Genomic DNA, 72,089 nt, shown 5'->3' on the forward strand with positions numbered 1-72,089 from the left:
TTTTGATTTCCTCTTTGATTTCTTCAGTGATTTCTTGGTTATTTAGTAACATATTGTTTAGCCTCCATGTGTTTGTGATTTTTACATTTTTTCCCTGTAATTTTTTTCTAATCTCATAGGATTGTGATTGGAAATGATGCTTGATATGATTTCAATTTTCTTAAATTTACTGAGGCTTGATTTGTGTTGTGACCCGAGATGTGATCTGTACTGGAGAACATTACACTTTTTCTTGAGAAGAAAGTGTAATCTGCTTTTTTTGGATGGAATGTCCTATAAATATCAATCTATATGGTCTTTTGTGCCAGTTAAAGCTTGCGTTTCCTTATTAATTTTCTGTCTGGATGATCTGTCCATTGGTATAAGTGAGGTGTTAAAGACCTCCACTATTATTGTGTTACTGTCAATTTCCCCTTTTATAGCTGTTAGCATTTGCCTTATGTATTGAGGTGCTCCTATGCTGGGTGCATATACATTTATAATTGTTATATCTTCTTCTTGGATTGATCCCTTGATCATTATGTAGTGTGCTTCCTTGTCTCTTGTAACATTTTTTATTTTAAAGTCTATTTTATTAGGTATGAGTGTTGCCACTGAAGTTTTCTTCTGATTTCCATTTGCATGGAATATCTTTTTCCAATCCCTCACTTTCAGTCTGTATGTGTCCCTAGGTCTGAAGTGGGTCTCTTGTAGACAGCATATATATGGGTCTTGTTTTTTTTATCCATTCAGCAAACCTGTGTCTTTTGGTTGGAGCATTTAATCCATTCACATTTAAGGTAATTATCAATATGTATGTTCCTTTTACTGGTTTGGTGGTGCTGAATTCTCTTAGCTTTTGCTTGTCTGTAAAGCTTTTGATTTCTCCATTGAATCTGAATGAGATCCTTGCTGGGTAGAGTAATCTTGGTTGTAGGTTCTTCCGTTTCATCACTTTAAATATATTGTGCCACTCCCTTCTGGCCTGTAGAGTTTCTGCTGAGAAAATCAGCTGTTAACCTTATGGGAGTTACCTTGTATGCTAGTTGTTGTTTTTCCCTTGTTGCTTTTAATAATTTTTCTTTGTCTTTAATTTTTGTCAGTTTGATAACTATGTGTCTTGGCATGTTTCTCCTTGGGTTTATCCTGTCTGGGACTCTCTGGATTTCCTGGGCTTGGGTGGCTATTTCCTTTCCCATGTTAGAGAAGTTTTCGATTCTAATCTCTTCAAATATTTTCTCAGGTCCTTTCTCTCTCTCTTCTCCTTCTGGGCCTTCTATAATGTGAATGTTGGTACGTTTAATGTTGTCCCAGAGGTCTCTTAGGCTGTCTTCATTTCTTTTCATTCTTTATTCTTTATTTTTTGTTCTGTGGCAGTGAATTCCACCGTTCTGTCTTCCAGGTCACTTATCCGTTCTTCTGCCTCAGTTATTCTGCTATTGATTCCTTCTAGTGTATTTTTCAGCTCAGTTATTGTATTGTTCATCTCTGTTTGTTTGTTCTTTAATTCTTCTAGGTCTTTGTTAAATGTTTCTTGCATCTTCTCGATCTTTGCCTCCATTCTTTTTCCGAGGTATTATTCTGAATTCTTTTTCTGGAAGGTTGCCTATCTCCACTTCATTTAGTTGTTTTTCTGGGGTTTTATCGTGTTCCTTCATGTGGTACAAAGTCCTCTGCCTTTTCATTTTGTCTATCTTTCTGTGATTGTGGTTTTCGTTACATGGGCTGCAGGATTGCAGTTCTTCTTGCTTCTGCTGTCTGCCCTCTCTTCACTTTCTTAATAGATGCACAAAAGTGTTTAACTTTGATGAAGTCTAATTTATTTATTTTATCTTTTTGTCATGTAGATATACACCTTTGCTTCTTTTTAAGGTTTTTATTGTTTTAACTCTTACATTTTCGCCTTTGATTTATTTTGGGTTAATTTTTTATATGGTGTGGGGTAGTGATTCAGCTTCATTCTCTTGCATGTGGTTATCCACATGCAAGAGATCCCAGTGATACCGGCACCATTTGTTGAAGAGACTTTTCTTTCCCCAATAAATGGTCTTGTCACCCTTTTCAAAAATACCCTGAATCTGCTTTTATAAATTCTTCCGGATTCCCTTATTTAGTGGGAGAAGTATATACAGCAGATATGTTTTTGATGTGAACACAAGTAAGCAGATACACATACACATGTAAGTATAGATAGATAGATAGATAGATATAGATGTCTTAAATACATACGTGTACCTTCATATATGTGTGTATGTGTGTGTGCATGTGTGTATGTATATAAATTTTAAAAGATCAGAATCTTTGGGATTTATACCATAAAAAAACTACAATTCCAAACGGATAACTAACTAAGGTTTTCAGATAGAGCTAAAGATGGGCAAAATGGTACCGATTGGAGTACATTCAATATGGTAGTTATTAAATTAATTCTACACTATAATTGTTCATTTCCTAATGGAACTCATTCATACCTGCCCTTTGATAGCAATCTCTGCCTAAGTTTATTGTAAAAACTTGTTGAAGACAAAAACCACTGGGCTCAGCAGAAATATCAACTGCAGAAGAGATGAATCTAGCGTTGAAAAGCAGGCTGGGAGAAGGTACAGGAAAGGGGTAGCTTAGCTCTTCTTAGTCTGTTTGACCAGTGATGAGGCTTACCTGTATTTTAGTATTTTAGTATGTCAGAGATGGGAAAACTTTAAGATGATCTCTTCTCCCCTAGTATTCATCTGAGCGTTTGGAGTCTGAGAAGGGAGATAAAGCAGCACAGCAGAATGAAAGAACAAGGAAGTTGAAGTCATACAGACTTGACTTTGAATCCTGGTCTCACCATGTTATTTATCTCTGTGACCTTGGGCAAGTGGCTTTCCTGATCTGAACTGATTTTTGTCCATGAGCAAAATGACATCGTGATACTTTCATTGCAGACCTGTAAGGATCTCGAACAAAATACGTTAAACATCAGTACCTACACCGAGCAAGCATTTAATATAAAGGTGTTATTATCCTAATTATTATCTGATTCCCACTAGACCTTTTGGATTGAGCACTTCTCTTCAGCTTACAGATATTGGCTCAAAGATCACTTACCCAAAGAAAGCTTATATGGCATCCTCCTTCACCCTCACATCCACACGAGACTCAGCCCTATATCTGTGGATCTCCCATCCCATATTCTCAGAAAACCAGGCACTTTTATTCTTTTTTTCTTTTTTCATTTTTCAGTGAATAGTTCAGTACTGGGTTTTTAAAAGTTTTTTTTAGTTTTTTAACTTTTGTACAATTTTTAAATAGTTCTTTCCATTTGCAGTCATTACAAAATATTGACTATGTACCCCATGTTGTACAATACATCCTTGAACCTATCTTACACCCAATTGAGCAGTGCTTTTTAAAATTTTTATTGGAGTATAGCTGATTTACAATGTTGTATTAGTTCCAGTCGAGCACTTTTATTCTTGTTACTTGTCAATAATATATAATTACACACATGCACACTCCACTTCAACACATTTTAAATTTACTATATTCTTTTTTTTATTGAAATATAAATTTCATGCAGTGAATCACTCTTTATGGTATATGAGTTTTCTGTCAAACAAAATGAAGTGACCACCACCAAAATCAAGCTAGAGAACAGGTTCATCACCCCTCCCCCCAAATTCCTTCATGTCACTTTGTCATCAGCACTTCTCCCCACCACCAACCTCTGCCAACCACTAATTTGTTTTCTTGTCTATATAGTTAACTTTTTCAAAATGTTATTAAAAATGTGGAATCAAACAGTACATAGACTTTTGAGTATGGCTTCTCTCACCAAACAGTGCACTTGAGATTTATCTACATTGTTGCTTTATCAGTAGTTTATTGATTTTTGTTGCTGAGTAATAGTCCATTGAACAGACATACCACACTGTTATCCATTCACCCTCTGAAAGACATTTGGATTCTTTCAGGATCTGGGTGATTTTAAATAAAACCACTGTAAACATATATGTATAAATATTTGTGACACCATAACTTTTCATTTAAGTTGGGGAAATAACTAGGAGTGGAATTTTGGGACCTATCTCCAGTGTTTTATTTATTAAAACAATAGAGGAATATCTAAGGCAAATACAATAAAATGTTGGTTTGAAAACAGTGATTTGTAAGAGCATAGGTGCTCTTCATAATATTCTATATACTTGTTTATGCTTGAAACACTTTATTAAAAATAAAACTCACAAAGGTAGGCAATATAAGTCAACTCAACAATTCAGGTGGTGTGGATGCAACTAGAGATTATCATCTTAAGTGAAGTAAGTCAGAAAGAGAAAGACAAATACCACATGATATCACTTATATGTGGAATTTAAAATATGACATAAGTGAACTTATATACAACATGGAAACAGACCCACAGACATAGAAAACAAACTTCTGGTTACCAAAGGGGGAAGAGGGTGGAGGAGGGCTAGATTAGGAGTTTGGGATTAGCAGATACACACTACTGTATATAAAATAGATAACCAACAAGGACCTGCTATATAGCACAGGGAACTATATTCAATATCCTGCAATAAACCATAATGGAAAAGAATATAGAAAAGAATATATGTATATGTATAAATGAATCACTGTGCTGTACACCAGAAACTGACACAACATTGTAAATCAACTATACTTCAATTTAAAAAAACAAACCTTCAGATGGTACATGTACAGCTGATTATGTCAAGGTGTACATATGGGCTTTGCCACAGTAATGAAGTCCTTTTCTACCTAAAGATACTAATAATTTTAACCATAGTACTGAAACCTCTTAATGATTCTATAAGTAGAAGAGAAAAGTGAATCAACCATATCTAAAGCTGACAAGGTGGTCCCTGGGGATGGTGCGAATCTCTCTTTATGGTTCCACCTCCCAGATGCCCACAAGTCCCCTCCTCCTCCACCTTCTTTCCATCTTCCTTTTCCATCTCCCCTCTGCCTCCACCTGAATAAGGTGCCATCCTCACTCACTTACTGCTCTTCCCTTACACCTGTTCTTCTAAAAGGAGCATTCCAGGGAGGGCGGAGAATTTCCAAGGCACTTAACTCTTGCATATAGATCATGACGGTATCCCATGATACCATTCCTTCCTGGGGTGCGGAGGAGGAGTTCAAGAAAGGAGGAGGGAGACAGGGAACCCGTGATGCTAATTCATCCAAAACAAAGAGGTAAAGGAGAACATCCTGCCACATTATCATCAGGAAGCAAGAAGTCAGGCATTCCCCACCAGCCATCCAAAAAGTCATGGTGGGGACACTTCCAGACAGAAAGCTCTTTTGAGAAAGTACCTTGAGATTATGTTTCAGAAAATGGCGTTTGCTGTGGTGGTGATAAATGGTTTCTTAAGCCTACAAAACATTCATCAGTGTAGCACTCAGGCCCTTCAGGTAATGCAAAGAGTGAACGTTGCCTGCAAACGTGAAATATGGGCCGGTTCACCATCCACTCACTAAAATGTTTCATCTGGTGATCACTCTGGAGCAAGATTTATTTTGTGTTTCCCAAACATCTTTTTAAATTTAAATTAGATCTCATGGATCCTCTCCCTCCATCCTCTGACTTCTTGGAGTTTAGCATGTGCTGGCTTATTTTTTTACATTAACCCACTCATAATCATTCCCAGTCAAGGGTTGCCAGAGACAAAATTATAGGTGGAGATGAACAAGTATTATTAACTCCACTGGAAGCTTGGGGTGATTATATGTTTTGTGGGAAGTGGGCTGAGAGTTCTTTAACTAAGGGAATTATGAGGAAGCCTGATGTCTAATTGGAATCCCATCCTGCCCAACGTGGTTCCAGGAATCCTTGGCTGGTATTGAGAAGCTCAGCTTGGGCATGACTTCTCTGGAGTCATTTTTTGTTTCTGCCCACTCCACTGAGACAGAATCGTATATTCCCCATTCTTTTTTATTATTATTATTAATTTTATTGGAGTATGTTGCTTTGCAATGTTGTGTTAGTTTCTTGCTGTATAGCAAAGTGAATCAGTCATACGTATACATATATTCCTTCTTTTTTGGATTTCCTTCCCATTTACGTCACCTCAGAGCACTGAGTAGAGTTCCCTGTGCTGTACAGTAGGTTCTCATTAGTTAGCTATTTTATACATAGTAGTGGATATATGTCAGTCCCAATCTCCCAATTCATCCTACCCCCCTTCCCCCGTTGGTAACCATAAGTTTGTTCTCTACATCTGTGTCTCTATTTCTGCTTTGCAAATAAGTTCATCTGTACCATTTTTCTAGATTCCACATATAAGCAATATTATATGATATTTGTTTTTCTCTTTCTGACTTACTTCACTCTGTATGACAGTCTCTAGGTCCATCCACATCTCTGCAAATGGAACATTTTCGTTCCTTTTTATGGCTGAGTAATATTCCAAACATTCCCCATTCTTTACCCACACAGCACCCTCTTGCTCCTTCCATGAAGGTGTCCATCACGTTATTTCACAACTCTCTTCTCATACCTGTCACGAGCCTTACCTCCCTGTCCCTTGACACCAGAAGGCTCATCTCACTTATGTCTGAATCCTCCCTGCTCTTTGTCTTTTCTAGGGTCTGGCACACAGCCGACACTCACTAGACACTTGGTGAGTGAATGAAGCCATCTTTCTGGGTGCAGTATGTTTGTTTGCATCCTCAACACATGAGAAAGGAAGGCAGCCAGGAGGCAAGAAGGAAGGAAAGTGGAAAAGAAAGAAAAAGGAAAGTGCATCCCATGAGATGTCTCATTGAACACCATTTTCAAGAGAATGAAAAATGGCTCAAAGAGAAAATTTGGGAAGGGATAGAGAATCTTTAAGATAGCAAACAAAAATCACATCACAAGGCATGCTGACAAGTCCTAGAAAAAGATTCATTTCTTTGTTCATCTCTGTAAGATTTACTTAATATATTAATATATCCTCACTGCCACATGCAAGTCTTTTGATTCTGAAGGTAGTCTTTTCATCCTTTTCAATTTTCTTAAAACAACTTCAATATATTAATAACTCCAAGTTAAATTTAAGGGAGTCTCAATCTCCCTCTCTCTCTCTCCCCCTCTCTCTCTTTCTGACACACAGACACACACACACACACACACACACACCCCTCCCACTATTCCCTGTCTTCTTAAACATTAAAAAAAATATCTTTGTTCTTCATCAAATTTTTCTCAAGTCTCATGTTCCTTGGAGGGCTCAGTTTGGAACATCACATAGATGGTATTTGTTTGTGGATACTTGATAAAACTTATCTACTGTAGAGATGGAATTCCTCAGAGGAAATTTCCACTGCTTCTCTTACTCTGTCTAGGGTTTTACTTGGGTAGAGTGTATTCAGATACATCACAACATCCACTCCGATTGCCGTCAATATCTATGGGCCCTTTTTAAATTTACTTGTGGATTAAGTCTGCATGTCTGTAGCTTCAGAATCAGATGCTGAAGTATGCAGTATCAAAAAGCATTTCGATTTGGCACGATTCAGAAGAGAAGTCGTTCACATAAGTAAATTAGATGTCTTTGTTCATCTTTCTGTTTAGGTTAACCCACAGGTACTGAAATTCTGTCACATCCCAGGCACTATGCTAGACTATGCACAAAGTACCAAGTATTCACAGTTGTAATGCCCAAGAGTGGCTTGGGAGGGGGAAGGGATTAGCTGTCCTTACCCCATCCAAATCTGGATTAGCTCCCCATGCAAAAACATTGCCAATGGACATACAACCTAATATTTTAAAAGAAAATAAAATACTATGAAAACACAGCTTTAAGATAATTCCCCAGCTGCTCTTCCTTTAAGGCGGGCATTCGTGCAGAAATTCGGGAGCCACCTCTGAGCACAGATATTAATCAGCTATGATACATGGCCTCAAAGAGTAAAGCAGAGAGCGTTAATGGCTCTGCAGCTCTGTCAGCACAAGCTCTGTAAGCACAGAGAAGGGTATTCAGTCCAATCTGAAAGCTAAGAGAAGGCTTCTTGGAGAAGCTCACTGATTTAAATTCCAACCCCGTGCATGCATACTTAAATAAAATTATATACCTCCATCACTCACTATACAATGGAGGACACTTGTCTTAGTTCATTCGTGCTGCGATAACCAAATACCATAGACGTGGGTGGCTTATCAACAACAGAATTTTATTTCTCACAGTTCTGGAGTCTGGAAATCTGAGAGCAAGGTCCCAACCTGATCCAGTTCTGATACTCAGTGAATATGGTAAAACTTTTTATTCCTGTAGATGAAGGTCAGTGAATTGGATTCCTTGGAACAATTACTTTGCTTTGGGAAGACAAAAGAAGATGGCATGTTCTCTTCTGATCTTGTCTTGGACCGGAAACAGACAAGTTTAAGTCTAGCTTAAGTACAAAAAGAAAGTTTCCAGGAAGGGAAGCGTGTTAGCCTAACCTTTAACCACACGAAGGTCATGACTTCAAATCTCAGCCTGTCTCTTACCAGCTCATTAAACATGGATGAGTGATCATACTTTCTAGAGCAGCACTGTCTAATGGAACTTTCTGTGATGGTGAACATGTCCACATTCTGTCCTGTGCAATCTGCAGCCACTGCCCTCATGTGGCTTTTGAGCACTTGAAATATAGGCAGTGAGTCTGAGGAACTGAATTGTCAATTTTATTTTGTTTTGATGATATAAATTCACATTTAAGTAGCCACCTGTGACTAGTGGCTACCATATTGGATAGCATAGCTCAAGACATTGTTTTTTCCTTCTGAAAAATATAGAGTTAATTATGTCCATCTTTAAGGGTCGTTGTGAAGATGGGATGAGTTATGTGAAGTGCTCAGCTCAGCACCTGACTTGTAGGAAGTGTTCATTGAAAGTCCCACCTATTACAACCACTGTCATTATTGCTATTGTTATTTTACTTCTTATTGTTATTGAAGACCATTATTTTATTAAATACCACTCTTTCTAGGAATCATCGTCTTTATTGATACTCCTTGTATTAACGAGTTCCTGTTAATCAATGTTTTCATGTGTTCATAGTGGAGAAAGTGGTCTGGATTACAGAAGGCAGCGTGGAGTGAGAACGGCAGCTGGGGTGTCCTATGAGGAATAGGCTCTAAACAGATGAGATGCTCTTCCCTGGATCCCACCACAGGGATCATGAAACTCAGAGACCGTAGACCCCCACTTGATGTCGTGAAGTGTTTGCCTGAGTCAGAGCCATCCAATTTTGTAGAAAGAGGTCCCCTCAGATCCAGGATAATATAGACTGATTCTGAATCAAGAGCCCTGAATTTGATTTCTTTTGATTTCCAAGGTATCCATTTGGGGCAGCTACTAGTCAGCTTCTCCGTGGAAGGCTGTAGACAAGCATAAGCCTCTCAGGAGCTGATGTGTGTGTATCTATCTGACCATGGTCCCAGGCATGTTGGAGTCGGAGAGAATAGAAATTGAACGCTCAGCCTGCTCTTAGCTGGTGACTGAGCCAAAGAACGTACTCTCATTGAGCCGGCTTCCTCGTCGATAATCCTTGCAGGGGATTCAATGACCCAAGGTGTTTCCATTCCATCACACAGCACCTGGTCCATAGTAAGTGTTCAAATAATCAAATGATTTGCCTTTCTTAGGAAAGAAAGGCAAATGCTGGAGATGCTTCACGCATTTTTAGCTAATGGGTGAATAGATCTAGGAACCCAAACATGACATTATCTTACCCATTCTGAGTAATAGGTATATAGTAATGGTGCCAGAGATCTTGACAGGGAGCATGGAGGCCTCCAGCTGGCACATGGGTCTTGCTGGCGGGGTTCTCCAGAAGCAGGTACTGAGATGAGTTTATTCAAAATCAATATCTGTGAAAGGAAGAGGAGGAAGCTGGATTGGACACAGAGAAAAGTTGAACTGCAATGTAGACCCCCCAGAGAGCCTTGGCCAGCGAGACAGGGAGGCTGAAGTGGACGCTGCCCATGAGCTGTCCATGTTGGGTTGAAGTGGCTAGGTCTTTATACCTCTCATGACGCAGACCCTGAGGTCAGGCTGCCCTGGGAAGGCTGTAACCTCATGCTAGGGGGACAGGCAGACGCTGAAAGAGGTGACAGCTGGAGCTGGCTGATGACCACACTTCTTGCAGCTGAGCAGCAAGCCCTGCCATGAAGCAGGATCTGGGAAGTACAGCCCTGTGTCCTTCTCAGTGGGGTACTTAGATTAGGGAGAGCAGGCAAAGGGCATAGGAAATAGAAGGAAGTTTCCCAGGGTTATCATCAACCCAGTGACAAACATTCTTTAGGGATTCAGGAGCAGTAGAGAGGATGCCATAAATTAAACATGTCATATGTAGCATTTAATAAATTTCTATTCATTGTAATGAGAACATTTATATTTAAAAAATACCATTCCCAAGCAAACCAGCATGAGATAAGAAACATGGGCGTCCAGTGAAGAACACAAGAAAGATTTAGATCAAACAAAGAAAGCTTTTTAATTGCAGTGATTAAAAACTTGGGCAATGGAGTCATACAGATTTGGGATCAAGTCCTAGATCTACAACTCACACATGACTAGGAAGTCACTTCACTTCCCTAAGCCTCAGTTTCCCGATCTGTAAAATGGGATAAAAATGGAACCACTGCATGCTGTGAAGATGAAATGGATGAATGCATCTAAAGGACTGAGTATTGTGTTTGGCTATATAATATTTACTCAATAAATTTTAATTTTTAGTGGTATTATTCACACCAGATTATGGGTTTCCTGCAAATTCTTAATGAGGAGAGATTTGGAATTACTACAAGGCTATCCTTCTCAACAAACACACATACTAAATGTCATTTACAATTGATGCATAAAAGTTTAATCATATATTTATTTTATACATTTATAAATATATAAATATGTGTTTTACTATATATATGTTTATTTCTAGTTTCAGACATAAAATTTAACATTACCAATGATTCTTCTTTCTGATAGTATACATATTTTCATTGAGTCATAAAGAATCTCCCAAAGCCTTGCTGTATACAAGCTTTAGCTAATTGTTGGTGTTCTGCTAAAAAATAAAATAAAAATAAATAAGTGAGACCATGCAGCAGAGTTCTAGGCAATGCTTCTGTCTAAGAAAATCACAGAAAGTGTTAGCATAATCAATTATCTGAAAAATCCTATTCTAGTGAGAAAAATATTCCAGTGTTTAACTTTGTTGCACCCAAGTTACCCAATTACTTTTGGCCCCATAACCCTTGTCTTCCATACGCATATTTATTAATCAGGGTGCTTGAAATGGCAAGCAATAGACACCCAACTCTAACATGCTTAATCAAATAAACAGATTTATCGCACCAAGTAATTGCACTGAACAAGGGTGAAGTTCAGGCTTGGTTGGCTCCAGTGACCAAATAACGTTTGTCATTCTCTGGACTGTGCTTTTCTCTGTGTACGTTTCATTTTCAGGAAGGTGCTCCCTAAGTGGCCAAAACACAGACCACACCAGCTCTAAGACTTCTATGAGAACAGAAATTCCCAGAGGAGAGGAAGAAGAGTTTCTTTTTAATCAATTTTAGGAAAAGGGTCAGGGTGTTCTTTCAGTAGCCCGGGTTGGACACTATCGCTGTGGCCAGATTGATGTAACAATGTAGCATTTTCATTGGTCCAACTCATGTCACATGTTCACCTCTGGAATTGAAGTAGGGTCATGTTCATTTGAAGCACAAAGTCTTCCATAGGGGAAGATGTGCTGAAAAAGATCATTTACTTCTTTCCTTCCTTCTCCTCTTCCTCCCTCTCTTCTCTTTTTCTCTTTCCCTCTCTCTCAGTGATACATTTCATAACCCTCAGGGACAAACAAAGGGTTAATTTCCAAATAGCTCTGGTGCCAGAAAGGCCATCTGAGATCTCGTCTTGCCAAAATCGGCTCCATGCTGAATTTGCAGAAAGATTTAATTTCTCCCCTGGAGCTCTGAACAAGGTTATTAAGAGGCCCTTTCAAGTTGTCTCTCTGGGAAACTCTACAAACAGCTGCATGAAAAGGAAAAGGGAAGAAGCAATACAGTACTTGGAACTCAGACTGTGCCCCTTCCAGCAGCCCTGGGCTTGATCTGGGCAACCTTGAGGTGCAAGCAGCAGGCAGGGGAAGTTGGAGGCCTGAAGATTTTCAGCAAAGCTCATTTCTGATTGGATACCTGCCAGGGAGTGCCCTGTACCACGACCATATCAGAAATTGAGTAGCAAGCTGATGATAGCCAAGAAAAAAGACTTATTTAGTGGAGGATGTGTATTGGGTGGTCAGAAAACAGTTTATGATGACTGGGAGAGAGTTGCTGTTTTCTCAACTCGGGGGAACATATGTACCATGAGATTTCTTGCTGGGTTTGACGTTAGATGTGCTACCATAAAGCTCTCTGAGTTTTTGGCATGCATGCTCTGTTTGGAATGCATATATCACTGTAGGAGCCATGACCAAGAAAGGAACAAGTAAGTGGGTGGCATGGTGTACAGAAAGTTAACTAAACTAGGATGTAGATCTAAATTTGCACCCTTTTGCTGAGTCACTGGGAGAATTCCCTTCCCCTCTCTGGGTTGCACTTTCATCTCACAAGTGAGAAAAGTTGGACTAAATGAGGGATGAAAAATAATCTCATCTCACGAGTCAACTCTTACGGTGTTGGCACTGTGTTGAGAAGGATTCTGAGGTCGTATCCTCACTCTCCAAGAAGTAATTAGGCAACCGAGTTGAAATTATTTGCCATCACCTTGGGAAGGGAGGGTTAGCAGCACAACTCTTTTATTTGCCATCCGTGAAAAAGATGATTTCTGTGATCCCTTCTAGATGGAAAATTCTGTTATTCTAAACACTTTAATATTTTCCTTGACACTTGAGATGAGATGATTATTTTTAACCTCTCCCAATCATTTTAAATGTTACTCCACGTCAGTCTTCTACAAAAAGACAGCATGACAGGCTGTTTTTAGGTATCAAAACTCAAAATATGTATAAAGCAAAGGACACAGGCTTTCCATTTGCCAAGGTTTTCAGCCTTCCTCTACTGTGCTGTATATTAATACACTACAGCATGTGGAACCACTGCCTATGCTTTACTGGTATTTTTCTTTCCTCTCCCCGAGTCCTGATCACACTGTTCCTTTCTGAGAGTCCATCACTGCCACAGATGCTAGGAAACCAGGTGTGAGCAGCTGGAGAGTTCCTGGGGCCAGGTTTTGATCAAAGCTGGTGGCTTTTCAGTCCACTGTGCTCTCTTCAGCTAAGCTGTCGCTGTTCTTTTCCTTTTATGTCTTTTAAAGGAAGTACTTCTTTGCACAGCGATGCCATTCAACAAACACTTTCTAGAGTGAATTGTGGGCAACTCCCTGTGCTAAGCGCAAGAGGAAAAGAGAGATGAATAAGACAGAATCTGTGTCCTTGGAAGGGTCACAAGTGAGTGGGGGAGAGAGACTTGGACACAATTAAAGGTAATAAAAATCAGGCTGTGAAAAGTACGTTAAAAGAGGTATTCAAAAACAGAATACTATGAGAGAATGAAGCAGAGAAAAACATGTTCTGGATGAGTAGCCTTTGGGTTCGTTTCCAGAGAAGCTATTTGAGCTTGGCAGTGAAGGATGAATGCTAGGGGGAAAAGAAGAGCGAGCGTCTTCCAGTGAAAGTAACAACATATGCAAAAATGTGGAGAATGGGGTGTATGGTATGTCCAGAGAACAATGAACAAAATGAGCAGTGGTTGTTTATTTAAATGGTCTGAGTGGCTTGGATGTAGAGTCTGTAGGTAACAGCAATGTTGGTGGGGTGGGGTGGAGATTTACATCGGGGTCAGACTTTGGAGGGCCTTCAATATCATTCTAATGTACTTCTTCAATTGGTAAAAACAGATATTGAAAACCTAGGATGTAAGAGGCAAAGTTCTATAGGCTGAACTGGGAGGATAATACAGGGTTCTTGCCCTCAAGAGAATGTAATCAAGTAGGATCACATACAAAGCGCTAACTGCAATAAAATGTGTAATTAAGTCCCTCATGCAGATATGTAAAGGATTATTGGAGCAAAAATCTAATATCCAGTGGGGAGCATAGAAAAAATTATTGACAGGCAAGTAGGAGACAGACTAGAAGATTTTTCCAGGCACCAAGAATGTCATAAGCAAAGACTTAGAATAACGATAGATTCTAGCCTGTTTGGGGAATTGGGATAAATTCGGTATGGCCAAAAGGTAGACTGAATGGGGGTAAGTGACGGAAGTGAAGCCTAAAAAAAGCTTGTGGCTTAGTCTGAATGAAAAAAGGATTAAAAGGAATGCTTAACTTATTGGGAGGGGAATTATACGTTTTTGAAAAATTGCAATGTACACACTAATATTCAGTGCCCATTTTAAATGGTCCGTGATGTGTAGGCTGTAGTCAGCACTCTACATATATCACTCCTTATAATTTTAAGGTCAGTTAAGTTTCTACTTTGTATTAAAGGGCCATATGTATGGAATATATGTGTAACAAAATACAATTGTATCTTTAATATAGAAGTCTTTTGTAATCCATACCAGTCCTTTCCAACAGAATTTACTGTGGTGATGTAAACATTCTATACCATGTTATCCAATATAGCATCCACTAGGCACAGATGGTTATAAAGTACTTGAAATGTGGCTAGACAAATTGAGGAACTGAGTGTTTTATGTTGCTTAATTTTACTCAGTTTAAATTTAGACTTAAATAGCCAGAAGTGGCTAGTGGCCACCATCTTGGATAACATCGGTCTAGACAAAGCAAATATATGGATATGAGATATGAAATTTGATAGAAATAGATTATTTAGGGCACCCATCGTAAGAATGAACAAGTGAGACAGCTTATTGGAAGGAGCTGTATCAAGTGGGAATGCCATTAACTCCTTCTTTCTGGAAGAGAGATGGAGAGAAAGAAAGAGAGCCTGGGAATTGTCTCCTCCTAGAATTAATTACCTTCTGCTTAGGGTCACTGAAGGAACCAAGCTGACCATAGATGGGCTTTGAAAGCAATAGAAATGAAAAAGCAAACGTTAAGACAAAGCTGAAACATCAACCTTCCTGTAAGTGTATTGATCTCTGACAGAATAATCTTATGGAAAGATGTACACAGTCCAGGATACTTAAGGAATGAAACCCTGTGTCTGAGAGGAACATATGTTGATATTGACCATCCGGCATCCCTCTGCTATATTCTTCTTGTAAGAGCACCAAATTTTTTCCTGTGGGGACCTGTCATTTCCATATTCCACGTGGGCCTAATAGAGCTTTAAATCTCAAACTCCAATCTTGATACATCGCCCAGGACTGGTCAGTAAGAACACTTCACCACCCTGGACCCGGTGATTGGATCAGGGAAGGGATGAAGCAGCCAAACCAACCAGAAGCTTCCCTTTCCAACCTTTCTAGATGCTAGAATTTTCTCTGAAACCCAAAGCTAAGAATACTGTAGATGTGCCATTGCAAGTGATCGTCTCCTTGTTTGTCTAAGAGAGGAGCCAGTCAGAGGCAGAAATAAGAGACACAGAAAGCCCTGAGGATACAGTTCAAATCCCTGTATCCCCCCAACCCCCGTGCCGGAAGTGTCTGATCCAGCCCCTGGGAATTCCTATTTGTGTGAGCTAATCATTCCCTCTTTTTACAGATCTTGGACTGAGTTGGGTTTCTGCCATTTGCAAAGGAAAGACTTTACTAACACATTGGCCCACAGAAGGAACAGATCTTGAGATTTGATAGATATTTTTCCATTAACAAAATCTAAATATTTGCCTGTGACAGGCAGGTGAAATGATGGTTTTCAGTTAGTAACAGAGGGTTTTGAAGCAGAGTAATTTTTCCTGATTATTATTTTAGCAATTAGAGAGTAAAAAAAAAAAAAAAAAATGGAAGGGAACTTGGACCTTTCCAATATTTTGGCAACTGTCATATCAATGATTTTAAAATAAGGTAGCCCAGAAATAATGCCAGCTACTTTAAAATTCCTGAAGGTCAAATGCAAAGTCCCCACTAAGTTTGACCACACTAACATCATCACTCGTGCCACTGACACGTGGAAGAATTAAATTTTGAAACAGGAGTTACCGTCAGAGTTGGCCTTTCTGCTAGAGCAATCAGCTGTCTCATCAGCCTTTTCTCCATTCTCTCATATGCCATGTTGGGGAGAAGCTCAGGAGTCATCAGAACTCTAAGAAGGTGGTTCCAAGGGATTTGCATTTACCTTGGGAATAGACATAAAGCTCACCTTACTTTGACGATCTCTTCCCTGTCCTGTGGCTTGTCACACATGGTGTAATAGGGAAGAACCTTTGTATTCTGTTACAAGTTAATCACTAAAGGGATGTTGCCTGTGTGCTTAAATTATCCATAATGGCCCATCTCTGGGAACCCTGCCTCCCAGGTAACGAGTGTTAAGCTAAAATACCTTTGTTTAGCTCACAGGAAATATCCTGATCAGCTCACCTGTGAATGACTGCAGGAAGGACAAAATTAACACACCTCCTCCGGAGTCTGGCCAGAACCAGGACTTTCCCCCGGCTCCCCTTTTAGTATAAAAGAAGCCTGGATTCTAACTCAGGGAAGATGGTTCTTTGAGACGCGATTCCATCCTCTTCTGGGTCTGCTGGTTTTCCAAATAAATTCGCTATTCTTTGTAACTCATCTATCAATGTATTGGCCTGTCATGCGGCGAGCAGCATGAGGTTGGAATTGGTAACAGCGGCACAAATTCCCAAAAGTAAACAAACAACCCCAAGTGAAAATTAACTTTATCCAAATTACTATAGATCAATTAATTCTCTATGAAGATAAACCACCTAAGGATTCAGAGCATTTATACAATGTGCGGAAGGGAGAAAGGGTAGAGCTATGAGGACCCACTCATAGAATCTGGAGTTAAGAAAGTGGGGATAATTAGGATGACTAGCAGGTTTCTGGCCTAAGAAACTAGGTACAGTGTTGATAATCAGAGCAATGAAATGGGCATGGCTTCAGAGAGAGAAGATGGAGGGAAAGCATGGGAGGGGAGGGGGCCAAGGTTAGAACTTTAAGCAGAGGAGAAACCGGAGCCAAAGAAAAAGAGATTGAGGTGACAGAGGACCACCTGGAGGATATGGTCTCCTGGAAGTCAAGAGAGGGAAGATGAGAATGATGACAGAGATTACGACATTTTGTAGCAGAGAAAATTGAAGCGCAGGGAAGCAAAGTCACCACCCACAGCAAGTCAGCAGCAAAGTCTGGGACTCTCCAGCTCCCAAGACCACACTATTTCCATGATATCATCCATCTCATAGAAGAGACACTGAGGAATGTAGGGTCTCTTTGAATCCATTGGTCTGTCAACCTTCAGAATACCAAGATATGTGATGGGGCAGAGGAATGGCATTTAATGAGAGGAGAGAAACCAGATTATAAAGGCTACAAATGAGAGTGAAGGAAAAGAAAAGAAAGCTCGGGAAGGTGGCTCTATGGAAAGAGAGGGGACAGTACTTTTACTGGACAGCAGGTTGAAGAGAGATGTATTTTAGCTGCTTGATGATCCAGAATCAGTAATCGATACCATGATGATAGAGAATTGGGGCTCTAGAATTAAGTGAGCTCAAATCTAGACGTCACTACTTATCAATGCCCTAAAGCAGATCTCAACTGGGGTGACTGTGTCTGGAGACGTTTTTCTCTGGGGAAGGTATGCTACTGGCTGTAGTAGGTAGAGGCCAGGGATCCTGCAATGTTCAGGAAAACATCCCTACAACATAATTCAACCCAAGATGTCAATAGCGCTGGGACTGAGAAACGCAGTGATAACAGGAGCATTCCTTAAGCTCTTTAGAACTAGGTTTCCTCAACTGTAAAGCAGGAGTGACAGTGATACTTGCTTCCTGGCCATTCGGGGATTTAATGAGCTAATATGTGCAAAGTGTGTGGAAAGGCCTAGGAACATCATTGTCATCATCATTTTTACCGTTTTGTGTGATGGACCAAGACATTGACTTAAACCAGAATGCAAAGGCCAGTCAGAAAGAGGGTGGCATTAGTGGTTGTGTGTCAGAGCCCTTGACTCCTGAGTACTCCTCTGTGGGGAGTGGTCAGGGCTGGAGGGATGCGGGGGATGCCTTTAGAGATGGGTCCACTTTTTCTTTCACTCCAGAAATCCCAGGATGTCCTGGTTTCAGATATAGAAACACTCCCTGCAGTAGGGTTTTTCCGAGTAAGAAGTGACCATCACATGGGTTGGAACTAAAACACTTCTGACAGAATGGTTTCCAGGCAATTGAGCGGATTCAGTTCCATTGCTGCTGAGAACGTGCTGTTTTGTGGCACAACGGATGGCTAGATGTTCCTTTGGGGTACTTTCAATCAAAGGAGAAAAGCAGATTATTAACGAACAGAAATATGTATATTTGGATAATTACATGTTATACCTGCATATTTTTCTATTTTCCAAGATGGTATAAAAAGAAATTGAATGGATCTTGGGGAATGTAATCATTTGATTACCAGGCTGTAACAAGGGCCTTCTGTGTATGTGTGTGTGTGTGTGTGTGTGTGTGTGTGTGTGTGTGTGTGTGTTTGTGTGTGTGTGTGTATTAAATAAAAATTGCCTGCAAAAGAGCTGGGCGAGAGAAGCACATTTGAAAGATTCCTACTCTAGTCAGACTCACTTAGCCCCTTAATCCCTTACATTGGCAGTTGAATCCCAAGCACAGATTCTGGTACAGAAAGGAGCAATAAACAAATGCAGCCCAGGGCTCCTGGCATCATGGAAAAAAAAAATCACCCATTTCTTATAAACAGATTGCAATAAAACAATAGCGACTAAACATTTAGTAGAGGGAATCAGCCAAAAGGAACTCTGACTTGTTGCCCTTTACACTACAGAAACAGACAAAAGAACATCGAAAAGGATTCAGATGAATCCTTTAAAGACAACCAGCTTTTGAAGGTTTATTAATCAACCTCCCGGGCAGAATACCCAACTATTTTAACTGGAGTGCAGGTAAGAGCAAATAATAAAGAAAATAGTCAATCAGTAACCCAGAAGATGGGTATTCCAATGTCAACAACCTTTTTTTTTTTTCTTTTCTTGCCCTGTTTTCATGTGTCCGCACTGGTCAGATTTAATGCCTGTCTTTCACAGACTGGGTAAAAGAAAATGAAACGATACACTGTGTCTGTGGCAGTCTTCTGAGAATTTGCTTTTCCTCCTTCCTGTCCAGCAACACCTAGTTTCCATCTGGGGACCTATGTGATGCTGACTTAGCTCTCAGTTGGAAGGGTGTGGGGTGTAGCACGTGACTTTGGCCAAGACAGTTGGGTCCTTCCAGCCTCTCTGGCTGCACTGATTGGTTCATTCATGGCATGGAATCGAATCTCCTCTTTTTTGTTATGCCCGCCAATGCATTCCTCTCATTATTAAGTCAGTTCTACTGGGTTTTCTATTATTTATAACCCAAAGAATCTTAACTAATGTGGTGGACCCATGTCTCAGGGTCTCCATTACTTAAATGTTTAGTGTATTAGTTTCCCATGGCTGCTGAAACAAATTACTACAAACTTAGTGGCTTAAAACAACACAAATTTATTATCTTACAGTTCTGTAGGTCAGAAATCTGACACCTGTCTCACTGGGCTAAAATTCAGGTGTTGGCAGGGCTGCGTTCCTTTCTGGAAGTTCTTGGGGAGAATCCATTTCCTTGACTTTTCCTGCTTCTTGAGGCCACCTACATTCCTGGGCTTGTGACCCCTTACTCCATCTTCAGAGTCACTCTACAGCATCTTTCTGACCCTGCTTCTGTGGTCATATCTCTTTCTTTGACTCACCTCTGCTTTCCTCTTCTATGTTTAAGAACTCCTGTGATTTTATTGAGCCAACCTAGACAATCCAGGATAATCTCCCCAGCTCAAGGTCAGCTGGTTAGCAACCTCAATTCCATCTGCAACTTTACTTCCCCTTTGCCACGGAAGGTGACAACATATCCATAGGTTTTGGGGATCCTGATGTGGGCATTTGGGGGTGGTCCTTCTATCTACCACATCTAAATTATTTGGGAATTTCCTCCATGACACACAGGCTGCTTCCATGCTCATATGGGAAGGGCAGCTTGGTAGTACAGATTGAGCATCAGATGGGGCTGGTACTAGGTCGGTTTCGTGTGAAGTTTCATATTTTGACGTTGCCATTTTTACATGTCTACATTGCAGCAGCTGTATAAATATGATTTTTTTAAAGTTTAAAAAATTATCGAGTGTTGTGTAATATGAAATTTCTGACCTCCACCCCATCTCCCACTCTTGGGGTGAGGGATGGGATGGAGGTGAGGGAATCAGTGATGGAGTGAGGATAAGGAACGGGGTGGGCAAAGGAATGACCCCCCACACACACACACAGCAAGAGCAAGGGCAGGTCTAGGCTGTATGGGGCCTGACGGTTATGCTTCATCCAGGGTCCTCTTTAAGGAAAAGAATATAAAATTATGAGCAAAAAGCTGTTGTGAAAGTGGATATTTATTTAGAATGAGAACATAAATCACAGCAAATTATAAATTTTTACAAGACAACAGAAGCACAAACATCACAAAATCCAGAAAAATGATGTACTATGTTCTCTTTATTATCTCTCTGACATACCTACGGGACACTTTTTTCTTACACCTTGTAGCTGCATCTTCTTTGATTGCTTTTTCATAGGACAACAATTTTGTGATTTTTTTTCATAGAAAAGATAGATAATTGTTTTGTTGATTGGGATGTTTTTCTATTATCAATATTATTGATGACCGTGCTTGATAAAACATGTGACGCCGTATACTGTTTGTAGTCATGCTGTAGGTTTGTGCCCTAAAAACACATGAATTTTGATGAAGTCTACTTATTTTTAAAAAAGAAAAGCATGTAGCATTTAAAATTGTATAAGCTGTACTTTTTCTAGTGTATTCCTGTTGGTAGGCAATTCCATTTTGAGTAATTATCAATGAGAACCAAATCAGTGACATAAGAATTTTACACATCTAATGATTACAAGAGTTTCTCACAGACTAGCCTCTACCTCCTTACACCTCAAATCATGTTTTGCCCTCCCTATGTACGTATTTCCGGATCTGGGAACTATAGGACTCAGGTATATCAAGATATAACTTCTTCCCAGCATTTTTGTATCATGACTCCTGGTGGTATACACAGTGGAATGAGTATATCCATATTCCTTGAAGCCATTCCTACACTGGGATGTAATGATAATTTAATTCTATATGGCAATGACTGAAGACGACATCAGTCTGAACTAAATGTATCCCCAAATCAAATTTTCTTCGAAGGATCCCCCCAAATGCTTGTGCCACTGGAATGCCACCCAGCACAAGGGGAAATGTGATGGAGGGGGTAATGAAATATAATCAATAATCTTAACTAATACCAGGTGGAATATTTTGCGTTTGACATTTTTAGAAAAAAGTGTAACCATATAAACACATTGCCAAGCTTCCTTCCAGGGTCTTGGAGAGAGCCAGTGTGAGTGAGGGACTTTGAAGCAAAAGATGAGCTTCGGGAGCTGTTGAAATGTTCATAGGCGTGACAAAAGGGAGGGAAGAGGACAAGGGTCTTGTTTCACAAATTATGTGCTAAACTGAAAGTCTGGGGGGCTACAATTTATTTTATTGGCTGAGTCAACCTCTTCCTGAATCTAAATCTATATGACACAAATTTGGAATGGATATTTTATACATCTCATCCCCCAATGCTCTGGCATTTTACCATTTCCAAAACCTTTTTGCATTCCTGATCTCCTTAGAAAGCTGTTTTCTTTTTTCTTTTAATTTTTAATTTTTAAAAATTTGCATTGGAGTATAGTTGTTTTCTTAAGTGTGCCTATAGCATGTAACCCCTTTTAAGGTCCTCATACAACGAAAGTGGTGCATGTGTGGGCGTGTACATGCTGTCCTCTGACCAATGAGAATTGATTATTGAGCCACGTGTGTTATTGACGATGTTTCCTCCCAAGATCCTGCTGGAACTTCTTCACCTGTTCATTAGACAGGAGCAGACATGGTTTCTGAGGAAACATACGTAGGTTCACACTGAGAACCACCCCAGTAGATACAAAATATATTATCATTCAATAAATACATTCACAACACTGCCCTTCATTTAATAAATATTCACTGAGGATCTGCTATGTTGTGAGCACTCGGCAAAGCAGTGGGAAGCAAATAAGACGAGCAAAATTGAGGAAAACTGTGAAACTTTGATGAGAACCAGAAAGATGAGTAGGCGTCCTATCTGGCCTTCTCTTCACTATCTCACTCTTTCCCTGTCTTTGAGCTATTTCACAGCTCGGTAAATCGTAGAAAGCTGATAGCAATGCAAATGATTCTTGTTCATAGAAATGCAAATTGTGTCCCAGGGAATGCAATTGATTCTTGCCCCGTGGATATTGACCACTGTTGCCAGTTTTGCTACTATTTGTGCATTTTCCCCCAACATTTCTGATGCCCGTATATTCCTCTGCCCTTTGCGTTCTCCTTTGAGTATTAACATCTTCCTGGTTCCTTTCTGAATGAAAGAGTTAAGTAAAAATTTTTGAGATGTGTTCATGTTATATTTGTAAGAGATTCATGATTTTACCGTTTTTAAACCTTTACCTTTTAGCCACACAACCTGGGCTTCGTGGAGATAACAGCCTGAACAGACATTCAGCACATGATCTCATACATGCAGGCACTGGGAGGCTCTTAAGAAGCCCCGAGAGTCTATGACAGGGAGACCTGATATTGTCTATTTGATCAGGGCAGAATCCCCCATGGAAGTGACATTTCAGTCAACAGCTAGGAGTTCACAAGGTGTGCGGAGAAGGAGAGAGGGATTCTGAGCAAGTCAGCCCGTCATGAAAGCCGCTCAAGATCATTTCTCCCAGGAGATTTGTGGTCCTGGGAGAGAGTGGGCTTCGGACAGTCATTCGGAGAGGCTGGAAGATTTGGCAGTCGTCATTGTCTGTGCTTCATGATAAGAGAGTCTGCCAGTGTGCAATCTTCAGATGGGATGGGGCCGGGGGTTTGGAGAGATGGGAGCCCAGAACCTGGGGGGGGGCTGGCTGTCTCTCACCTCCCTTTCCTGGGATGAGTGTTCCAACCACTTGCTTTGATGGTGTGTCAAACGGTCTCCTTTGAAATGCATTCACTCCAGGCTCTGCCTAAGAGGCCTCATTTCAGAAAATGGTATCATCGTTAAAGAGAGAAGGAATCTGGCTTTTCTCTGTGGCCAGCACAGGCCTTTAAGCCTATTTCCATCAAAGCCCCCATGGGCATTTAATTAGCATCATGTCATAGTTTCCTGACCATTTTTATTCCGGCACCTGGCTTTAGGTGATTTCCTGTGCAGACGCCTTTACCAGCAATGCCCTTCCTCCAGGCATCTGTTGATTCCTGCATTTTATTTACTTCTCTACCCCAGGGTCATCTCCTCAGAGCTTCCAGATTGCCCCATCTGAAACAGCAACCCTCCCTAATCTCTTCCATTTTACCCCAAAGTAGCAGCGGCTGCCATCTTTCCTCCTGTAGCCATTCTCCCCTCTTCGAAGAAAATTTTACCTGAGATCAAAGGGAGGGCAGGAATGATGGTGAAACACCAATTTCAATATCTCTTCATGTTCCTTAAAAAACAAAAACCTTTCAGTTGGTCCCTGTCTATTTCTGGTATAAAGCACTTCTTATCTAAGGACCCCACTCAGCTGATTGGATTTACTCAAAAAGAACACAACTCCAGTGAGGAAATTCAAGGGAAAGATTTTGACACCTCCAACTGTTGCGTATATATTTGTAAGAAGTTGTCTTTGTGGGTCTGGGGAGGGCTCTCCCAGCCCCTAAGCGATCAGCGATCAGCCAGATTGCTGATGAAGATGCAATTTTTATTGTTTGGTTTTACTGGTCCTTATCTAATGGAATTGCCTCTGAGAAACATGGTCATATATGCGTTCAAATGTTTACCTGTACAGCTCAACACCTGCCTTCAGAAAGTTCACTGTTTGGCCTCACCAGGTACTAACACCCAGGTGTGAATGAGATCATCAGATCGTTTCCAACTTGAAAGTCCCCTGACAGTAAGAGAGCATATGGGTTGTATAGTTGGTAGTCACAATAATATCCTATGTTTATGAAGTCCATGTGGCAACCACCATACCAAACACTCGCATGGATTATCCCCTTTTTTCTGCCAAAATACCCTATGAAGTAGATTTTATTGTCTCTGCTGACAGGAGGAGGTTGGCTCAGAGAAGTGAAATGGCTTGTGGCCAGTGACACCAAGATTTGGAGCTAGGATTCCAACCAAAGCCACCTGATTCCAGCATCCACTATCTTCAAACTCATGAAGTGTTTTTCCTGTTTATACTCTTGGTTAAGTCACACAGTAAATGCTGTAAGGGGGTGATATCTCTCACATCGTTTTAAGCTATGAAAACTGATGCTCAACCAGTGAAACTGAAGCCTTTGGTTTCAACCCAGTCTGCATAGTAGAATCAGTCAGAGCTTTAAAAAAAACCAAACAAAACAAACAATGCCTGGGCCTAGACCCCATGAAGAGATTCTGAATTGCTTGCTTGAGGCAGGGCTTTTGTGGCCAGGGTTGAGAACCACCATGCTTAAGCTCACTTAGGCAGACATGGAATTTTTGATGCAAATTTTTGAGTCAAAATCCTTAAGCATCATCTAGGGGTCAAGAATCCAGATTCCAGCTGAAGTTGAGTGAGTTGAGTTGGGGTAGCTTCACACACTTGACAAAGGGTGTCTTGATAGTCTGGCCTGAAACCTCCCTCTAGTGTCACCATTGGCTCCTTGGCCTTCAGTCTTCTGTCCACAGGGAGATGCTTGTGTGGCCTCCCAAGAGGGCATCAGCTCTCTGGTCTCCATGCTGATAGCCCATCCTCTGTTTGTAACACACAGCCTCCTTCCAAGCTGGTTCCTGTTCATCCATTAGGTTTCAACTTAAATATTAGCTCCTCTAGAAAGGCCTCCTTGACCTTCCAGCCTGAGTTTGCCGCCCTCTTCCTAACTCTAGGCTTATACAACATCATATACTTCTTTCTATCATAGTACTTATACTACATAGACGTGATCCTCAGAAATATCTGTACTTGTTTATGCTTCATTGAAAAGTAGATTGGTCAGGTTTAGCAAATAAAAATACAGCATGCTCAGTTAAATTTGAACTGCAGGTAAACAATATTTTTTAGTATAAGTGTGTCCCAAATAGTGCATGGGTGATGCTCATACTAAAAAAAAAAAAAGAAAGAATTGTTTATATCAAATTCAAATTTAACTGCATTTTATCTGGAAACCCTACTAGGAAGTCTTCAGGATATGAGGAAGGTCATGTTGACTGAAAAAAAAAAAAAAGCACAACCTAAAAGTTGGGAATTATATTTTATTTGGCAGACAAAACGGAGGACTTAAGCTGGGACACAGAATCTCAGATAATTCTAAGGGCCTGCTCCTAAGAGGCAAGGGGGGAGCCAGGATACATAGGAGTTTTTGCAACAAAATATCAGGTAGTTGGAACATCAAAAGATTACTGTTCATCAAAGAAAACCAGACATGTCAAGTTAATGAACTTCACGCTTTTCTGTGTATGGGAAGATGCAAAAGTCTGGCCTCATCGAAATCATTCCTTTGATTTGCACCTCATTTATCTGGGGTCGGTATCCTATGTCTTCACACCCTGAGTCTCTTCAGGGTGCACTGTCAGGAGTGGCTGCAGCAGTTGATTGCTAGGTGGTGGACATGCTTTGTTTCTATCCTAACTTCCCTCAGTGCTCATTGCCGGGGTGGCTGTAATGTGGTGGCATGATGGCTGCAACATCCTTTGTTTACAGATGTGGCAGGTAATATTTTTGTTCACAGTCTTTTAAAAGCGCTTTCTGTCCTCCCAACCCCAAGATTCCACAAAGCTTATCCTAAGAGAATGAGACCTCATAGGATCATGTCACTCAAAGGATGGATCGTAGGTCACCTAATTCCAACTACCAGAAGGATTACAAAAGATGATAACTCTTTAACTGATTGAAACAAAGATTCCCAGGACCTATCTTTATTTTTTGAACAATTTAATGAATCAGAACCTCAAAATTTGGGGCAGGGAATTTAGACAGTCATCAGCACTTGTAATCAGCAACTCAGGCGATTCTAATGCATACTAAAGCTTGAGAATCTATGCCAAAGGAGGTCACTTTACTTTGGTATGGAACTTTCGGGCTTAATTCAAGTGTGGAGAGGTAGGAAAAAGTCAAGACATATAACAATATGTCTCTGTTTGTTTCATCCCCCTTTAGATTGAGAACTCCTACAGGTCACATCTATCCTGTTCACTGTGCTATTCCCACTTAACTATTACAGTGCCCAGACTATCATAGCTCTCAGAAGACATTTGTTGGCCAGACTTCCCTAGCGGCCCAGTGGTTAAGACTTCGCCTTCCAATGCAGGGGGTGCGGGTTCAATCCCTGGTTGGTGAGCTAAGATTCCCACATGCCTCACAGCCAAAAAACCAAAACACAGAACAGAAGCAATATTGTAACAAATTCAATAAAGACTTGAAAAATGGTCCACATCAAAAAAAACTTAAAAAAAAAAAGAAGACATTTGTTGGATATTCACAAAGAAAAGTACGAAAGAATGGAAGTCCATTTGGGATGAGTCCTTCTGCAAACAAGATTCGTTCAACAAATAAGATTTATCTTGCATTTATTATGTGCCAGAGACTGCTAGGGAATGAGGATACTGTTGTGAGCAAGACAGGAAGAGGACTCTTATTAAATCTATATTTTATTAGGAAAATATAGGCAATAAGCAACGTAAGTTTATTTCTAAAAGTGTTAGGCGCAGTGAAGAAAATAAAATAGAGGATCAGAGTAGAAGGCAAGGTGGGTTTCTCTCTAACATTTATTTCCAAGTTTTGATTTTGCTCAGATATCCACCTGTGAAGTAGAGAGACTCCGGTAACTACCTAAGGTAATCTCATGTTCCTTGGCAGTGGTTGGTTTAGAGGTGAGCAGGTAAGCCAGTTCTGGCTAATGAGAGGTGAGGCAAGGTCTGCTGCCACATCGGAGTCTATCTGAAAAGATTCCTTGCTCTTAAGATAAAATACACCTGGGAGCAGTGGTCTTCTCATGGGCGTTGTTGTGTTTGCATATGATGCCTGGGTTCTGCAGCCATTTTATGGCTACAGGGAGAAGCAGAGGACAGTGGGACATACCTGGGCACCTGATGACATCACTGAACAGCTGAATTTACCAACTGTAGAGCCATTTCCTTCTATTATGTGACATACTACATCTTTATTTTCGGAACTGGTTTGAATGGACTTATATCCATTTGCCCCCAAAGCACCCTGACTAATGTAGGGTGGGCGGAGGATGAGAGTGTGGCAAAGAAGGCCCCTCTGAGGTGGTGACATTTCAGCAGGAGATTTACATGATGAGAAAGAACCAGTCCTCTGAATACCTGGGAGCAATGAGGTCAGGCAAAGAAAACATCAAGCATGAAAGTCTTAAACGAAACATGAGATTGGTATATTCAAAGACTTCAAAGAAGGACAGGGTTGGGGAGAGAGGATCATGCTGTATGGATCCATTTAAGATCCCAATGATAAAGGCAGAGACCAAATTAAACAGGGGTAGTAGGCTGACTAATGCCCCTCTTCCAAGGATGACCACGCCCTCATTCCCAGAACCTATAAATACGTTACCGTACATGGCACAAGGGACTCTGCAGATGTGATTAAATTAAGGATCTTAAGACGGAGCCATTATCCTAGATTACCTGGTGGATCCTATGTCATCACAAGGGTCCCTGTGAAAGTCTGTGTATGAAACAGGAGGATCAGATGAGAAAAAGAAGGCAATGCAATGACAGAAGCAGAGGGGGGTATAGCTATGTGATGCAGGGTATGAGGCAAGGAATAAGGATGACTAGAAAAGGCAAGAAAACAGATCTCCCGTAGAGCCTCCAGGAAGGAAGTAGCCCTGTCAACACCTTGACTTTTAGTTCAGTGAAACTGATTTCAGACTCCTGATTTCTAGAACTGTAAGGGAATAAATTTGTGTTGTTTTAAGCCACTGAGTTTGTGGCAACAATATTATATGTTATGTTATGTTATAGCAGCAATAGGAAATGAATACCACAGGGCATTGGATGCCATGATGAGGAGTTTAATCTGAGTATAATGGAAATCGTTGGAGGGTTGTAAGCAAGGGGGTAACATAGCAGGTATGGAAACTTGACTGTACCAGTGGAAGAGTAGAATCAGACACATTACAGAAGTTGATTGTGATTTTGATTGTGGATGTGGATGGAGAGGTGAAGCTGCTAACACGTAGGGTGACCAATCCATTTGCCAAGGATTGAGGAGATCCAAGGGTACAGGAATTTCTATTTTAAAATGAGACAGTCCTGGCTTACCATCCAGGTTTGCCTGGGACTCAAGGAGCTCCTGGGATGTGGGTCTTTCATTGCTAAACTTGGGAAGGTCCCGGGCAAGCCTGGATGAGTTGATCACCCTAGTGAATAGTGACGGAATTGCAGTTACATGTAAGAGATGGAACCAACAGTACTTACTGGTTTATTTAAGGTGAGAGATGGAGAGTCTGGGTGATCCCTAGCTTTGGGCATGAACTTGGATCTATGGTGGTTCCATTTAAGGAACTGAGAGTGGGTGAAGAACATGTTGAGGAGATGTTAGAGAGGCCACTTGGACACCAGGATTGGGAGTTGGATTCCTGTGGGAGGGGAGAAGGATGCTAACAACGACAAAAGAATTGGTGCCACAAAAATCAACTTATCCTACTCCACCATTTTGCTAAGCACCAGCCCTGAAGTTATTTGGTCCAGAGGCTATTTTTTCTTCATTTGAAAGCATCATGACAACAGCTACATCCTTACAAATTGAGTTCGTCTTCTAAGGTGTTTGCTGGAGCTTTACAAGAGGCTTCATCAATTTCACATGAATTAATGATGGCTATCAAACGGGGGGAAAAGAATGAATTCCAAATAAGTACTTATTGCATAATTGAGGTTGCAAGCATCCACTATGAATAAAATATATTTGTATTTACAATGCATAAATTTGATGGCGACACTGTGGGGAGACACATGGCTTTTTGATAAGAACCCCAAACACTGTTAAATTAGTAATAGGCTGAATACATTTCTTAACTATGTCACTGGCGTTGTGCTCAGGAATACCATTTACAATAAATTGAGTCCCATTTGTATGCAGGCAGAGCAAAGAGAAAGTGCTGTATTTTGAAAATACTAATGTACTCCTGGGAACACAGGTTAATGTCATTTACTGCCTAAAATTAGTCCTTGGTTTCAGAGCTTGCAATTGTATTAAGACTTATCATGTACTCTTTTCATCAAGGTAATAATTGCTATAGATTTACATATCCTGCCACAAGCAGAAACATGGATCCTTTAGGGCTTTTTGATATAAGAAATAGTTACATGAGAGGTGTGGGCAAGATATATATATATATATATATATATATATTTCTGTTTATAAAAGTGATTTAGTAATTTTTTGCAATTGAAGGTTAAATCACAAAAAGGAAAGCCATCCATGTAGTGGGTTGAACAGGGGTGCCAAAAAAAAAAAAAAAAGCCCAAATCCTAATCCTCAGAACCTTTGAATTTGACCCTATTTGGAGAAAGAGTCGTTGTAAATGTCATTAAGTTATGGATTTTGAAAAGTGGGCTTTAAATCTTGGCATGTGTCCTTGTAAGAGAAAGATTTGAGACACGGAGTATAGACTAGTGGTTAGACTCAAAGATTCCATGGAAACATTGATCAATAGAACACAAATTTAAGACAGAGATACAGAAAAGGAGGTGCTGGGAAGACAGAGGCAGAGACTGAAGTGATGGGTCTACAAGTCAAGGCACACCAACGATGACCAGTAGCTACTAGAAGCGAGGAGAAAGGTATGGAACACATTCTCCCCAAGGCGTCCAAAAGCAACCAACCCTGCTGACACCTGGATTTCCAACTTCTGGCATCCAGACCTGTGGGAGAATAAATTTCTGTTGTTTTAAGCTACCAAGTTTGTCGTTATTTGTTATGGCAGCCCTAGGAAATTAATATAATCCATATTTACATCAATTGGAGAAAAATACAGTTGACCTCTGTATAAGCTGGACACGTGGTGTGTGAGTTAGGAAACATTAAGAGCCTTATTTCATGGATAAAGAAACTGAGGCACGGAGACATGAAGCCAGTTGTCAAGGTGGAATAGCTAATAAGTGGTGGTGTTGAGATTTGAACCTAGGTGTACGGGCAGTTCTGTTTCCTGTTTTTCCCCCATGAATTGTACGTCACCAGACTTTTTGGTGGATATTTTAATTCTTTGAAAGAGTCCCCACAACTTGTCCCTGGACACTTCACTCTTCTGTAGGCACTGTGGAATCTTTCTTAGAGAGAGAAAGGGGATGCCTCTTAGAAATGACTAGAATCCAGAAATAGGGTAATAGGACATGGTGGTTAAACAAACAGGGTTCTCCAATATATTGTGACCATGTGTGATAATGGATAATTGTGTCTCTGTGCAATAATTGACTCCCTGTGTACTGATGGAATCTATGTAATAATTTTCTGTATAATAGTGGGTGGCCTGTGTGATAATCAACTCTCTGCTTAACAAAGGACTCTGTGTGATAAACTCCCTCTGTAATGATTGACTCTGTGTAGTAGTGGTCTCTTTGTGTAATTATCTCTTTGTGCCATCACTGACTTTGTGTAAAAATGGACTCTCAGTGTAGTAATTGATTTCTGTGTAATCATTGTCTCTGCGTAATAATTGACCCTCTGTGTAATAATTGATTTTCTGTGTAACAGTGAGCTCCTTGTGTAATAATGGACTCTCTGACTATAGGCACAAACCTGCAAATGCTTGAACTAGCAGAAATTATAGTACTAGCCAAGCTACTTCCAGTGGCCAATCATAGAAAACCAACTCACAGTAGTTTAAGATGGTGGGAGAAGGTAAAGGAAATCATTAGCTCACATGCATGGCTAAGGTAACTGGCCTCAATCTCGACTGAATCCATGGGTTCATTCTATGTCTCCAGGCTTTATTCCCGGATGAGTCCAACCTCTACATGATGGGAGGATGACCCCTGGCTTCCATGGCACTTAGAGTGCCTGGTCTCAGGAAATAAAAGAAAGCAACCCTTTACTCCCAGTGTCCACGTCACTTCCCCAACGAACTTGTCCAGCCCACACCTGAGATGGTAGAAGGGGGGACCCCGATTGACAGGTACTTCATTATCACAGCGGGTGGGGAGGAATTCATAAAACGAACAGATGGGAAGCAGCACAAACAAGTATCAGATGTCTCCTCCTATTCACAGCCTGTGAGCTACAGCTTGCCAAGGGTGGGTGAGAGCTGTGTGAATTTGTCCCAGTAAGTTCGTCAATCCTTAGGTGAACCCACCATCCACTCACTTTAGAGTAGGTGACTAATATCTGTGTATATATCTGGCTAATTTTCAAATAAGCATAAATGCTCTTATGAAGAATATAAGGCAAAGTCATTTAAGACATCAAAATGATAGCAGTGTTTTCATCTTTATGAATTTTCTCAATCAATGGCCACTAAATATGTAATTACTACCTAGAGTGCTCTATAATACATAAATTTTTTTCTTATAAAAGATTTATATAGACTACCTATGAAGTGTGAACATACAGAATTTTTTAACTATACATTTAGGCTTTTCATGGGATGAAATTTTTCAGTGAAAGTTTTACAGTGTGGATACAAATTTGGAATTATTGACTAAAACTCAGTTGCCCAGATTGTAACTAGGAAAAGGAGCCAAGAAAGATTCCTTGGCTGTCTTTATGTCCCTTCATCCTTCTTTTTTTTCTCTGATTAATCACTACTTAATCCTTCAGACCACAGGACAAGAATTGCTTCTTTGGGAAAGAATCCTTCTGACTTCTCTGCCTACAAATATGTCCCTTTTATAGTATAGTATGTCCCTTCTATTACCACGACCACCATCATCACCATCATCACCATCAACATCACCATCATCATCATCAACACCATCACCACCATCACCACCACCACCACCACCACCACCACCACCACCACCACCACCCACAGTACATGCGCTAGCATATATCCCAGTTATCCAGTTATCTGTAAGACTATTTGAATAGTTTTTCTTCTCTACAAGATTCTCAATGCTAGGAGAATAGGACTGAACCTGGTTTTATCCTTGGTCCCCAGCATGGTACCTGGGATGTAATAGGAGCTCACTAAATATTTGCTAAATGGAAGAATGAGTCCATAGTGCATAAACACTAAAGGGTAATCTCAGGGCCAAATCTAATTTTCTTTTCACAACATATGAAATGAGAAGACCAAGGGCCCAAATCCTGGTGATCTCTAGGAGGAAGGCGCTAAAATGTTTGCACTGGGTGACAACATCTTTCCAGTTCATAGGCAACTTTTGTCTGTTTTAAAAACTCATTCAGAAGAAAGAATTGAAAACAATCAGAGGTGAAGGGAGAGGACTCCAGGAGAAGGTAGAAAAAGGATAGTTTGAAGAGGCTTGATTGATGGAGAACTTCAACACCATTGTCTAATTCAGAAGAAAAAAAGCTAGAGTTCTGCTATGGGCAGATACAGAAAACTTAAGTCAGATCACTGTAAAATTCATGCAAGAAACAACTGTTTCTAGCATTTTCAGTGGAAACCAGAACCCAGTAGGTTAGTAAGTTACACATGGAAATAACACTTCCCAAACCCAGCACCACTGGTAGTGGTTATCTCCATAATCACCTGCCCAGAGCACCTTTTCCTTCTGCTGGAACAGTGGCTCTTCCCGATGGGGAATTCATCCCGTAGGATTGGCCCTGCCTTCCCACCTACCACAGGATGTGTGGCCCAGGTGAGAGGGCTCCTCTCATTGGTCACAGTCATTGGTTCTGAGATGGACATGTGACCTGAGCTGAGCCAATCAGAGTTTTCTCAGGGACTCTCTGCCCACTCTCATTGTGATGGGTGGGCTAAGCTCTAATATATGGGTTTGGGGAGGCTAGTGTGCGTCAGGCCTGCTACACGGGAGGACACACCTGGAAAAATGAAGAGAAATGTATGCCTGATTGAATTTTCTGGGCCTTTGGTCCAAAGCCAGTAACACCACAAAGACTTCTTAATTATTTAAGCCCATCAGTGCCTTTTTTCTTTTGCTTTGCTTGAGTTGGGTTTCTGTCACTCACAACTGTTCAAACATCTGCAGTTTATTTCATGTTAATGTGGATTTAAAACATTCCTTGGACTGGATAAATAGTGTTTTACAATTGCTTCAGCCAACAGAACAGCTTTGTAGGGTTATGCATGTCTGATCTAAAACAGGCTATTACATAGTTTCTCCCACATTTTTAGATTTTCATCAGCTTCTGCTACAGTTGTTGAGTTGCCTATAAAACAGTATAACCAGACAATGCCTTCAAAAAGCATCCTGAAAGCATGTTTTTTTAAAAGCTTAGGAAGAAAGTGGGACATTTTTCACATCTCTGGCAGCTCCATTATGATGCATTTGGACATTTTTGATAAAATTATGAGGCATAAAAAGTTTGAAGCATTGAAGATTAATTTTCTTCCATAAATATATAGATCATAGTCAAATTCTATATGACTAGTTTTGCCCAGAGCAAAAAATATTTCCAGTGTAATTTCATAGCAACATGGAAGCAGATAATGGGACAAAGGCATTGAAAAAGGCTTTGGTAGATTATAAATGTCAGGTTAACATTCACAACCTGATGAATAGAGCAGAAACTGCTGTTAAAATGTAGGGCTTTGTTGTTTTAAAGTTAAAAAAAAAAGTTGGGAGCTGGTACAGAAGTAAAATTAAAGTAAAAGAAAATAAATAATCCATATCTCTTCTGCTCTGTTTAAAGTGTCAGCTGTAATTTTGAAATGACACAAAGAGGCTTGCTGGGTTGAAAAACTGCTTTATTTGTTCGGTTTCCTTGCTGTCTGAACTGTAATTTCATCTACGGATGATTTTTGTGGTACAGGGTGCCCGAGCTGTATGTTCTCTTGCAGGTGGAGAGGCAGGCTTGGGATGTTTTTAATTGTTCTCCTAATTCCTCTATGACTTTATAGCCTCTTTCTGGAGCCTACTCTTAGGTGTCCAGTGGAGTGGAGTCACTCATTCTAGTTGGATCACAATTCTTTCCTGGCACTCTCAACTGCACTGTTTTGGCTAAACTGGCCATCTCTTTCTTCATGGAATTCCCAAGGGCCAAGAAAAGAATGGCTTAAGTACTTTCTCTCACCTGGGGTCATCAAGATTCCCAGTTGAAAATATTCAATCTCTTGAGACTTGCACACAAAAATGGCTATTTTTCTCTGGATAGTGGTGTCTTTGTTGCAATCGACTCAGGTGCTCTGAGAGATGGAAGTGATGTATCAGGCCTCCTGGAGTGGTTTTTCTGGCCGTGTTCTCTCCCGGTGGAATTGGCAGCCTTGTTGAAAAAGCCACGAAGTGAAGGTAAAGGGATACTGGAACTTGGTTCTTCTTGGAAGATGGTCCAAGGGTAGGATTTCAAGAGCCGTAAGGCTTTGGTTGAGAAGCAGGAAGATGGAGCTGGCATGATCAAACTAAAGTATGTAGGAAGAGTCAAGAAACCAAACTACTAGGTCTGAAGACAGATGTACAGGGCAGACTCAAGGCGAAGAATGTGGAGAAGGGCTAAGATGGGGTTAGAGCAAGTAGATATCAGAAACAAATAAAGAGGATTCCAGGAAACCACCAAAAATAGCTTTGAGGTATCAATTTATAATGGGACTTATTTTTATCGTCAGAACTCCCTTATAAGTTTTGGGGGGAAGCAGAAGTCACCTCTCTTGATAGGACATGAAAATCTCAACGTACTCATTTTTCCAACCTTCTCTTCAGCTAGGAGAGAATTTCTCAGTGTCAGCATTGTTGACATTTTTGACCAGTGTGCATCCTGTCTTGTGTATCATAGGATGTTTAGCAGTCTCCCTGGCTCCTATGATTGAGATGCCAGTAGAATCCCTCTCCCTGGTTGTGACAACCCAGACTGCCTCCAGACATTGCCAAATGTCTCCTGAAGGCAACCTCACCCCAGTTGACAACCACGCGTCTAAGATCTAGACTCAGCCAATCAGATGCATGTTCTCCAGGACTGGGACCTAGAGAGTCTATGAAACAGACAGTGGGAAACTGACCACCCGAACCCACAGGGACAGCACTACCACCCTCAGAACCGGCAGTTTCCAGTTCTGAAAGTATAACAAGCTACAGGGGACTTTACCAGGAGATCCCGGAGTGTCCAGGATGAACGGAGCTGGTTAGAATTTAATGTCAGTGATGTCACCAAACTAGTTCTGGACCACGATTTTGGCTGGAACACAGGCTGCCTAACTTCCCCTTCTCCTGGATATCTTTCAAGTCTAGTTCTCCATCTTTTCTGGTGAATCTGTGAACAAACCAAATAGTCTTTCAATAAATCCCTGTGTGCTTGAATGAGCCACGGCCCATTTCTGTTGTTTCAACTAAGAATCATATCAGCCCTTAACACTTTAATCGGAAATACCAAGTTCCAAGGATGATAACGGAGGTTGATTCAGAGGTCATAATAGAACAAGATTCACCTTGCTGGATTCAGATCTAAGGTCCAAAAGACTTAGAATGAACCATGTCCCCAGGAACTTTTCCATGCTCCCCTCCACCCCACCCTATCTCTGACCCTTCAGAAAATACACAAGAAAAATGGTACCTAGGCCCTCTTTGTAGAAAGCTTATGTGTTTAAGAGTGCATTTGGAGGCTGACTTCCTGGGTTTCCAGCCAGGAACGTGACAGCAGGTGAGTTTGGATACTTAACCAACTTGGGCTTCAGTCTTCTCATGTACAAAATGCAGGCCAGGCTTCTGGTATTAAAATGATGTATAGGAGACTTTTGCAAAAACTCCCTTTTTTTTTTTTTTTTTTACCAGCTCAGCATCCACTTCTCCTCTGTTTGTTTTTTGTTACATCATGCCAGGTTTTTTTCCCCCTTAAGGAAATCACTTTAATGTGTGTAGTTTCTTTTTTTTTTTTTTTTTTTTTTGTGTGGTATGCTGGCCTCCCTCTGTTGTGGCCTCTCCCGTTGCGGAGCACAGGCTCCGGACGCGCAGGCCCAGCGGCTATGGCTCATGGGCCCAGCCGCTCCGCGGCATGTGGGATCCTCCCAGACCGGGGCGCGAACCCGGTTGTGGTATGCGGGCCTCCCTCTGTTGTGACCTCTCCCGTTGCGGAGCACAGGCTTCGGACGCGCAGGCCCAGCGGCTATGGCTCATGGGCCCAGCCGCTCCGCGGCATGTGGGATCCTCCCAGACCGGGGCGCGAACCCGGTTCCCCTGCATCGGCAGGCGGACGCGCAACCACTGCGCCACCAGGGATGCCCTAAATGTGTGTAGTTTCAGTGGGGAGATTCAACCTCCTGGATTCAAGACTAGGAAATTGGCCCAAGCCTATCAGTCAGAATTTTCTGTATCCTGGACCAAAGTGATGGGTTGAGGGGCAGTCTCACAACTGAAGTCTGTCTAGTCAGAGTCAATTTGTGGATATTTGCTGAAGCAAACAGGAAGAGGGGTTTACTATTTCCATGATAGTTCCTGAGAGCTGTAAATGTAAGCTTGGAGCTGCTGGTGTTCATCTTGCCCCTAGGAGGAGGGATCAACCTGAGGCTGGAGAGATAAGGAGGAAAGTGCAGTAGAGAGAAGAAGAGAGTGAAACACAGCCTTGATATCAGCATTTTAGGTTCTGGATCCAGCTATGCCTGAAGCAGACCCAAGTTTTGAAGTTCCCAATACCGTCCGCTTCTTGCTTAGGTCAGTTTGAGCTGAGTTTCTGTCTCTTACAACAAATAGAGGCTGAATTACTTGCCACCTAGCACACGATGAACGCTCACCACGTCGGCACTGGAAATAAAACCATGACAAACGTTTGAAGAGCTGATCATGACGATTGTTCTTTTACTTTCGTACCCAGCGTCTGGTACAGGAGGCATCAATAGGCACGTGTTGTATTGGAGTTAAATTGCACGAATGCAAGGAGGAGCCTCAGGATATGAGAGGATGCATTTTCATGTGTCACGGCTACAGATTTGGGACATTTAGCATCTTTGGGGAAAGTGAGCCTCTTACACTTTCACGGATGACACTTGCACTTCTCTTTAACACTTTACAGCTCTTCAACTCTGTGGGGATTAAGCTTTGGATGTCTAGGAAGTTCTCAATACTTTCAGGGTCATAAAACGACAACAAAGGCACCAACCAGGGAGTGTTGCCCGGGGCTCAGTCACAACTCCCTTCCCCTCAAACTCAGCTGCAAAGAGCTCTAACATGATCGGTGGCACAGACGCCCATATTTAAAAGTCACCGCCAAAGGGCCCTCCAATCAATAGTATCCCCCTGTAGCATCTCCTCACATACTACATTAAAAAGACAAATACCCTGGAGAGTTGTAAAGATGTTTTAGTACAGAGCATATATTATGAATGTTTCATCGTGATTCCTCAGGATTTATTTAACATTTTACTTGACAGTCCCTTTGGATTTTCGATTGATTACTAGGCAAATTAGATAAGCAAACTCTTTCCATAAGAGAATCCCATGTAGCCTTCTAGCAGTGGTGGTGATAACGATGAAAGCCAGCATTTATCTCACACTTCCTGTGTCAATAACCATGCTAACTAGTTCCCATGGACTATTTCCACTCCTTGAATGAGATATTGTTATCTCTATTTTATAGATGAGGAACTGAGTTTCAGAAAGCATGAGTCAAGATCAACCAGGGTCTGTTTCTCCTCAAAGCCTGTGTTCTCAACAAATGCTGTCTTCACCTCCACTTAATCCCTGTAACATCATCCTCACGTTTCAGGATCAAATAAATTGGGGAAGCATTGTTTACACCAGGGGTCCCAACCCCCGGGCCTCGGACTGGTACCTGTCCGCGGCCTGTTAGGAACCGGGCCTCACAGCAGCAGGCAAACAAGTGGAGCTTCATCTGCCGCTACCCATTGTTCCCCTTTGTTCCCCATCGCTTCCCATTGCTTGCGTCACCACCTGAACCATCGCTCACGTTACTGCCTGGCCACCCCCACCTCCCCGGTTTGTGGAAAAATTGCCTTACACGACGCCGGACCCTGGTGCCAAAAAAGTTGGGGACCACTGCTCTGTACCTTTGCTTTGGGATTCATGAGCATATGACCCGATTGAAGGTTCTGAGACAGCCTACAAGGAAGAACCCAGTTTGAGTTTATTTTACAAATGCTTTCAAGATGATTTGGTTCTGGAGCCAACCTTTGGGTTTGTGGGTTGTCTGCTGGTTTCTTCCTATGACAACAGTTAACATACTGAGTGTGATTGAGTGTGATACACGAACAATCTGGCCTTTGGCATCTCCCCCCGCCCCCTCCCCTCCACCCCCAAACCCCACCCACCCCCTCCTGCCACCTCTCAGAGAGCAATACAGTGGGAGACTTGGCCGGATGTAGACAGTGAGGCCCCAGGTGTTGCAAGAGATGTTAATTTTCCTTGCAAATCGAATCACGATGATTAGATTGCCTGGACTCATTTTCCTCCTTTCCATGGATGTTTCATCCTGAAGACTTATAGTCTTCAGGACTCTTATTGGAAGAGGTGGAATCTCGAGGGCTGCTCAGGTAGTTGCATCTACATCTGGTTTTGAAACAATTTTATGAAATTTGTTGTCTAAGTGTGCAGTATTTCAACAAGCTTGTAAGCCATTGGGAGTGTTGGTGTATGGTGTGCAGATTGGGTCAGGCTAGGCCAGGGGTCTTCAAGGAGAGCAATTTAGCCCCCCAAGGGACATTTAGTAATGTTTGGAGCCAGTTGTACCTGTCACAGTTGGGAGGTTTGCTACGGGCATCTGGTGGGTATAGCTCAGCATCCTATGATGCACAGGACGGCCTCCCCACACCCTCCAGCAAGCGATTATCCAGCCCCAAATGTCGATAATGCCAAGGTTGAGAAACCTTGGGTTAGACTATGCTGAGATAACACATAAACCCTACAATCTCAAGGTCTGAACTGATACACTTTGTGTGTGTGTGTGTGTGTGTGATTTTGCCCATTTGCGTAAGATCTAAAGCTAATGTTTGTAGTTTGTCATCCTTGCTAAGAAATACTCCTCCAAGTGGTACCCAAAGGATGCAGGCTTCCAAGCTTCTTCCATCCTGTAGAGGATGGACAATTACACAGATCTTTTAGGGTCCAGACCCAGAAGTGCTGTACATCCTTTCCACCTACATTCTGATGGCCAGGACTCAGTACTGTGGGCCTACTCAGCTTCAAAGAGGCACTGGGAAATAGCCGTCCGGCATTCTCAGAAGGAAAGTGAAATGTTTTGATGAACACATTGTATTGTCTCTGACACACATGGAAAGATCATTTAAATAAGGCACAAGAGCCAACATGTTTATACAGCAATTAAACAATGGCAAAACATAATTTTAATTGGAGAGCATTGCATTGTAGTTGGGAAAATAGTTCTCAAGCAATAGTTCTCAGGCAATAGTTCCATTGCCTAAATCCCAACCCATGCTTTGCGATTTAGGCAATGGAATTCATATTTATCAACTACCATCATTATCAGTCACTTGGAGTGTGTTAGTTCATTACACTTGTGAGGTATACACCTGTTTCATAGATGAGGTAGACCTCAAGGTACTAGAAAGTGCACACACATAACTCATGAGTTACAGTGCCAGGATGCAAATCAAAGACAGATTCAAAAACCCATGTTCTTTCCTTTTTATCAGCATTTCTCAAAGCAGGCTTTGTCACACACTATTTCTGTGACCTTGATCCTAGCCCAAATAGCTCCACGAGCTAAAGCACTTGAGGAATTCTGAATCATGTATTTTTCTCTTGAAAAGTCACGATGCCTATTAGAATATTTAAAGCCTATGAGAAGTCTTGTCTTAAAGAGACCAATTAGACCAATTAGATGAAAGAATCCTGTACTTTCATTATACATATTAATATGCCATACAACAAACTAAAGCCAATCTTTGAAAATGTTGCTCTCTCACAACTTTTCTATTTTCAATTTGGAATTTAATTTTACACCTACACCCATGATATGTCCTATTCTGTCTAAAGCACTGTTTGGGGAAGCAGCATGGTGTACCCACATGGTACAAGCTGGGGAATTTAAAGATGGAAGACTGGTTCTTAGACATAGAACACTTTATTTTTTACCTGGATTTTGGTTCCATCATATATAATGAGGGGAGGTACTAAATTAGTTCAGAGGTGGCACATCAAATCAGACATGGTGATTGTGACTCTGCCTGGAACCCAGTGTTGATAAGGATTCTGATGTCAGGTTCTGCAGAAGTAAAGAGTGCTCTGAATGATTCATGGTGTCTGCCGTGAGCTCAGATGAAAGAAGCAGTATTCATGGGCTGTAAATTTGCCATCTCTGAACTAAAGGAAGCCTAAGGTCATTTTCACCTCTAACATTCTCTGATTCAATTTGATGTGAGAAATAAGATGAATTACATTCTCCTGCTCCTACCTAATAAACTGTGGTGGGGGAACAGAGTGGGACTCTGACCTCTGCATAAACGACTGGGTCCATTGAAGCGTTCTAAAATCCAAGTCCAAGGAAAGGGTAACTCTAGACAGGTCAGAGATAGAAGCTGTAAGGCATTTAGGAAGAAGGGATCTTTGAGGTGGGTTTTGAAGGATGTATAGGATCCTGACAGGCAGAGACAGAGGAAGGGCGGTTCAGGCAGAAGAAATAACTTTTCTAGAGGCTGACGAAATGGAGAGCTGTTTGATGATGGTGAGTGCCCAGACTGATGGAAGCACATATGGACTTTGTGCATGAAACGGGGACAAATAGATATGGAGGGAAGAAGAGAACAACAACAACAAAAAAAACCAGGTAGGTGGGGATCAGATGGCCATGTGCCCTAAATGCCTAATTCTGGAAGCTGCTGACTTCCTGTTGTTCCTGCAGCAAAGGGGCCTCATGGTGCCTGGAGTGCTGGTAACCCCAACAGGGTAAGAGTAGAAGAGTTGTTCTTGCACGGGACGCCTCCGCTTACCCATCACTACCAGGACTGGCTTGTGGCATCTGTTACCCTCCGTGCTTTCCCTGCCTGCCCAGGGCTCCCTTCCTGGGACTGGACCTAATGAAATGTTTCCCGTTTTAATTTCCGCTTTGCTGGGAGGAGCTCTTTTATCTCGGCTGCTTCTGTGCCATCAAAGCCCGCTCAGTGTTGAGTAGCTGCCCACCCTCTCACCGGTCCTGTCCTCCCCAGAATCCTGCCTGGAGGTTTTAATTCAGAGTCTCAGAAGACAAGCAAGGGGGCTGCTTTTGACTGATCAGTCAAACACAATCTCTTTGCAATTGTCTTTGGAGACTCAGGCTCCAGACATGAAAGACAAAACCGAGATGCCAGCTTGGTTTAAGACAGAAGTGTGTGCTAGATCTTTCTGTTCTTCCTTCACAGAAAAAATAAAATAAAATAAAAGCTTTCTCTCTCAGCTCAATCAGTGCATTGTTTTCTTGTCTACCATCTTGTCCTATTTCCCGAGTGAATTTTTACTTATTTCAGAAGTAATAAAAACCACCTAACATTTATTGAGATTCCTCTGATCACTTTAGGTGTATTCTAGGCACTTTGTATATATTAACCCATTTAATCTTAACTATCAATACTATCATATGAAGTGGGTACCATTATAACCCCATTTTACAGATGAGGAAAGTGAGTACCAAGTGCTAAGTAATCTGTCCCAAACAGCTGGTTAAGTAATAGCGCTTGGATTTAACATCAGGAAATCTGGTTCCAGAGTCCCTGCTTTTTTGCCCCCATGCTATTCTGTGTCACTAACATCCCATTTTTGAGGTGACATTCTATATGTTGATTCATGGTGAGGAAATTTACACCTTCATCACTGAAGTATTTTCTACAAGAAGGAGTGATGAATGATTCATTGATTAAGTAAAACCAAAAGATGTGGCTTCAAGGATTGAGAGCAACTTTGAGGGAGGTCTCTAAGGCTTGCCTGACCTAATATTTCAGTCTAGAAGATGGACACGTTGCAGGCAGAATTTTGGATGGAAGTGATGGAGCCTATTTATCCAAAGAAAGTTCCAACCCCTTCATATTTTCTCAGACCCAAATCTTGGCTAGAGTTAGAAAAAGTGAATTAAATTAGCCCAGCCCCCCTTTCTGCATGGCAGTGTTTCCCAGAATGTGATCTTAGCTCTTTACTGTGCTGCTATACTTCTCTCATGCCCCCAAGGTTAGAAAATCTTGCGTATTTTCTTTGTCCATAGACACTAATTACAGGTGTAGATTGTTTATCCCCCTTTTTAAAACTCAATGCAAGTTTCAGGTAGTCTCTGGAAATAGTTGACCTCTACTCTTAAGTTTTCCCAAGGTCCTGAGTATATATGTCTATTTCTTCCACTCTCTGTCAATCATAAAATAATCAAATATACAATGCAGCATCTTTAATATTATTGGACTGTTAATGTAGACATGTAAGAAGATCACAGCATGAATTCCTAGCTCGCACTAATCTTCACTGTAACCCTATGAGGTTAACTCCTATTAAACCACTTTTCAGACGACAAGACTCAGGCTCAGAGATAGTTTGTTGCCAAAGTTACAACCAGTAAGTGAGGGGAGCCAGAATTTGGTCCCAGTTCTGCCTGCGTCGATAGTCCATGCTCTTAACCGCTGTGCCAGATCACCTTCCTGCTAAAACTTTTCATGGTTATTTGCCAAGCCCTGGGATAAGTCTTTGACATGCATTATCCAATCTGACATTCACCACTCTGAAGGTCATTGAACAGACAAGGATACTATGGCATTGGAAGTGAGGGCCAAGTTTCACATCCCTATTTATTGATGGGGAAAGATGATCATACAATGAAACTTGCCACATACTTGAGATGATTAAGACACATGACCTTTTTCTAGGTCATTCTCAGTGATTGGAAATATGCTACATGCATAGAAAGTGTTCAGGGATTACGGAAGGAAGGAAAGATGAAGGAAGGAAGGAAGGGAGGGAGGGAAGGAGGAAAATTTAGGGAGAATTCCCCTTAAGATCCTCCTAAGATTTCCCTTAAGGAGGAACCTGGAGTAGGGCTAATGAAGACATCTGTTTGCTCTAAGGTTAGGGTGGAAGTGAAGATCACAGGTTTAAAAAAGGATCCAAACAGGTAAACCTGTGATGTGAACCTGAAAAGCATTTGAAGAGAGGTAGAGATCCCTGCAACACTAAACAGGCTTGTCCCACTTAGAGAAGACGGCTCCCGTTCTTCTCAGCCCACTCAGCAGGTAACAGGTATGCAGGCCCAGTGTTGCAGCTAGCCTTTTCTTTCTTTCTCTTTTATTAAGAAGCTGACGATCTGGATTTTTATGTGCAACTTCCCCATTTTTAAAAGTCGACAGCCAATTCCTCTTATTTTTGAAACACGACGTGCGCTGGGCTAAACTTGTTTGCGCACCTGGCGTGTCCCGCGGGCTGCAGAGGTTTGTGGCCTCTGTTGTAGAGAAACAAAAGGGCAGGAGGTGGCCACACTGCAAAGGACCATCTGCTGAGACAGAGAAGAACAAAGTGAAGGAGGAATCAAGAAGACGGTTGCTTGATTTTTCTCCCAACTTACAGCTTACGACAAAAAGGCTTGCTGATTTCGCTGCTGGAAGATGGGCTGGGGTCGGGCTAGAGAGATCTTTACAAGCTTGTGGACAAAGAATAATCAGTGACCTATCCTGGCAACTTTGGACTTTGTAGATTCTGTTCTTGGGGAGAAAAAAAGGGTCGTCAAAACAAAGAAATTGCAGACCAGCCCCCTGGCAGGACATGAGCTTTATTCTTTGTTAAAGTAGGTGTCTGATGGCTGACAGTTTTTCTTCTTCTTCTTTTCCCTTTTGACGCTGGGACATAAGGGATTGAGCACAAACTGGCAGTGAAGGATATTCCTCCCGACTTTGGGTGATTATGTTCGTTAATAATGATTATCGCTTCTATGTAATATTTGCATGATAAACTGTAGACATCTGGTGGAGTGCGCCTGTACATGCGGGGTTTGTTAGGAAACAGAAGCAAGCTAAACGCTGAGGAAATGTGAAATCTAACCACTCAGACTAAAAATAAAGTCGGCAGGCTTTAGGATTTCTGCATGCCAGCAATTCTGAACTGCTCACATACACTGCCTTAGTTAGTTACCGTGGAGACACGTGGCCGGCCGATGCAGAACAGAGTCCACGCCTTGTGGGCCCGGCCCCTGGGGGTCCCATTACAGAATTTCGTATGTTTAGAAATATTTTGTAATAAGGCCCCTGGTGTCACTGATTAGTAATAAAATGTGCAACTGCCTTCATCAGCATCAACCTCAAATTTGTTTTTTATGGAAATGAACCAGCACGCTTTCAGGTAAAAAGACTGTGTGTGTGTGTGTGTGTGTGTGTGTGTGTGTGTGTGTGTGTGTGTGTGTAGTGTATATACACACACATACATAATTTAAATATATATTTAAATATGTGCAGAGAATTTTATCTTCCTCAAGCTGTTCTGTTACAGTTGGATTTTTTTTTCCCCAGAAAATTCTGTACTTCTTTTTTTAATCTGCAGAGTCTACTGAAATTTCTACACGATGCACAAAGCAATGTGAATTTCTTGAGGCCAAACCCAACACGAATTTCTAGAAGCAGAGATACTTTGAAAGGTGCACGAAGCCCAGGGTTCTCAGCGTGTTTTCTCATAATGTACAGATTTTAGACAATGGGTGATTCTCAGCATCACTAGAATCATGAATTCCAGGAGTCCTGGGAGGGAAAACCTTTATCCAGTAGTAAATATTGTACTGTTTCAGGACCGTTTGGGTAACATTCCTATAAAGGGTCTAAAGGTGAAGAGATGACTGATTTTTGTTGTGGTGGTTTTGCTTTTACCTGCTCTGAGTTGCCAGGAGAGAATGACTCCCCAATATGTGCCTTGCTGTTTCCTTTCCAGAGTGTTCATCTAAATGTCTCTGGTAATAGAGAATGGAATGCTCTTTTCTGCTAATGGTTTTCAGCCCATTTCAGGAAGACCTGCCGTTTAACAACTCCCTGGTGGGTTCTCCAAAGTTAGCAGAAGGATGTGCATCACAGAAGCTCCAGAGAGCCTGGCGTTTTCTCTGCAAGCAAGTCACTATCTGCAGACGCCCTGAGCCACACTGACTGTTCTGAGTTTCGAGCTGGTCTTGTAAATGGGAACAGTGCGTGGTGGTGCTGCGTGATCTTTGGTTCTGCAGTTCATCAGACCTGGGATGCAATTCTCTTCATCGCTCTGAACCTCTTCCTCATCTGAAAAGCCGAGGGACTAATACCAACTTCATCAGGGTGGCACCACATGTAAGGTTTCCAAAACATTGCCCATGGCAAAATAAAAATACATCATGGTAATAGTGATTACAAGTTCAATGAAGCTGTGTATCATACACTCTGTTGTGAGCAACTGATAAGCATTTTCTTGTTTTAGTCTCACCATGATTCTTAGGTGAGTAACATAATTATTCCCATTTTACAGCTAGAATAAAAATAGAGGCACCGAGAAGTACTTGGCTTTAGGTTTCCAAAGCCAATCGAGCCAGGATTCAGATCCAGAGCTGACTAAGTTAAAGACTCTGCTTGTAAATAAAATGCCAAGCGTCGTTGTTATTAATAACAGAAGTGATGGTAATAATTGGAAATTTTACCCTTGAAATGTTCAAGGGGGTGGAGGATGGAATTGGAGCATTAAAACCAATTGAACGCCTAGGAGATTCGGTACTAATGGAATGTTTACCAAAGAAAAGATCCCAGTCACAATCCAAACAGCAAAGAAAGAAGACAGATTGTGAGTTTGGGAATTTCACATTAGAATTCAGAACCAAGCACATGAAATGGTTAAGGACATGGTTTTGGATAGCTCTTATCGCGACGTACCCATGATGCGACTGAGGATGTGCTTTTGGGGATTCAGGAACTGAATCCTCTCCCTGGCCTTGGGATGAAGGTTAAGAAGAGCCATCCACGTGCTGGTAATGATGGGCACTGACAGATGGAACACCAGCGTTGCTCTTTTGCTCAAAAGAAACATCATTTACATTGCAGACGAAGTGTGAGAAAATCTAGTCAATATAACAAGGGTCTGGTACCCCATACTTAGCTTCCCTGAGCTGCAGGGGATAATTTTAGAGATAATGTAATATAGAGACCAGGTTCTTGCTCTCAGAGGCTCACAGCGTGGGGTAGTGCTGTCAATAGGACACTCGCTGACTATGGCAATGGTTTATATCTGCGTTACCCACTACAACTCTGGAGCTCTTGACATAGGGCTTATGTAACTGATGACCTGAATGCTTCATTTTATTTAATTGCCTAAATTTTAAATGTAACCAGACATATATGGCCAGTGGCTACCATTTTGGATAGCACAGATCTGGATGATGAGGTAAGGGAGAAAATCAGTGATGAGGATAAAGGCTGTAACCTTGGAGTTTACAGGAGGTGCTGGAGTCTGTGGCTTCCACCACCACTAGCTCTGTGCCCTTGGGAAAGTTAAATAACTTATCTGAGCCCAAAGTAGGCATCTGTAAAATGAGGACAGTTATGATTAAAGAATGATGGGATTCCCGTGAGTGTGGGATATTCTACATAAAGCTCTTTACAAAGTTTAAAAGAGTTTTAATAAAATACCAGCAGTTATTATTTATTGTTAATTATATTGTCATTGTCATCATTATTTTGTAATCAAAGAACGCACAAGTTGCTGTGAGGCCGTTGAGTTTAGAATGACTCACTGTGGGCTTCCCTGGTGGCACAGTGACTGAGAATCCACCTGCCAATGCAGGGGACACGGGTTCAATCCTTGGTCCGGGAAGATCCCACATGCTGTGGAGCAACTAAGCCCGTGCACCACAACTACTGAGCCTGTGCTCTAGAGCCCGCGAGCCACAACTACTGAAGCCCACGCACCTAGAGCCCATGCTCCACAACAAGAGAAGCCACTGCAATGAGAAGACTGCGCACTGCAGCGAAGAGTAGCCCCTGCTCGCCGCAACTAGAAAAAGCCTGCGCACAGCAACAAAGACCCAATGCAGCCAAACATAAGTAGAATTAATTAATTAATTTTAAAAAAGGAATGACTCACTGCACTGTGATTGAGGCAGACATAGAAGGTGATATCAGAGCGTAACTCACAGAAGGAATGGCATTTCAGCTTCATCGTGTACTGTGGATAGATGTGTAATTGCTCAACAACAAAAGGTTGGGTGATTCAGATATAGAGCATGCTTGGCTAAAGCACTGGCTTTTGAACAAGTCTGACCTGCTTGGGAAATTGGGGAACCACATACGGTGAGTCTGTAGGGTTACGTTAAGAGCAAGGTTCTAGAGCAAACACAGTGGATGTTTGGGTGCATCTTGTAGATTTTCATGATCCATCACATGGATTAATGGAGGGAAGAGAGATCAGATTTTCATATCAAAAAATAAATCTGGCTGCTGTGGGGGAATAGATGGAGGCAGAGGGAGGCTGAAGGCAAGAAGATCAGTTGGAAGGGAGTCTAGTGTGAGATGGACAAGACTCTTTTTTTCCAATAAATTTATTTATTTATTTATTTACTTGCTTATTTATTTATTTTATTTTTGGCTGCGTTGGGTCTTCATTGCTGCATGCAGGCTTTCTCTAGTTGTGGCAAGCAGGGGCTACTCTTCGTTGTGGTGTGCGGGCTTCTCATTGCAGTGGCTTCTCTTGTTGTGGAGCACAGGTCCTGGGCGCGCGGGCCTCAGTGGTTTTGGCTCACGGGCTCTAGAGCGCAGGCTCAGTAGTTGTGGCACACGGGCCTAGCTGCTCCGCAGCATGTGGGATCTTCCTGGACCAGGGCTCGAACCCATGTCCCCTGCATTGGCAGGTGGATTCTTAACCACTGTGCCACCAGGGAAGTCCCTGGACAAGACTCTTGGTGAGGTGAGTGGCCTTGGTAATGGCAAAGAGGGTGGATTTGGGAGGCAGGTAAGAGAAAAAATTGGTAGGACTTTTGGGAAAAGAGAAACTAGGCCTTTCACATTCAGGAGCCAGATTTAGGTAAATAATAACAGCCATGAGAATGACATTGGTTAATACGTCCTTTGCGCTTTTCAGTTTACAAAGCATTTATCTCCTTTAATCCTCCCAATAACCCAATGGATACCTTGAGGATAAAAAGTGATGATGTGTGTGAAGTGCTTGGTCAGGCTGTAGTCAGCTACTGAGACTCAGAAATTAATGGTTTAGTCAAGGTGATGTCATCAATATTGCTTTATTAAGAGAAGTTAGACTTGATTCACTTAAGGAGGTAAGTCCAGCCCAGAGGGAAGCCTTGCTAGACTGTAGCACAAAAGAAAGGAATGAGGTAGTAAGAAAGCATCCAGACAGAGCCTCTCACATCTAGGCTGAGATACTGCTAGGAATGAGGTTGTGATGCTCCTCCGGGGCTTCACCGCCTGGTGGAGATGCTGCCATCAGTTCATGGACCATCTCTGAATATGCAGCTGATAATCGGACTTGCCCCTCGTGTGCTGCTTTCTTTCCAGTTTTTGACTGTGTCTTTATTTGGACTTATTCTTAACGCACATCGTGTAGTGAAAAAAATTCTGGCTTGAGGTTAGGCAGTAATGGATTTGCATATCATTTCTATTCACTAGATTTTTTTGGTGTTTTGCTTGTTTGATTTGGGGGGTGGGGTAGGTAAGGAGAAGTAAGAAATCCTTTTGCTTTCTCCTTTTTTCTCACTTGTCAAAATCAGAATAATATTACCCATCTCGTTGCATTTGTTTCATGCTGGTAATATCCTAATATGTTTTGTGTAAGAGAGAGAGAGAGAGAGAGAAAAACAGAGTCAGGGACTAAGACAGAGACAGAGAGAGATTTATTTTTGTTCTGCCTCTTTCTGATATTTCTATGTCTTATGTGACCCTAAGACTTTGACCAGTGAATCTGAAAGAGGGAGCTGAAGAATTCCCTAACCAACATTAAAATAGCCTCCAAGGCCCTGCACCTTAAAAACTCATTAGCTGGAGATGGATAAAAAGGATGCCTGACAAACATTCTAGCCTCAGAGCTGAAGTGCGATCCCCAGGATCAATCCTTGGGTGCCAGACTTTTTGTACCCACCTCTCTAGGATGAGCAGGGCCGACAAATCTTTCCTTTGACGTTGCTCTTAGTCCGGCACCAGAATAAATTTGACAGTCATGCCAGCGATGGCAAATGTCCCCCAGCGGGCAGTTGATGCCAATGTTGGTAATTTTTTTTCAATTTCAATTTCAGAAGTTTTAGAGCAGCAGGTGAAGATGTCTCAATGGCAGGAAAAGGCTTGCAACACTATCCTAAAATTCTCGTTTCCTCTAAGGGTAAGTTTCCCTTCTTTCCATGAGAGCATCTAGCCACTTATGGCTTCTTCTGTCTTGATAACTCATTTATCAGGCAATGCAAGGGAATGAACCATTCCACAAAAATTAATTTCCAAGTAACTTAAGTTTGTCTCCTTAAACACCCACGCTCTTTTAGTTTATTTTTTTTTTTTTTTTTTACAGAAGCATTTTAAATAAACATTTCATTTTCCCCTCTGCTTCCTTAAGCAAAGTTGACCCAACACAATATAACTTTTCTGTAATGATTCAAGGCCAAATGTCTGGCACATTCTTCATTGAAGTATTATATAACAAAAGATGCTCTGGGGTTGATGCTCAAGTGGAGAAGCAGGTCTGTCCCTGCAGTAAATGCCCCCTGATGCTCTCAGCTTTTTGACCTATGGTGTCTGCTTTTCATGTGATTTTTAAGATTTTTTGCTTTCCTCCCTCCCTTAAAGCTGGCATCTGATTTCCCTTCTTGTTATCAAGTTCCAACGAATTCTTTTTCTTCTTCCAATTTGTGGCTTTTCATCTGCTTCCCAGTGTAAAACCAGATTGTGAAGGCTTATTATAATTGTGACAAATGCAAAAGTGATTAAACTCTGAGCAAAAGTATCGGGGCAATCTTCTAGGTCAAAGTGTTTGAATTCCAGAGGACCATTTTTTGTGAAATCATCTCTGGCCATGCAGAAGCCTGACTATATGATTTTTAGGACTGAGGACTGGAGATTCACTGTGCAGAGTGGACCAAAATGGGTAGACAAATAGGCATTGCCAGAATTTTAATATGTGCTTCATCTGTTTGTCATTCATTTTGTTTTGTTTATTTATGTTCATGGGAGTATCCAGACTCTGACTCCAAAATGGTAGGAAGGCAGGAGAGGAATCTTTAGTGTTGGAGAAAGAAGGCTTGTGATGGAGAGACCATGTTATCTACCTGAAGACCAAAATTAATGACTGCAGAATATTTGTAGTAAGGGCAAAAGCCATCTGCAGACTGTTTTGAAAGGCATTGGCATGGCCTTCTTGCAGAGACTCCCCCTGACACCCAGATAGAGATGGGTCTGAAATCCCATTAAGGATGCATCTCCTTCCCAGATGCCTGTCTTGCAAATCCTTCTGGGAGGATAAGTTCCTGAAGCACACGTTGGCACTTGGCTTCACCTCTTCTTCCCAGAGGCATCACAGGCCCTTCCATGAAGCTTTATTGAAGTGGGTGCTACTGATTCATATGGAGATGAGGATGGCCACCTCTACCTTTTTTTTAATATGAAAAATGTTTAATTTTTAAAAATTGCAGTACAGTTGATTTACAAAGCTGTGTTAGTTTCAAGTGTACAGAAAGTGATTCAGTTATACCTATGTGTGTGTGTGTGTGTGTGTGTATATATATATATATGTATATATATGTTCTTTTTCAGATTCTTTTTCATTATAAGTTATTATGGGATATTGAGTAGAGTTCCCTGTGCTATACAGTAGGTCCTTGTTGATTACCTATTTTATATATAGTAGTATGTATCTGTTAACACCAAACTCCTAGTTTATTCCCCCACCCCCATTATCCCCTTTGGTAACCATTAGTTTGTTTTCCAGGTCTGTGAGTCTATTTCTGTTTTGTAGATAAGTTCATTTGTATCATTTGTTTAAAGATTCCACCTATAAGTGATATAATATGGTATTTGTTTTTCTCTCTCTGGCTTACTTCATTTAATATGATCATCTCTAGGTCCATCCATGTTGCTGCAAATGGCATTATTTCATTCTTTTTTATGGCTGAGTAATATTCCATTGTGTGTGTGTGTGTGTGTGTGTGTGTGTGTGTGTATACACCACTTCTCCTTTATTCATTCCTCTGTCGATGGACATTTAGGTTACTTCCATGTCTTGACTGTTGTAGATAGTGCTGTTATAAACATTGGGGTGCATATATCTTTTCGAATTAGGCCACATCTACCTTTTAACAGCAGGAAGAAAGGATTATGTGGTTGAGCAATTATCAGGGGAAATGGAAAATGCATAGAAAAGGGAAGCCAGAGAGAATAAAAGTCAACTTTGCCATGTTTTGCAGTTTTGCAAAAGTGGCCTTGGTTTTGTAGGAGTCTCCTTTGCCACTTACTAGAAGGCTGTCTTGCTGGCCTATGGAGTTAAAGTTACTATGTTAACTCCTGCTTGGGTCAAGAAGAGAGAATCTAGCTGTGGCTTTCTGAGCTGCCACAGTGAATGAAACCTTTGGAACTCTCACAGAGAAGAGACAGCCTCCCATGATTGCTAGCCTCTCCTGGCTAATAAGTCAGTATTACCCCCATGATTTATATTACTAGATCCTCCTCCAGTAGATAAACATTATGTTTGCCTTTTTCTGAATACTTTGTTAGAGGTCTGCCACTAACATGACAGCAAAATGCAGTGTGTGACCTTGGGTTGTATCCTGGATGAAAAATGCTGTAAGGTACATTTTGAGGATAATTTTCTAAATTTAAATATGGACTTTATCTTAGCTAATTATATTGTATCAACATGTAAAGTCCTTGAACTTGATAATTCTACTATGGTTCCATAGCAGATAGTCCTCATTCTTAGAAGATACATGAGGAAAATTGGTAACAAAAGATCATGACAGCTATGACTTACTCTCAAATGATGCAGAAAAAATGTATGTATACAGACACACACATGCATACACATATCCGTGTGTGTGTACACACATGCATTGAGAAAGTAAGAGTGAGAGAAAGACAATACTGAAATGTTAAAATATTAACAATTGTAAATGTAGGTGAAGGGTATCCAGATAATCATTACATTCTTGCAACAAAGAAGGGGGATGCTTCTAAAAGAAAATTGAGGTCCCACCAGAAGAACAAGAGGAGGAGGATGCCGATAGGCAAATAGCAGTTGTCTAGGTTACACTTATCTTCCTTTCCTTGTAGAACAAAAATTCTGAAGCATTATCTTCAGTGTTTGCTTAAACTAGTATGAAAGTCTGAGCAGCACTTTGTGAGCTCAGCTCAGCGCAGCCTTCACATGTGAGATTCTGTAAAGCCATTGCAACTTCTTTTTCCTGTTTAGATGAAAGACATTGAATGCATTGGCTGATCTTAACACACACATCAATTAATTTAATTGACTTAAGTGTTGTTCTTGCATAAAATGCTACTGTTTGGATTGTTTTAAAAGACATCAATTTGTCATAAAAAGAAAAAACCGTATAGTAGCTTTAATTTTTTTTTCCTCCAATTCCTTTAATGTCTATTTTCTTAAATGCATAGCAACAAGAGGCTGGCTTGGGTAAGAGCTTCTTTGCCAAGATAAAAATAATCTAAAATTTAGATGTGTCTGCAGTGATCATGGCAGTGTAAATTAATTAGCCACGCTGAGCCTGAATCAGCGTCTCTAAATTGATCTTGCTTTTATGCAGCTCTGTTTTCTAAAATGTATTCACCCTTGCAAGTAGCCATTCTTCTTATTACTTCCTTTTCCCAATCAGAAATCACAGTTGGCAAGAAATTCTTTTTTTTTTTAAGGTTGAAGTTAATAATCCGTTAATAAAATAGTGGAATTTGGATTTTGTACCAGGGGCCAAGCTGAAGGCCCGCTGCCGATGAGGAGGATATGAAAATAAGTAAGAGATTATCCCTATCCCTGAGGAAGTTTAGTCTTTTTATGGAGTATTAAAAGATGTATACCCAAAATTAAATTATATAATATCAAACAGCAAGCAATGCCATGAGGCAAGTCGGTTTTCATTGCCAAGAAGGAATGACTACAGAGCTCTGTAGAAGTAACAGTTCATGTAGGATGAAAGGTATAGTCTGAGAAGACTTTTGGAAAGAAGGGAGTTGGAATAACAATTTTGTATGTATTCTGTAGGCCCAAGTTCCATGCAAAAACTTGACATATCTTTTTTAATAGCTTCATTGAGATATTAGTTATCTAATTAAAAATTCACTTATTTTAAGTGTCCAGTGATTTTTAATGAATTTACAGAGCTGTGAAACCATAACCACAATACTTTTTTTTAAAGTATAGTTGATTTACAATGTTCCATTTGTACAGCAAAGTGACTCAGTTAGATTGATAGATAGATAGATAGATAGATATACTTTTTCAGATTCTTTTCCATTATGCTATTACAAGATATTGAATATAGTTCCCTGTGCTACACATTAGGTCCTTGTTGTTTATCCATTTTGTATATAGTACTGTGTATCTGTTAATACAATGCTTATCTATCCTTCCCCCTGCTTTCCCCTTTGGTAACCATATGTTTGTTTTCTATGTCCGTGAATCTATTTCTGTCTTGTAAATAAGTTCATTTGTATCTTTTTTTTAGATTCCACATATATGTGATATCATATGATATTTGTCTTTCTCTGTCTGACTTACTTCACTTACTATGGTAATCTCTAGGTCTACCCATGTTGCTGCAAATGGCATTATTTCATTCTTTTTTATGGCTGAGTAATATTCCACTGTGTGTATAGCCACCACATCTTCTTCATCCATTCATCTATGATATTTGTCTTTCTCTGTCTGACTTACTTCACTTACTATGGTAATCTCTAGGTCTACCCATGTTGCTGCAAATGGCATTATTTCATTCTTTTTTATGGCTGAGTAATATTCCACTGTGTGTATAGCCACCACATCTTCTTCATCCATTCATCTATTGATGGACATTTAGGTTGTTTCCATGTTACAATTGTATAACCTCTCCAACACCCTAAAATACTGCCTGAAGCTCTTTTTCAGTTAATCACTGTTCCCACCCCCAGCCCCAGGTAACCAGGAATCAATTTTCTGTCTATAATTTGCCTTTTCTTGCCTTGTATATAGATGGGATCACACAATAGTGCTTTGGATCTAGCTTTTTTTAGTGAACATAATGATTTTGAGTTTCATCTATGTTGTGTTATGTCTCTGTGTTTTGTTCTTTTTTATTTTATTTATTTAGTTTTTTGTTTTTGGTTTTTTGTTTTTTTTTTGCGGTATGTGGGCCTCTCACTGTTGTGGCCTCTCCTGTTGCGGAGCACAGGCTCCGGACACACAGGCTCAGCGGCCATGGCTCACGGGCCCAGCCGCTCCGCGGCATGTGGGATCCTCCCGGACCAGGGCACAAACCCGTGTCCCCTGCATCGGCAGGCGGACTCTCAACCACTGGGCCACCAGGGGAGCCCCTGTTCTTTTTATTTTTAAATAATATTCCATTATATGGATAGACCACATCCTCTTTATCAAGCCATCAGTTGATGGACAAGTTCTGGCTATTATGAATAATGCTGCTAGGAATATTCACATGTGAGTTTTAATATGGATATATGTTCTCATTTCTGTTGAGTACATACTTAGGAGTAGACTTGCTAGGACAGATGATAAACTTAGGTTTAGCTTTTAAAGAACTTTACTGTCTTCCAAAGTGGTTGTGTCATTTTACATTCCCATCAGCAGTGTCTGAGATAGAATTTTACCTATCTTAATTTTACTTAATTATCATGTGAGCTCTGTCCGGGAGGGATTAGATGAGGAAAGAGATGTGGATTGTCTTGCCCAAGGTTATGCATCCCATAATTGCAGACGTTGAGTTTCAACCCAGATTTTACTGATTCTAAAGCATTCTTTCCCCCATGCTGTGGCTCCAGGATTTTGAGGTACACTTTTAAGGAGGGTTTTGTAATCTGAGTTCAAAGGGAAATAAGGATAGATTAATAATGTCTGCCAAGGACACAGGCAAGATCTTATGGTAACCATGCTGCCATTTGCCATCACCGGACTGGAGCCCTTGGTCCCACTCTCTGCAATTCTATTGGCTACCTCCTTTGATTCTTCACCATCGTTGTTTAGACTAAATATAATATTATTTGAGTATAATTCTCCTCTCAATTCCTCTACCACGGGGAACATTCTCTTACTATGAAACTCACTGCATTATACTATAATTTGTGGTTTAAGTCTTTTATCTCTCAGTGGGCTGAGAACAGCTGATGGAAAGATACTTTATTCTGCTTAGTGTCCCTGCCCCATAACAGAGTGTCTAGCTTAGGAAAGGTACTCACTGAATGTTGCTTGGTCAAAAGATTGCAATAATAAATGTAAGCATAAAATTAGATTTCTCCTTTCCATTTTAAACATGGTAAAGCAAAGAGATGGAGACTTTGAATAATGGACCAAATCCACAGAGCCAAAGAAAGATGGAAAAGAGCCTTGAGCCCCCAAATTTCTTAACCATTGGGCTCCAGCTCACTTCTTGAGAAAAACTGGCCTCTTTCTGTTACTATTAAGCGATTGATGTGGCCCGTTAGATTCTGCTGATGCTGGGCTGCGCTGAGACTAAGGCATCCAAGATACACAGCTCCCTCTTAGTTTATAATGAACAGACTGTGGTTTGCCTGGCGTGCAGAGAGGAAAACACTATATGGAGGTTATTCCAGCAACACTTAAATGAAAAAGAAAGGATAATATTTTGACCAAATGCAGTTGGTTAGTGGGGTGGCCTGTGAATATTGTATAATTATATAATCAACAAAGAAAGATGCAACATGACATAATTCACACAGCATGATGACTAAGCCCACTCATCCTTTCTCACCTTCTTTCTCTCTCTCTCCCATACCAAAGAAAAATACCAAATAAAACATGTTAATAATAGTCATTACTAAATGATGGAACTGTGGTGTATCTTCTTTTTTCCCTGTCTTTTCAAATTGTTCATATTTTTCCCTTTGCAATTAATAAGCAATTGTTGGGAAATTCCTTGAGAAATGTAAATATCTTGTTCTCCATCAATCTTTCATCCACTACTTCTAGCATCCACTGGTGATTTTCTAAGTCTGTTACTCTCTTAGTATTTATTATTTGTCAATTTCGGGTAAGGAAGAGCTTCCCCATCTCTTCTGCTAATGAATTCATAAATATCATTATGGACTCATGGGTTTTTATTTTATGAGTTATAAACCATTGCTATCATTATATATTTCAATGCTCAAATTGTCCCAGATTTGACCAGTAGGGACCAGTTTAAAGGGCTTCGACCTTTATCCGACAGGCAGTGGGAAATATATAGCAGGGTTTTAGGCAGATGAGTGAAATAATCAGATTTGCTTTTTGACAAATTACTTCGTCGGAGGCATGGAGCATGGGTTGGAGGAGATGATGTTATGGAGGGATGACAGAACAAGTGTTATCAAGAGTGTTGGAGGGTCATACTGGAAGTTCTTTATCTATTTATCCTTCTTATTCATGTGTGTGTCTCTATCTTTATTTTGTGAGTCTCTGTCTTGTGTGTGTATGTGTCTGTGTTTCTCTGTGCGGGTCTCAGTGTCTCTCTTTTATCTGGATACATAGTTCCCTTAAGAGTGTGTACTTTTCTCCCCAACAATTTTATCCTGATGCCTTTGGCAATTTTCTGAAATACTTTCCTTTTACTATGGTAATAAGCCTTCAAAAACGTAATTGAATTTAGATATTAAATACTGTAAGCACTATCATTTAGCTTCTGATGAAAATGTGCATTATTGTGTTTGAAACGCCAAAAAAAAAAAAAAGCAGTGAATCAAAACAACGTTTTTTTTTTTCCTTCCTCCTGTGAAGTCTTTGTGTGGAATAACTCAATCTCTTTTAGGCTTCATTCTCTGTGATGTGGGAAATAGAACCAGGGCCATTATGCAGTGATAAGATGTGGTTTCCAATTCTGCAGCACCGTGGGAATCTGCTCCATTGTAGGTTTTATCACCTTCCGATGTGCCAAGTATTTCCAGCAGGGAAAGCACAAGCACAACTCTAATCGTAGTGGGAGACCCATACAGGGACAGGACGTTAAATTTGGAGTGATCCATTCACTTGTGTGTTCAATCAAACAATTCTTATTGATCCCGTACGCTGTATACTCAGCTCGGTGCTAGGGACACAGCGCCAGATAAGAATGACAGGGTCCAACTTCACAGAGTGCTAACACCGTCTCTGCTCCTTGTAGGGGTTTCCGTTTTAACAAAGCTACTTAACTTCCCTGACCCTAGTTTCTGATCTATGCAGCTCAGTCAAGCCTATTAGGGCGATTTTAAAAAATATCGGGGCCATGGTATGAGCTCCCTGCGAGGTGAGTCAGGCTGGTCATCATTTTTCAATCTCTTCTCCGCGTGGTATTTTTGTCACTTTGTCTTGGGATGCTCCTCCCTTTTCTTCTTGGTTGATGCATGAGCTCTGTGCCACGTGGGCAGTCCATTGGACCTTGTAGATTACGCTCTCAGGTGGCTTAGAAATCCTGAATTTCTTAGTATTTTATGCACAGAACGTTGGTCTTACTACGCCAGAAGCTTTTTTTCAAAAATAAAGTAGGAGATGTTAGAGGAAAAAAGAGACATTTCCTCTTTCTTTTGATGTCTCCATCCTGCTCTCTTTCCATAGGTTGTGAGTGGTTATGTAGAGAGTTGGAAAGGGGAAAGAATTGGGGAAAATTGTGAAAGTTCTGATGGGTGGGAGCCTTCTTGGGAACTCTATGAGCCTTGTTCAAAATACATATTCAGAAACACACTTTAGGAGCTGTCCTAACTGTCTCCCTTGTAGTTTTTCACGAAATGAAAATAATAAAATAGTCCACATTAATCTCAGTGATTCAGAGGTTTACCTTCCCTAATTTCCACTGTGGCTAGCTGTGGCCTGGGACTAAATTCTAGCTGAAGGTGGAAGTATCCTGAGGATCTTCTGGAAAGCTTCCTTAAAAGGATGGGGCATGTCATTTCTCTGCCTTTCCTCCTTCTTGTTGGCTGGGACCTGCTCCTGAAGGCAGGAGCTGAGCAAGCTCTCTGCCACCATGAGGTCTATACACCAAAGATGGTAGACAAATAACATAGGAAGAGCAGGAAGAGCCTGGGTATCTGAAACCATACAGCTGCTGTCCCAGTCTTAACTTACCAACCTCTGTGCTGTATCTCTACGAGACAGAAATAATTTAATTTCCTTTTTTTTCTGTTTCAGTGTATACAGCTGAACGTCTCAATGCAATCTTATTTTAAACAAGAAGAAACAGTCCCAGAGAAGGTATGCAACTTACCAAAGTTCCCAGTGACAGGGCCTTGAGTAGAACTCAGCTTTCCTGACTTGAAGTATGGATTTTTCCCAGTAATCTCAAACTGCCTCTTGTTAATTCTGGGTCAGGTGTAAAATAGGAAATATTGGACAAGTAAGATATATATCACTGAGATGGGTAGAGGGTCACCAGCAAATGGCAACAGGAAGGAAATCTCAAAGAAATGTGTCTAATGAACTATGGATATTCTGGAGCTAGTGGATATCCAAAAACTAGTAGATTTCCTTCTCCTTTTCTTTTTGAGTGAAGTAAGCCAAATTGAGAGATTAATCCATCAGCAGATATTGATTTCCTTAAAAATGGCTGGCCGCGAACAATTACACCTACCGACTGGTTGATACAAGAAGTTGTGAGTGGAAAAGAGGTGGAATAACTTGGTTTCGTTAGAGTCCCAGAGGTGCATGTGTTTGTAAAGTTGAGTTGAGTTCGGAGTAATGCTTGTAGAGAAAACGCCTTTAGAAGCTTGATCTAGAGAAGGCAGGATCATAATAGCCCTTCCGGATATGTACGCACAACTAAGTGACTTTTTCTGCCGATTTGGTCTTCTCTTTGTGCTGTGGTGATGTTTCCTTCATGTTTAAACGTTTTGTTTTCAGAGCATGAAGCGGTTTATAAAATGGGACAGGTATGTTGTGGTCAAGGTCAGCAGGTGAAACTGTTGAACTTGGTGTTGATTGGCTTGCTGTGAAACAGCCAAAGGAATTGTTTTCTGATTGTTGGTAACTTTCTAGAGTCAGGGCACTGTTTGAAACATCCTCCTGGGGAAACAAGTTTCTGACTGACTTAGGATGTGGGCTGGAGGACTACAACTTGAGTCTCCAAAGTTCCATGAGAAATGGAGAGTGATGAGTGAATTGGAACCCTTTCTGCTAAGATGTTACCACCTGAGAAAGTCTGCTTTGGTATGTGCAAATCTGGTTTAGCTGACCTTCCTTGGTGCTCTCAGGTATTACTATTAAAACACGTATTGCATTGTGTTATAGGAACTTGTTATAAGTAGACCTATAGTAATACTTACTGAGCCCTTTCCATGTATCAGAATACTGTGTTATCTATTCAACCTTCATGAAGACTGTATTAGGTATTATTATTGTTGCTATTGTTGTTATTGTGATCTTTTTATTATCTCTCTTTTGCAAATGTTTGGAGTCTTTCAGTGACTTGCGCAAGGTCGCATACCAAGTAAATATAAAAGGCAGAATTCAAATCTAGACGGTTTTTTCCTATCCAACTAATGACAATGAAAAATTACAGAAATAAGGGGAAATTCAGAGGGTGGAAGATTGGTACCCAGTTGACAATTTAGCAATATGGGTCAAAAGCTTTGAAATATGCGTGACTGTAAGAGAATAGATCTTAAATGTTCTCCCACCAAAAAAAAAAAATGGTAACTGTGTGAGGTGATGGATATGTTAATTAACTTGATTGTGGTAATCATCTTACAAAGTATACATATATCAAAGTGTCACACTGTACACCTTAAATATATGTAGTATTACCCATCAGTAAAACTGGGGGATAAAAATGTGACTCAGAGTAAGAATTGGGAAATCCACTTTGGAAACTTTTGAGAGTAAAGTTTATCCTATGTCCTACTGTTCACTAGAAAAAACATTTGCTCTGATGCTTGGGATCATCTTCCAAGGTGTTTCTTGACACCTGCCATCACATGGCATTGCTGAGAACAATCTTTTAATGACACAAATATAAAAAATAATTGAATAGCCCTTTGTACTGGCCTTAATAAAATACTCAATACTTTAAAATATACATAACCTGTGAATTATCATTCCTATTTCTGGAAAGGTATCCTAAGGAAATCATTGCAAATGTTGCATTAGTTTTGAAGGTAGAGAAGAGAGCATAGAAGAGATTTTACAGGAAAAAAGCAAGATTCAATTTAAACAATATAGACGGTGTTAATTGTGCATTTGTTCACTGTTGTTGTTTTGCAGTCCTAAAGAACACCTAAGATTCACACTCATCCAATGAAAGGTGACCTCGAGAAGAAATGAAGTAATTTAAGTATTAGCAGTGCAACCGAATTCTGAGGTTTTCCTTGCTATGGAGGTTCTTTGCGAGTCTTTAAATGCTTATAATACAAGTCGGATATTAACTTCTCTTGGCTGTTTTGCCTCTGTGCCAACAGAAATGAAGGTGGCCGACAGAACAATAATGTGCTCTTCTAGATTCCCAATACCCCCATGACCTTGGGCAACTGCTGTTAGCTTCACAGGGAGGTCTTAGGCTACACTGGCATTCCCCTGACATGCATTTCTTCTCTCTTCACATTCTTCCTCCCCTCAAAACCCAGTAATGAGGAATCCAGTATAAAGTAATTAGACTGTATGCAATTGAGGTGGCTGCCAATTATGCTGATGGAACTGAAGTCTTATTAGACTAATAAGGTTTCTAAATTGGACTTGGGGCTCTCAGTTCTTGCTGGTGTGAACATTCCTAGGAGAAGTTGCCCAAGTATTTAAAATAAATTTACCTAAGGATAAATGTTCACCTTGACTGACTGAACTGGAGTGAGCTTTGGGGCCAGAGATAAGTGGGTTCACACTCAAATTCTGCCACTTATCAGCTATTTGACCTCAGGCAAGCCATTTAACTTCTCAGAGTGTCCTGCCCTGTCTGGAAGATGGCAATATGAATCTCCGCCCACTTGAAAAGAATATGACAGCAATTAAATAGATTGAAAACTGCACAACACTTGATATTTTATATAAATTATCTTAGTATTCTTAACTTTAGATGTGGTTACTTAATCATGCTCCATAAAAAAATTCTTAAGTTGCAATATTATTATTGTTAGATGTATCTCATAATCTTGGAGAGTTTTAGAGACAGGAAGATTTATATTTGAATCTTAGCCCCAATATTGACAAATGTGAACTATTTTACTACTTTTTTAAAAAATTGAAGTACAGTTGATTTATAATGTTGTGTTAGTTTCAGGTATACTGCAAAGTGATTCATATATATTTATATATATATGTTCTTTTTCAGATTCTTTTCCATTATAGATTATTTATTTTACTACTTTTAATCTTGGTCTCTTTCTCTCTTTAAATAAGAATAAAAATAATAAGTAGTTGTGTCTTGTGACATTGTTGTGAAGATTAAACAAACTAATATGGGAAAAGTGTTTACCAAACTGCCTGCCTCAGGAAAATAACTTCATGGTACTTATGGGGCCAAAGTATTATTGAGGTAATTATTTTCAGTTGAATTTGAAATGTATTGATGGTGCAAATTTTCCAATTCAAAATTGTCTGAAAATACAAAACATGTCTACATTGGGACTGTGGAATGATTCGTGTTTTGTATAATTCTGTGAATTAAGATTAACTTAGAAACAATAAGATCAAATTAGTTTAAGAATTATTTTTTCTCATATAACAGTTTTAAGTCTAGAGTTAAAGTTGGGTTCTTATATATCTGGATCCAGGAGCTCAAACCTCATCAGCAAAAATCTCTTTCTTCAACTCTTTTCTCTCTTTATCTTTGATTTTGTATCTCTAAGTGTACTTTAGAGCTCTGAATGGAAAGCAAAGTTTCCTCTTCCAATGCTCAGATATCAATTCCAGGAGAGATTCTGATTAGCTCTGCTTTTCTTAAAAAATATTTATTTATTTTACGTATTTATTTATTATTTTTGGCTGTGTTGGATCTTAGATTAGGCACACAGGATCTTCGTTATGGCGCAGGCTCTTTGCTGTGGCGCCGGGCTTCTCTCTAGTCGTGGCGTGCGGGTTTTCTCTCTCTAGTTGTGGCATGCAGTCTCCAGGGTGCGTGGGCTCTGTAGTTGTGGTGTGCAGGTTCCAGAGAGCGTGATCTCTATAATTTGTGGCACACAGGCTCTCTAGTTGAGGCAGGCGAGCTCAGTAGTTGTGGCGCACGGGCTCAGTTGCCCCGCAGCGTGTGGGATCTTAGTTCCCCGACCAGGGATCGAACCTATGTCCCCTACATTGGAAAGCGGATTTTTACCACTGGACCACCAGGGAAGTCCCCTGATTAGCTCTGCTTAAATCCATTTTTTAAAAGGGCTGTTGTGTCAACTGGAGTTGCTGTCCACATCTATGCTGCTGAAAGTTCTCACAGCCATCCTGGTCAGAGATCTCTAAGTTGTCACGGAGCTCGTGACCTTTGCCTATGCTAACCAGCAACAGGGTCCCCTACCTTTATGATCAGAAAACTCCTATTTTAGAAAAATTCTCTAATTCCATATTTTCTGACAATAGGAATTAGGAAGGGAATAGAACTCTGGTATCTAGTGTTGAATTTTTCCTCCCTTCGGAAAAACAGCAATTTTAATAAAATCTAAGAATGTCCATGTATTCTGAAAACACATTTTAACCATCTAAGATGGACTGAGAAGTGTTCTAAACTAGGTACTGAGGGAAAGAGATATAACATTTGGCTGTGTGTGTCTCCCATACCCAGAGTGACGAAAGTTACACAAATGATCAAAGTTAATTGCGATCCATGTTATGATGGCAGTCAGTGGAGGGATAGATAAGCTGGATGCAGCTGTGTTTGTAAAGTCTGAGAAGTTTTTGTGGAGAAGCTGCTCCATGATCTGGGTCCTACAAGATGAATAGAAGTCAACCCATGTTTAAATGAAGAGCAGAAACATCCCATCTGGTTACTTGCCCTCCAACCTGTGGCTTTTGGGGCTTCTTCAGAGGTCCACTGATCCCTGGTCCTGTCAACTCATGCTTGATCAATGTGGGCCCATCTGGGTAAGCAAAGGAGAAACAAACAAAAAAAAGGACAAAAGAGATTAGAATGAAAGAAAAGAAAAACAAGCAGAAACTTGTTTGCTCAGTGTCTGTATCCCAGTGAGAAGAGACTGAGGTGCCAATAATTGAGCAAGGCTCTCTGATGATATAGATTAAACCAGAAAGGCCAACAGTAAACAAGATGAACTTCAAAAGAGCAGCGTCTCTGCTCTCTGGGGACCTCCATTAGTGAGTCACCAGATAGGCAATTACTATACAGTTCTTGTAATGACCAGGATCAAACGCAAGCATTCTGCGCAGTAGGCAGTCAGAAAGCAGGCAGACAAAAAACTGTGAAAATATGCCATTAAATCTTAATTATTCTTCAAAGCAAAACAAGCATGACTAGGGGGCATAGAAGGAAGGAATATTCTGAGTCTTACTAATGCCTGGGGCTCAGGGCAATAGTACAGCTACTGTTGCAGCTCTCATATTTACTTAAAACTAACTGAGCATCTCATTCTGACTTGATCTGGGCTAGGGAATTCAGTTTATATAAGCACCTAGTTTCTGTGACCTCCTATATCTTCTTCTGAGTATAAGGAGGCTGTTATATTACGCCCAAGTTTTTGGACACAAAGTTTGAATAAAAAGGACTGATTTTGTTGTTGTTGTTATTAAAAGCAAGTATCTCACCATCCAGAGTTGACCATTGTTGACACTTGGATTCAGAGCAGTCTCTTAACACCTTCAGAAAGAGTATCCTCTGTTCTGTAATCCACAAGCATCATGTGTCATGCTAGTCATATGTCATTTCCCTGAAGCATACATCTGAGATGTCCTTGATTAGTGCATGGACGTTGTTGACATCAAAATGTGGTACTGGTTAAATGGAAGATTTGAAGAACTCCAAAGCTATTGATTTTGAATACAGTGCCTGGGGGGGGGATGTATGTGTGTGTGTGAGTGCATGTATGAGTGTATGAAAGAGAAATTGAGATTGTACAGCATATATAAACTTAAATCCTATTTTGATCACTTAGCACTAAGGTTTTTAAATATTCTGTAGTTACAGGAGAGGCTAGCTCAGTGCCCTCCAATGGAAATACAGTGTGAAACATATGCATAATTTTTAATTCCCTGGTAGCCACATTGAAAAAGAAAAAAGAAACAGGTGAAATTAATTTGTAATAATGTTTTATTATTAACATATCCAAAATGTGATCATTTCAATATAAAAGTGATCATGACACATTTTACTTCTTCTCTTGGACTGTCTGAAATCCAGTCTGCATTATACACTCCCAGCACAGCTCAATTGAATCTAGCCACATCTCAGATACACATGAGGCCAGTGGTTATCAAATGGGACCACTCACAGCTAGACTGCATCCCCAGTTCTATTCTGGGCCATTTCCACTTATAAACATTCATTTAAGAAAACTGACACATACTGCATTGGTCCTAGGGCAGGTGCTATGTGACTCTCACCAGCCTAGTGAAATGGACTTGACTTCTAATGACCTAAAATATACAAAACTATAAACAAAGAGCCCTGTGATATGGTTAACTTCAAAAACTCCACCCAACAATGACGGTGTTCTACTGAGTCAATGGGATCTCTCCACTGGGGAATTAAAACTTGAGATAAAGGGAAACCATTCAAGTCTGTTTCAGCTCCTCTCACCCTCCACCTTCCAATGAGAAGCACTCTGTGGGGAGAAAGAGAAAAAGGTAGAGCGGTGCTCCTAGGACATGTATATGCATAAGAATCCCCAAGATGCTTTGAACATGCAGGTTCCCAAGCCCTATTCCGAGATTCTGATTCAGTTTGGGGCTATCTATTTTTGTAACGAGTCACCATTCCAATTTTTAAATAGTTGTTATACAAGCAGCCAGCTGAGCTTTGAGATGTTGACAAAGGAAACACACAACCCCATCACCTTATTCTTTGATACCTGCCATGTTTTCCTTGTGATCTTTCATGTTTGGGGTGGGAGGCTGAGAAGAGGGAAAATGAGCAATTTCTCATCTGCATCTCTGATTGGAACATTTAATTCTTCACAATCATTCTACCTTCGCTGCACTGTGTGGTTTTATTTATAATGTGGAACATATTTAGCAACCTTGGATTATCCAGATTTAATCCCAACCCATGTTTCCTACATTCCTTCTATGTCCACAGCCCCTTCAAAAGCATTAGGGAATTGTAGAATCAAGGGGCAGGATCCCTGCTTCAAAGGCATTTGTAGAATACAGAACAGACCCCTTAATAGAAGATGATGGTCCATGGGAAATGGTACAGATAAGAGCCACTGAAGATCAAGGGATGGTTTGGAAGCATTCTTTACATCCTCAATAGTCATAACATGACCATGAACATGAAAGGCTCATTCTCCCACCTGTTCATATTATCTGCCCATGATTCCTTAACCCGACCAAAGAGTTCTTCAGTTAAGAAAATTAAATGCTCAAACCTTGCTATTAATATGGTTGTTGCAATCAGTAGTAGAACCTCGAATATCATAACACAACCTGACTTACAAATAGTTCATGATCTCATGCATTTGCATATATGACATAGATTTGAAGAACTATGAAGTTTGATGTTCTTAGTGTTGGAAAGTACTGCACTATTTAGAAAATATTTCCACATACATTCTCTCTTCTGATGCTTGAAACATTCCTGAGGTTGAAAAGAACAAGTAGCAGTGGAACCATTTTGTAGATAAGGATGTGGAGCTCTGGTATGTTAAATATGAAATCACAGAACTATTGGGTGTCACAGGCAAGGCGAGGATGATGGTGTGTTACCCTATACTTTGGATCTTTTTCTACTACCTCTTGTTACCACTTTCTCAGAGAAGATTAGATTCTCACATATTCCTGGCACCTACGTTTTCTTAGATTTCTAAGCTTCATCTAAAATGATGTTTTTGAGAAGAGATTCTGGCCTGACCACAGGACTCCTAGAAATGGCTACAGTGAGTGACAGTGAGAACAGCGCTTGCGGTACTTGTGTTTCAAATCTGTCTACAGAAATGAGTGAGAACCAGGAGGTGCTCTCCTTTTTCAAGCGCTAGGTGGCCCACTGGACAAGAAAAGAGAACACTTTCAATTATGCTGTTTGACTGCAGTGACCAGGGCTCCAGAGGATAATGGCCCCCTTCTTTCTCTTTGCTTCCAACCTCGGTGACATCAAATTCTGATGAGTCTGAGTGTTGGCTTGTGAAGGAGTCTGGAGGAAATGCTTGCCTAAGCCATGGCCCGATGAGAAGGGTGTATCCAGTGGTGGTGATTTTCTTTGTCCTCTCATATGAAAGTTGTCAGAGGAACAGGAGGAACATAGAAAGTAGCAAGCTAATAGGTTACAGAGATGCTCTCTTACCTTGCCTCATGGCACCTGTGCTGTAGACCGTAGATCATGCTCATGGGACGAAGCCTAGGGAGGAGGGCTTCAGCTTAAGCATTCTTTTCTTGTGTTTCATGGCAAGTCCAAAGTTTCTGCTTTCCAGTGGAGATGGTAAAGCTATGCTGGTTCCATATTTGGGTAAATAAAGCAAAGCCTAAGTGCCTGGAGCCTACGTTAAAAGTGAAGCACCTGTTGTGGCATTGTCTCCAGGAAACAGGTGCGACCCATCACTATGAAATGCTCCTTTGGGTCCAACCGTCTCACTTGGCAAATGTGAACACCAAGAACTTGAGAGGGAAAGTGATTTTCTCTAAAATCACATGGGGCGGAGAGAGAAGATGGCTCCCCCCACATTCTGGTGTTGAGCGATTCCTTCCTCCTACACCAGTTATGCACCTGCCATCTCAATGTCCATGAGGCTTGTCCGGATAATTGAATAACATTCCAACTCTCCTCCTAGATTTACACGGCTCTGAATAACCGCTGGTCCACATCCATGCCCAGCCTCATCTTCTAACCTTTTTTGTCTTTGTTCACTCCCCCAAGCCACAGCAGCCTTGTTTTGTTTGTTCAACACAATACTTCATCCTCAGAGTATTTCCCTACTGCTCTTTCTGTCTGCAATGCCCTCCTTTTGGGTCACGTATAACTGATTCCTGTTCCAGAGTTTGGCTCAGAAGTCATCTTCTCAGAGAGGCTTTCCCTGGTCACTAAATCCAAAGCTGTCCACACTGTCTATCACTTTACCATGTTTTGCTGTTCCCTTCACACTGATCAACATCTGAAATAATGTTTTGACATGTGTGTTCGGTCAATTTCCATTTTTGTTCCTCTCCCCACAGACTGAAATCTCCAGGAGTATTTTATTCACCACTCTATCCCCAATACCTAGAACAGGGCCTTTCAAATAGGACATGCTCAATTAATGTGTGTTGAGTGAATTAATAAATAAGATGCCCTTTTATTTGCATGTGAATATTTTTTGAAATCATAAACATCTTAAACTTAATATCTGTCTTAGTTCAGTCTGCTATAAAAAGATATCATAGACTGGGTGGCTTAAACAACACAAATTTATTTCTCAGAGTACTGGAGGCTGGGAAGTCTGAAATCAGGGTGCCAGCACGGTCAGGCTTTGGGGAGGGCTCTCTTCCTGCTTGTAGACAGCTGCCTTCTTGCTGTGTCAACCCATGATGGACAGGGAGTGATCTCTGCCCCTCTTCCTCTTCTTTGAAAGCTGTAAACCCCATCCTGAGAGCGCCATTTTCATGACCTCATCTAAATTTAATCACCTACCATTGTAATGGCCCCATCTCCAAATACCATCACATTACAGTCCTAAGAGAAGTTGCCCAAGTATTTATTTTATTTATTTTTAAATTATTATTATTTTTAAATTAATTAATTAATTTACCTATTTATTTATTTATTTATGGCTGTGTTGGATCTTCATTGCTGTGCATGGGCTTTCTCTAGTTGTGGTGAGTGGGGGTTACTCTTCGTTGCTGTGCGCGGGCTTCTCATTGTCGTGGCTTGTCTTGTTGTGGAGCACGGGGTCTAGGTGCGCAGGCTTCAGTAGTTGGTGGCACGTGGGCTTAGTAGTTGTGGCTCGTGTGCTCTAGAGCTCAGGCTCAGTAGTTGTGGCTCATGGGCTTAGTTGTTCCGCGGCATGTGGGATCTTCCTGGACCAGGGCTCGAACCCATGTCCCCTGCTTTGGCAGGCGGATTCTTAACCACTGCGTCATCAGGGAAGCCCAAGTTGCCCAAGTATTTTTAAAAAGTTTACCTAAGGATAAATGTTCACCTTGACTGAACTGGAGTGAGCTTTGGGGCCAGAGATAAGTAGGTTCACACTCAAAGTCTGCCACTTATCAGCTATTTGACCTCAGGTAAGCCATTTAACTTCTCAGAATCTCCTGCCCTGTCTGGAAGATGGCAATATGAATCTCCACCCACCTGAAAAGAACATGGTAGCAATTAAGTAGGTTGAAAACTGCACAATGCTTGGTATTTTATATGTTATCTTAGTATTCTTAACTTTAGATGTGGTTACTTAATCATGCTACATAAAAAAATTTTTTAAGATGCACTTATATTATTATTATTCTAAGTATCTTATAGTCTTGGAGAGTTTTGGAGATAGACAGACCTACATTTGAATCTCAACCCCAATATTGACAACCGGTAAATTTTAGGAGAACATAAACATACAGTCTGTAACAATATCTCCCTTTTAACTGGTAGTGTTGCTTTTCACTATACTTCTAGAAATCCAAATAACTCTATATCTGTAACTATACCTATAAATATATCAACATCTATCTCCTTCTCTATCTTTCCCTCTCGAGAACCATCTTACTAAACTATTCAGACATCCTCATCGTTTTAGGAGTTGACACCCCGCTCTTGAGTGAGGCCACTGCTTCCTCAAATCCAGCCCATAGCTGCTGCATTGATTTACAAACAAAACTAAACTCAAATTTTTAATGATTTCCGTTTTGGAAATTTCTGAGAATTTAATGACAGTTATGGAATAACTAGAGTCTTCTTTCAATATTATTAAGTCAAACTTAGGATCACCAGCATAAGAAAAGTTTTTATTTTCTGGATCATGAAATGTAAAATAAAAGCAGATGACTTGGTCTCTATTTTTGTAGGGGAAAGCGATTTTTATGGGATGAAAGAAACCTGTTTCTCCATCGGTTCCTTCTCTCTCTCCTTTCTTCCCTCTGCACTTCTTTCTCTTCCTTCATTTTCTTCTCCCTTATTTTCTCCTTTTCTTCACCTTCTGGTTTCTCTCTGTCTCTCCATCCCCTGTCTTTCTTACTAAGCAGGCTTTCTGAAACACTAAATCTACAGCCTAAAATGAATGCACGCTCACATCCCTTGGTGGGTAAATAATTTTCAGAAAGCTCACTCTTCAAGGCAGTTTTTAAAAGGAAATCCTCACTTTCTCAAAACAAAAATCACTCTCGCCAGGCAGGCTTCAGAGATAAAGAAGTGATCACTATGCTCCCAATTATACAAGATACTGTATTTTTGCAAAGGAGCTTACCTTGGAGAATGGAACTAGTTGTTTTTATCCCCTCAATTAAATATTGTTCTCACGAAATGGTTGTATATTTTAGACCGGGAACATATAGTTTCCCATGATAACCCCAGTAAATAAATAGTGCTCCATCAGGATGGGAGGGAAAAGCCTGTGTAGTTTAATACTGTCCAAATGACAGGGCACCTCAGATTATAAGACACAAGGAGAATTAGACAAATGGCACATAAATGAGGGAACACACAGGATAGCGGTTGGTTCCTGCTCTATGTGGAGGGACACACAGGGAGAAAATTCAAGAGTGTGTTATGATTAGAAACCAGTAGCAAATACAGTTTTATGGGTATTCTTGGGGAAGGCAAAGAAAAACTCATTCCAGACCTGCCTCCATGTGGACGCATTTTCCTTTTGCCTCCAAAACCTCAGATATCTCCCTTATGCCATTTGGTAATGAATGTTTGGCTCTGTGCAAAGGAGTCCAAAGAACTTTGTTTTGTATCCTCGGAGTCTGCAAAGAGATTAACAGGGTCTAAAGGAATGAAGAACATCTGGAAACACGGGCTTTGCATTTCCTTTCACCCTCTTGCCTTGAGTGTGTTTGAATGCTGAGCATTGGGGAGAGGACAACTGAATTTACTTTCATGTCGGAAAGCCCAGGACCCCTGTGATTCAAACAGGTAAATAGGTTAAGGTTGGTCACGTCTCTGCTGGCAGCACTTGGAGCCCAAATGGTGATTGATAATGTGGTTTCATTTCAGATTTTTCCCAATCTGCGTAGTATGTGGAAGGGGAAGTAGGAAGATGAAATTGGTGAGGCTTCATTTCAATCCAGCCAAAATAGATTGAGAATGTGATGGACACTAATCACTGTTCTAGGGGCTCTGGAGAACAAAATTAAGTCTCTTCTTGCCCTGATGTACATTAAGGATGTAGAGGGAGAGAGACAGATCTTCGCACAAGTGTTTATAAATAAATGTCAACCTTTATATTACACTTATTTAATTTATTTGACTCTCTCTCCCACCAGAATGTAAACTATTCAAAGGCAGGTATTCTGGGGAAAAAGGTTAGTTTGTTCACTGTTGTGTCCCATCCACTAGAACATAATAAGCACTTAATAAATAATTGTTATATCCAAAATATATAAAGAACTCTTCAAAATCAACAGTAAGAAAACAACTCAATTTTAAAATGGGCCAAAGACTTTAATAGATTCCTCACCAAAGAAGATATACAGGTGGCAAATAAGCATATGAAAAGATGTTTGACATCATATATCGTCAGGGAAATGCAAAGTAAAACAACAATGGGATATCACTACACACCTGTTAGAAGGGGCAAAATCCAGATACTGATAACACCAAATGCTGGTGAGGATGTGGAGCAACAGGAACTCTCATTCACTGCTGATGGGAATGCAAAATGGTACAGACACTTTGGAAGACAATTTGACAGTTTCTTACAAAAGGAAACATGCTCTCGCCATATGTTCCAGCAATCATGCTCTTTGGTATTTACCCAAAGGAGCTGAAAACTTATGTCCTCACAAAACCTCCACATGGAGGTTTGTAGCTGCCTGGGAAAAATTTCCAGCCAAAGTTTTCATATAGTCTATGGTCTTTTATACCTGGGGTGGACTAGAACAGCCTGCAGGCTGGCCACCTCTCTGCGTTAAAAAAAAAAGAAAGTGTTATTTGATCACAGCCATGCCTGTTGGTTTTTGTATTGTCTGTGGATACTTTGATGTGACAAAGGCAGAGTTGAGTAGTTGCAGAACAGCCCACAGGGATTAATAAGCCTAAAATATTTACTCTCTGATCTTTTAGGAAAAAAAGTTTGCCGACCCCTGTTCTATTATTGCTGTTATTGTAAAAGTTCTGGACTCATCAACCCATATATTTTATCAAGACATGAACAAAGATTACTGGGTATCCGATGTAGTGTACTCTCCAGAATTATGTCTGGTTTTAGGTATTTGATCTCTTTTACAATTCTGTAAGTTGCAGAAAACTGTTACTCATGCAAATTGTTCTTATCCATAGAAAAGCAAGTGAGTTGTGCTGGGTGGAATGCAGTTGATTTTTGCTCTGTGGATATTGGCCAGTTTTGCTTCCAGGTTTGAGTCTACTGGTAAATTCACTTCAACATTCTTTTTTCTTTTTTAATATTTTTTAACATCTTTTTTGGAGTATAATTGCTTTACATTGTTGTGTTAGTTTCTGCTTTATAACCAAGTGAATCAGCTATACATATACATATATCCCCATATCCCCTCCCTCTTGTGTCTCCCTCCCACCCCCCATCCCACCCCACTAGGTGGTCACAAAGTACCGAGTTATCTCCCTGTGCCATGCGGC

Source organism: Physeter macrocephalus, chromosome 14 (genome assembly GCF_002837175.3).
Source record: "Physeter macrocephalus isolate SW-GA chromosome 14, ASM283717v5, whole genome shotgun sequence".
Lineage (NCBI taxonomy): Eukaryota > Metazoa > Chordata > Mammalia > Artiodactyla > Physeteridae > Physeter > Physeter macrocephalus.